The 71,190-nt window shown below is 47.8% G+C and overlaps 1 protein-coding gene and 1 pseudogene across 4 annotated transcripts; both read left to right on the top strand.

The window, feature by feature from the left end:
* The first annotated feature begins 1,044 nt into the window (after positions 1-1,044).
* Positions 1,045-5,142, top strand: LOC103641290 (LOC103641258-like pseudogene; annotated as a pseudogene). 2 transcript variants are annotated; one of them, XR_002266280.1, is made up of 9 exons: positions 1,045-1,362; positions 1,472-2,364; positions 2,434-2,583; positions 2,692-2,844; positions 2,933-3,382; positions 3,532-3,573; positions 4,095-4,209; positions 4,610-4,772; positions 5,030-5,142. The product of XR_002266280.1 is annotated as a protein-like pseudogene, transcript variant X1 (transcript). The 2 variants fall into 2 exon arrangements; XR_002266281.1 differs by having other exon boundaries at positions 3,280-3,382.
* Positions 5,143-5,231: 89 nt separating this feature from the next.
* Positions 5,232-34,892, top strand: LOC103641269 (uncharacterized). 2 transcript variants are annotated; one of them, XM_035964181.1, is made up of 16 exons: positions 5,232-5,329; positions 5,410-5,497; positions 5,614-5,945; positions 6,023-6,104; positions 6,194-6,728; positions 6,823-7,132; positions 7,210-7,324; positions 7,404-7,489; positions 7,586-7,670; positions 7,773-7,845; positions 7,920-7,968; positions 8,076-8,157; positions 8,251-8,328; positions 8,405-8,537; positions 33,444-34,331; positions 34,409-34,876. In XM_035964181.1, exons 6-14 carry the CDS (start codon positions 7,113-7,115, stop codon positions 8,504-8,506), a joined length of 690 nt encoding a protein of 229 aa, XP_035820074.1. In that variant the 5' UTR covers positions 5,232-5,329; positions 5,410-5,497; positions 5,614-5,945; positions 6,023-6,104; positions 6,194-6,728; positions 6,823-7,112; the 3' UTR covers positions 8,507-8,537; positions 33,444-34,331; positions 34,409-34,876. The 2 variants fall into 2 exon arrangements, with proteins under 2 accessions (XP_035820074.1, XP_035820075.1); XM_035964182.1 differs by lacking the exon at positions 5,232-5,329 and having other exon boundaries at positions 5,371-5,497; positions 34,409-34,557; positions 34,819-34,892.
* The last annotated feature ends 36,298 nt before the right edge of the window (positions 34,893-71,190 follow it).

Below are 71,190 nucleotides of genomic sequence, written 5' to 3' on the forward strand. Positions count from 1 at the left end.
GAAGGTACAAATGTAATTCAATATCACTGATGTCTGTTTATGATTATATAATGAGAATATAAATAATCTAATGATTTAACATGATTATTTATGTTCTTTCCATTTTTCATATGCTTATGATTTTGTTATTACATGTTGAAATGATGAAGGTATGTCCTTCATGACCTTCGTCTGAAGATCATTATATCCCAAGGGAGATAATGCTTCGAAGGACGAAGGTCTTTAGTTATTAAAATTTGTGTTGCCTTGTTCTTAATTCATAGCATTTGAGAACAAGTGGCCAACAGTTCTACCATTACCGATGATTGGATAGGCTAAACTCTTGTAATTATGCAGAAGATTTAGCAGACTTTTCCACCAAAAAGAGCCTATTCTCCTATGATCAGGTAATCTGCTAGACAAATAGTAATTATTCTAAATGATACTAACCCAAGGAAAATCATGATTATTGTAGAACTTGTGGAGGTATTTCAGGAGAAGCACTTCGTTCTGAGTTTCCAGCTTGAGAACTCCTAATCCTCCATTGCATTTCGGCTTAGTAATCATGGACCAAGCAACTAGAGGTTTTTTTTTGAGTTTATGTCATTCCCTCTCCAAAGGCAATGTTTCCTGTAAATGTCAATCTATTTGATGATAGAAGCTGGAATCTTGAGTGTACACATAAAGAAGGCTGGCGATGCTGAAAAAACTGAGTTTACCAACTACAGTCGTCCAACTTGAGATAAGAACTTAGAGGAACAGGTTAATCTCCTTTCGATTCTATGTATCAGGGGAAGAAAATGCTGAAGTCTTGGATTTGAAAGACCCAAAGGTAGACCAAAGTAGGTGAATGGCATTGATCCGGTCTAACAATTGAACGTTCTTGAGAGAATCTCCATTTTGTCAAAGTTAACATTAATTGGATAGATGCTTGATTTGCTGTAGTTCACTCTGAGACCTAATGATGATGTAAATGTATTGAGGATGCCATTTAGGAAAAATAAAAGCTTTGGACATGCTTCCATTATCAAAAGGGTATCGTCTGCATATTGGACGATAGGAAAATCTTATCATCGCACTCCTCAAGCGCTCCCCGCCTTGCTCTGCCGCGGCCATGCCTCGCCGCCACAAGTCCACTGCCCGAGATCCCAATCGACGCTCCGGCCTGATCTCCATTTTTGGCCTTCGGTTGGAGATCGACACTTTTCGGTGACGTCCCTTTGGCTACACGACCACCCAATCAGGTGTTTGGGTCTTCGATTTGGGTCTGTAGCGTTGGAGATACCCCCTTCAAACTACTACCGGTCCGGAAGCCGTGCCTCCTAGCCACTCACGCTCGCCGTTCGTGATCCGTTCTCGACTGTTGGTGCTCCGGACTCATAGGTCAGCCCGCGCCGCCCTCTTCTCTACATCCCAGCCTTCGAGTTCTAGGCTGTAGATCGATTTTCGTTGACACGTTGTTTGGTGCTTCATCTGCATCCTTTTTTTGCAGTTCTCTAGTCCATATTGATGGCTACATTATCATGGTTGATGGAATGGTCAGTGGAGAATGTTTGTGAGGCATTTTTCTCCTATTTCGGGGAAAATCAGCATGTGAGATTGCCATCTACCCCAGTGATCCCCGTTGATGATCCGAAGGTGCCCCTTCTTCATACATGTTTGCACCGGTTCAAGGGGACCCTTGGTGGCAGAGAGAGGCATCGCACCTGCTTTTCGCCGAGGTGCATTATTGCAAGTGGTGACGAAGATTTGATTGACCGCTTCAGAATTGACGCTACTTTCCATCGACTCACAGAGATCCTTGGGAGTTGGTCTCATGGGTACTATTTCAAGGAGGAAGCTATTGGCTTGTTATTTAGTCTTCTCACCGAGGTAACAGCGAAACAACTTATGCTTCCCCATTGTTTCTATGTATTCTTGTTTTATAAGTTGTGTTAGTAGTGAAAGGCTTGGGTATAGTTTATGAAGTAAGAATTGTAACACAGTCTATGGATCATTTCAAACTTAGTGTTAGCTCCAGGGTCAACTTTTTATTTGATATGATGGAAACCTGCTTAAAAGATGACACACCTCTGCAATTCGAGGGAGCAGCGTTAAGACATGCTTAAAAGTTCCTTTGTGTGTGTGCACGTGAGTTGCTCCATTAAGCTACTGCATGGAAAAATTAGTGTACAATATTGTTCTGATGTTCTATTTAAGGCCACCTTCTCATTACCTATTGATGGCTCATTCTTCAATATGCAAAAATACAAGTTACCTCAGTCTAGAATATATGCCTCATACTTTAGTGGTGATATGTCCTCTTGTTTGAGTTTGGACGACGAGTCAAGAAATACCTTACAGAAATATATAGGAGCAGAAAGAATCTTGCCTTCCATGTCCAAGGTACTTGTTATGTCTTATCAATTTTGCTTTGAATTTATGTGGACATTTATCGACTGAGTGCTTCAATAGGTTGATTTTTGGATGGCCGATGAAACTGGTCCTTGTGGGCCATGTATTGGTTTTTTCCATGATTGTTCGGACAACAATGATGGTGTTGATTCCGTAAGGAACATAACGAATGCCAAGCTTGTTGAGATATGCCGTCTTGTGTTTGTTGAGGTTGGTTTTCTGTTCTTTTAAGATCTTTTGCATGCGAAACTTCTCAGCTGTTAAGTTCTATTGCTACACAATGTCTCTGCTTTACTCATATCTTTCCTTCATTTTTAGTTCGATCGGCAAGCAGATGGCGTCTTGGAGCCTTTCCAAGCTAAGCATGTCTTAACAAGGATTAATCTCGAATGTTTAGCTGCCATTCTTCAAAAGAAAGAAAGCCACTATGACTTAGATGTATACGCTTATGTAATTCGTCAAGTCTACTCGGTAAGTTTTCCGTGTCCACTTCGAGTTACAATAGCTGGCTGTGTAATATTATTGATTTCCATGGTCAATGACATTTAATAATATGCAGCGTACTGGTAAAGGTTTCAAGGATTACACAGGTAAGGTTGGTGCTGTTGATACAAATGGAGTTGATACGACATACCGCCTAGTCGCAGATCACATGAGAATGATCGCTGTTACTAATGCACCCGGTTCTCAACTTGGTTAGAGCGTTATGTTTCTGTTGGTCACGAATGTTAATATAATTACGACATCAATGTATGGGTTTGTCATGAGCACAAGTACAATTATTGGTCATTTTCAAGGAACAATCAGACCAATCTGATTGTTGGATGACTTATTACATGAATACATTTTTTGTCATTACATTGTTCTTATTATGTTAAAATTGTCTTTCATCTTTATGAATACCAGGGTTGGGAAATGAAGGTCGCGAGTATTTCCTGAAGTGTGCTGATAAACAGGCTGTGAAGTATGGCTATCAAGTACTTAAGATAAATGAAGAGGATTACGACATGTAAGAACAATCACTTTTATTTGAATCTGTGCTTTATTTTACATGCATTTGTACAAAAACAGTTTTCCCTGTTTACAAGTCTTATTTTTGAATAATGTATTCTCACGCATTATAAACTTTGAATTTCAATAAAAACCTTTGTATGGCAGGATGTCTTCTTCAATGCACCGGTGCAAATAACAGAGCATCCAGTTAGGTCACTTGTCAGTCTTCATGATTTTTAGTATGAGTCGTCGTTAGCAAATTTTGTATTTTTGCTCCCTGCTGTATTGAGTTTTCTCTTTGTCTTTCCTCCAGAAGTACCTTGCCAGGAACACCTTGAAACTACTTATGCTTGGTGTTGCTGCATATATGTCATTTTGCACCCTGCTGTATTGCGTTTCTGCTTTGTCTTTCCTACAACAGTTATCTTGCCAAGAATTGTATGTTAGGCTACTTATGGTTGGAGTTGCTGCATGTTGTCATCTCACAGTGTGCAGTTACCACTTCTATCTTTTGCTGTGCGCTTCTTTACTAAAAGTAAAAATAACATTCAAGATGAAACCTACTCAGGATATTGATTCTATGACTGGGTTAGTTCTTGCCAGCCTGTCATGCAACTTCTATTTCGAGTAGGTTAAACATACTCACAGTGGGTATATAGAAAGAATACATGCCATCTATGATTACTGCATGTGAGCTTGTACTCAAATGAATTTTTTTACTTGGACAGTGTTGTTGATGAAATTCTTCTAAATGAACCTGATTGATGCAATGAGCTTGAAAGAGAAATAATCGACAGAATAGTCAAAGATGAAGTGATGATCTACAAAAAGACTAAAGCAGAGGTAATATTGGTTTCAAGGTGATCCACTGAAGTTTGTATAATTAAAATTCATTATTAAAGCGTTTTTAATAATTAATTATGAAGTTCAGTGTGAAGAAGTTGTTGTGCATACTTTAAGGAAACACATGAAACAAGAACCCATCTAGGACAAAATTTCACTCTTGGGCTATAAGATCATATCGATGTACCTGTGTTTCAAGTTTGTCTTTGAGCTGTATTCCCTTATTTGAAACTAAAATACGATATAACATTTATTATATGCATGAAGTATTGTCATGTTTCATATTTGTTTGTGTTCTTTAACAAGGAAATTAGCATAATTTTTTGTGCCACTTGGATATTGTGGATATTCATTGTTTCATTTGAATAATGTTTTGCCAACTCTGCACCGTCCTCCGCAGTTGTGGAATCACGAACAGCCGTTTGATACGAGGAAAAAGAAGAAAAGGAACAAAAATGTCCCTGCTGTTGTGTGGTATCCGACAAGGATTATCGAATTTCTTGGTCCGCGCACACCCATTATCCTCAAGGAAAAGGATACAAGGTGCTCCCTTGTAGCAATATGTAAGTCAATGTGGTTGCATTTTTAGTTTTTTTCTTCTCTGTATGTCTACTTTAGTGGCTTGGCTGGTTACCCGGAATTTGCGCTGTTTACTTACTTTTACATGCGCGTGTACAACCAAACAAGTTAATAGATCAGCATTGAATATCATTTATAGTGTATTAGCCCTCTCAAAAAAAGGTTTCACCCTCACTTCATGGAGCTTATTGGAAATGCCTAGGACAGAGTTCATTCACTTCTTGTTCCTGTGCCACTGTAGGCAACGTTCTCCTGCTTGGAGAGAAAAAAACCCTCGATTTAGATATCAAGAAAGTGTCGGAGAGCCATCTCATCCATCTTGTCCAGAGGCCCCTTTTGTGTGGCAATACACAAATGCAGGCATGCAATTGTATATATGCAAGTGTTTTGAAAATGAATGTCCATTAACTCTAAAGCTAAGCTACTGTCCACTTATACTGCAGTTGGAACAGAACTTGGAACTATCAGAGTTCAATAAACAAGTTCTTGGTGTATTGCCGAAGCTTACATGCAGCTTATACTTTGATGTGACATTTTCTAGGTAATTGTGATACTGATTTAATTGTGAGTATGTGCGATTGCCCTTCTCAGAGTATAATGTTTATGATGTCCATTTTTCAGCTCTTGTGGCTTAGAGAAGACCTTTGAAACTGCACTGTTTGGTTTTCTTGGTGTCCCTCTACGCCATGGCTGGTTGGTAGATCCCCAGGTACCCATTATACATAGGCTTATTTAAATATTAGTTAATTCAAGGCATCTGCATTTCTGTAAGCTTTGATATCTTTATTAGGGTAATTCAAGGCTGATACTTTGATATTTCATTAGGATGCTGTGTTGGACTCCTCGATACATAGAAGCTCCTACTCCAAACTTTCGTATAATCTTGCTATCTTTGAATCAATTAGACCCAAGACAAATTCAGGGCCTCAAAAGCATGGTCGATATGAAGATGATATGTTCTATTCAGCGCTTGCATTCTCTAAAACTGGATCAGAAAAAGAACTTGATTCTACTTCTTGAAATCTCGACAACACAAGTGTTCAATTTTTCTGCACAAAACTATATTTGCAAGTTCCCGATACTTTGTTTCTTTGTTCACTATTTTTAGGTGCAACAATCTCAACATTTTTGCAGGGCCCTCAGCTAACCCGATATGGGTAAATGGAAGTTTATATATGTTCAAGTGTTACCTCTTTTGTTGCTTTTAAAACTCTGTTTATATTATTGGGTGCAGATTCTCTTCCTTACATAATGACCTCATAGCGTTACAACCTACTGTCCTGATCTGGAATGAAAACTTAATTACAATATCTAAGGTGAGCTATTGATTTGTTCCGAGATAGTGACCCTTCCGGTCTTAAAGTGAGTGAATATTTGCTCCTAATATATTTCTTCTATTTTATAGTTTGAAGACAAAATATATGTGTTGCTGAATGATTTGTCCTTGTTCAAAACTAAAACCGATGCTGTGTGGGAAAGGTTAACACATGTATGTTAGTTGATCTTTTTATGTTGAATGTAACTATAATATGCTAGATGTTTTTCTTTTGCATGGTTAATTAGGCAAATAGTAAACAGGGGGAAACTAATACACTGGTTCTACATATCCGACGCTGTCAGGTATGTTTGTCGGACAACAATTTCTTGCGCATGGTCTCGTAGGACATGCCCGACATTGACCTAGCTGACGCCATTAGGCTTTCTGGCGGGTAACAGTTTGCCGCACAAAGTCCTGTTGGGCATGACCGGACGTCAGTCAAGCTTGTCGGGCACCAGTTTGCGGCACACCTCCTTTTGTTGGACATGCTAGTTGATTTTTTATGTTGCATGTGACTATAATATGCTAACTGTTTTTTTGCATGGCTTATTAGGCAAATGGTGATGGAGTTTTTGTTGATTGTAACTTTGTGCCTACAGATTCTAAGATTCAATCAGTACTGGTAAGAGCAGAATGTTGAAGTGCTACTATAAGTTCTTGCTCTATTTGATTTTTAGGCATGTTTTGCTAACTCAATGAAAATGCATTTGATTTAGCCACTGATGAAAACTGAAAGAAAGAAAAGGATAAAAGAGAAGATGGATCTGAAGAAGAAATAGAAGGATAGTAACAAGGACAAAGATGATAAGGATACCAAGGATAAAGATGATGGGAAAGAAGAGGATAGTAACGAGGACAGAGATGATAAGGAGATCGAGGAGAAAGATGATGGGAATGCTGCCCCTCAAACCTATTTCTTGCAGGGCAGGCATATCAACTTGAATGTTAGGCCTATCAATTTTCTTGGACTATCTACCCATGTTATCCACCAGATAAATGATGGCCCATGCGCCCTTATTGCAGTCTGTAAGTGAAATTGACTTTACTTTCAAATTTTTTATTTAATTTCCTCATGATTTGGATTTATTATGTTTTTACCATAGGCAATGTTCTATTGCTCAGGGGGACATCTCTTTTGAACCACATGAAACTGTGGTGTCAATGGAGTATCTACTTGGCCTTGTCCTTGCTCTTCTTGGAGGAAGTGTGAAAATGCAGGTTTGCAACTCTTGCAAACTTGATTTCGGTTGCCTTCATGGCCTTCAGCCTAAGATTGTGGATATATTTATTCCAATAGGACTATTCTGATGAAAGAAAAAGTCAGATATTGGATGTGGTGAAGAGTCTGGCCGGAGGGTTTGATATGGATGTTATCTTCACCAGGTGATTTTAGTTCTAGCTTTATAAACTGGTTTTCTCTTTGCTTTGTTGTTTGCGCTGGCTGCTGACGTTCTGATATTTGCAATTTTGACATTGCAGAACGGATGGTTTTACAATGACTCAAGAGTGGTTGCTTCTGGATTGCTTAGATCTCAACCTTCGACATGGTTGGATTGCTGCTAGGGTAAGCAAGTTTATCATGAGCATTGATTATGTCATTAGTGCAAATTTTCAAATTCAGTGCGCAAGCATCTTATATGATGTGGTTCATGATACTAATTATTAGGATTTGTTGACCGGACCCGAAGTATCATTTGAAAGTCTTACATTGGCTTCTAATGAACCTGGTTTTCCACATGGTTAGTTTTATTTTTCAGCTACACATTGCACAACCTTTTTCATCACTCTTAATGATTTTGTTCAATGTTTTTAGCGGAGGAGATCAAGAATTTTCTAAGGGGACCTCAACTTACTCCCATTGGGTAAAATACCTAGTTTTCCTTTTTCTATGTGCAGTCTTTTTTGTTTGGAAACTATTTGTTGTTTGCCATTGGTTAATATTTTAACTAACCATGTGCCAATGCTACAGCTTGGTTTCGCTGCAAGAAGACTTTGTTGAGAATGTTCCGTGCATTCTGTTCTGGAACAAGCATTACCATACTATAGTTATGGTGAAAACTCAACTTTTGATGTATTTTATTACTTTAGGAGATATGTTAGCTGCCTTCTATTTTTCCTTTTTGACCCATTTTGGTCTTATGCAGATCAATGGAGTATTAAATTCTCTAGTCACTGATTCTAATTATTTAGAAACTCGTATAGTTTGGCAGACGCTTGACGGGGTATGCTATTCTGTATTTTTCATAATTTATTTGTGTGATTGTGAACTTGTGGCCATTCTTAGCTTTGGCTTGTCAGGTCAACGGTGATGGAGTATATTTGGACAACAACTTCACACCAGTTTATGTGGGGCTAGATGCAGCTACTTCTGTATATGTAATGTGGCCCAAAATAAATTAATTTTCTGTATCTGCAATACTTTGTTATTATGGTATGATCTTTTCCTTTTCCATTTCTATTTCTATATGTGATATATTTATGTTGTAGAAGTAGTCAAATGGAATTTACTCTCCACATATACATTTTTTAAAGCGCAGGAGAGCTACGTTTCATTGAAATTAGAGAGAAATAGGTGGGTCCCCTACATGATCATTACTCATATGGGGACCAGAACATGAGTGAGGTAGCTACAGACAAGTTGGAGCAGATCCATGACTGAAACAAAAACACACACACAACCTAGAGGCTTAGCTTGCTGATGAAGGAAGCACGAGATTAAGCTCTCGTAACCTCTTAGCCCTGGCCAAACCCCAAAGACTAAGATCATCCTTGATGGCACCTAGAATTGTGTTAATAGAAGGAGAAACTCCTTTCAAAACATAGTCATTTCGATGCTTCCAGATAGACCAAGCAGCAAGAATGTTGAGGGAATTTACTCCTTTTTTATGCGGCTTCCTTACTCTTTTCATTATTCTGCACCACCAGTCAGCAAAGCTGCATTCGTTTTGCTGAGGCACTGAATCTGTGAGCTGCAGCAGGTTTAGCAAGATGAACCATACTTGTCTTGCCGCCAGACAAGATGTTAGAAGATGTTGTGCTGTTTCATCTTCTTGATCACATAGTGGACATTTGTCTGGATGATCGGGCCCTCTCTTAGCGAGTGTGTCAGCTGTCCAGCATCTATTTTTTGATGGCCAACCATATGAACATTTTGCATTTTGGAGGTGCCCAAGTCTTCTAGAGTTGGTGTCAAGGCTCCTCTCTGTCGGTGTTTTGGGTCCGACCGCACACCCGGGGTTGCCCCTGGAGGTGTTTTTAGGAGTAGGACGGTGTCGATGACTGTAGCAAAATGGTTCGTGCCAGATGCATGAGGGACAGTGGACAATGTTTACAGGTTCGGGCCACTTAGAGATGCGTAACACCCTACGTCCTGGTGAGTATGCTTGGTGAACGAGGTTACAAGGGAGCTCTCCGAATTGAGAATGCAGAGAGTTGAGGTGGGTGGCTAAGTAATAGGGTCGATCGTTCTGAAGGGGTGCCCCCTAGGCCTTATATAATCGACCGTGGGGCAATACACGTGGATATGACAACAATGTGTAGCTAAAAGATAGTGAACTGTTTGAGTTTATCTCCCTGTAGTTCTGCCGACCTATCTTCGCATGGCTCCGTTGCATGGGGGCTCCAGCGCGGGAAAGTCGGATCTCTGTTGTGGTCGCCCGCTCGACGTTGTGGGCCGTCCGGGCTGGCATCAATCCGGCCTCATGTCGATCTGCTTCGCTGATTGTCCCTCCCCAGGCCCACGAAAGAATGACCTTACGATTTATTGGGCCCTTGGGCCTTTCGTGAGGTCTTTTACTCTTTTAGTGGACCCGGGGGATATCTGTCCCCCACAAGCCCCCGATCTTTGGGTTGATTTTGAGGTAATCAGCCCAAAGATCCCAGGTCCAGCTTGCAGGTAATTTGGGGAAAACGATTTCTTACTGTCTCCCCCTACTTTGATCACTCGTAAACTGAAGCTTTGTTTCGTGCTTGTGCCTTAGAGGTCGGCATTTCATCTTGTAGTACCCTGAACTTTATTGGGTGCACCGGAGGTGCACCCAATGGGTGTAGCCCCCGAGCTTCGAGTAGATTTTGGAAAATAATCCACTCGAAGGTCTCCATCAGAAATTACTTTCATCTTACTCTTGGGCTTTGGTTGAGGGCCAGCCTTGCCTTTAATCTTGTCCCATGCCTTAGAAGTCGGCACTATCTTGGCTTGGAATGATGGTCCATGGGGTGCACCAAAGGTGCACCCAATGGGTGTAGCCCCCAACCTTCAAGTGAATTTTTGAGGATAATCCATTCGAAGGTCTTCCTTTTGTGTCTTTTTTCTGGAGATTATCCTTTCTTTTTGTGAAAATCGGCATGATGCCATCCGCATTATGCTTTGGAGGTCAGCATTATGTCATCAATATTATGCTTCAGAGGTCAGCATGTATTTTGTCTTTTGCAGCCGAGTTCACAATCCGTCCATATCTTGCTAGGTGGTGTAATTTATTTGCTCTGCGACTGATTGGACATTTGATGGACGTTCTCTGTCTAGTCTTCACGTTGCTTCTGTCGGCCATATTTTGTACTTCACCGGCTATATTTGGCTTTCCTCTGATCCTTACTGATATCTCATTTTTGTCTTGAGGTATTCACTGCATGCCCTGCACGGATGTGACAGTTTTGAAAAATATACTGATAATTCCTGGGCGTCCCCCCAATGGGTGTGGGCAAGGGATGGCTTGGTACGCTGAGTGTTTTAGCCGGCTGCTTCTGAGTAGTAATGTGATGTGACGGCGGGTGTAATCATATCCTCCGCGCTGTTGACTGGAGTCCCAATGGGTGTTGTGTTGCGTGAAACGGCGTCAGCCGCCTGACGTGTCTTCAGACGGGTTGAAGTGCTTATTGAATGCTTTGCGACTGTTCAGTGACCGCTGTTGGAGGTGAGCGGTTGCCTTCTCCTTCTATAAATAATATCGTTGTCTCTCCGGCTTTTTCACATCTCTTGCTGTTCTCTGTTGCTTGCTTTTCTCCTCTCCCTTTCGCTTCCACCATGGGCAAGAACAACAAGCGCAAGCGTGAGCCAACTCCTCCATCAGAGGATTTTGGTGACTCAGAGTACTCAGAGGAGGAGTTCTCCTCTGAGTCTGAGGGGTCTCCGGCTCCCATCCCCCCTGCGTGAGTCGTCTGACGACTCAGACGACTCCCAGGGGCTCGCGGCGGAGGTCTGGACGTACATCCGGGCCGTCGAGCGCTCCGGGCTCGAAGACTCGGATGAGTCGGAGTACTCCTCGGATGAGGAGGACTCGTCCGAGGAGGACGGCGGCGGCGACGGCGACGGCGAGGATGACGACGACGACGATGACGACGACGAAGGCGGTGGCGGCGGTGACGGTGACGGTGACGGTAACGGCGGCGGCAGGGGCGGCAGCAGCGACAGCAAGGGCGACGACGACGGCAGCAGGGGCGGCAGCGGTGGCGGCGGCAGCAGGGCCAGTGGCTAGGTGCCACTGGTCCTTAGATGTTAGTATAGTATAGTTAGAATAATGTAGTAGTATTTAGTAGTGTAGAGTAGTATAGTAATGTAATGTAATGTAGCAGTAGTAATAGGGAAGTATCAACTCATAATGAGTTGATTTGTAAGTATGATATCTTCCCTTTAATGAGGAAATGATGTTAGCTTCTCTGTGATGATTGCTCTTCGGTATTCATAATTCAAAGTTCTTGAATCATTACTCTTCCCGCCTTTTTCGTGAAGTTGATTCCCTTGGAATAGTAAGTGAATAACTCGGGCGTCATATCGATGCTTTTAGAGGTAGTTGCCGAGTGACTTGAAGACGACGTCAGCGTTTTAGAGGTAACGCCGAGCAACTTGAAGACGATGTCAGCGTTTTAGAAGTCACGGCGAGTGACCTGAGGGCGACGTCAGTGTTTTAGAGGTAACGCCGAGCGACTTGAGGGCGGCGTCAGCGTTTTAGAGGTAACGCCGAGCGACTTGAAGGCGGCGTCAGCGTTTTAGAGGTAACGCCGAGCGACTTGAAGACGACGTCAGCGTTTTAGAGGTAACGCCGAGCGACTTGAAGACGACGTCAGCGTTTTAGAAGTCACGCCGAGTGACCTGAGGGCGACGTCAGCGTTTTAGAGGTAACACCGAGCGACTTGAGGGCGGCGTCAGCGTTTTAGAGGTAACGCCGAGCGACTTGAAGACGACGTCAGCGTTTTAGAGGTAACGCCGAGCGACAGCGGGCTGCGTGGGTCGCTTTGAGGATAATAGCCGAGTGATGATGTGGCGCACCGGTGTTTTGGAAATAACTGCCGGGTGATGACGTGGCACGCTGGTGTTTTGGAAATAACCGCCGGGTGCTGACTGGGCGCTTTTTTGAAACGGTATTTGGCTCGGGAATATCCTATAAGTGCTGCGCTTTTAGCCGCCTCTGCTTTCCGTGCCCTAGTTCTTGCTTTCTCGCTTCCGAATCCTCTCTGCAATTCGCCTTCCACTCTGCTCGCCGGTAGAATCGAGATGGCGCCCAAGAGGAAAGCCTCGAGTTCGTCTGCCGCGGTGATTCCTCCAATCGACCCCAACAGCCAGTTGCCTTTCGCAGGTAACCACATGTCTGTCATCTCCGAGCCCAAACTTCTCCACCTCGTGTCCATCGGGGTTCTTCCCCCAAAGGAGCTCTGTTCTTGGCGGATTTGCCATGGTGTCACTGTCCTGACTGAGGATACCCATGAGTCCGTGATTTACGCTCCTTTCCTTCTCCGCGGCCTCGGTCTTCCCATTTCTTCCTTTTTTCGCGGCCTCCTTGATTTCTACCATCTTAACTTAACCCATCTGAATCCTAATTCTATCTTGCAAATTTCCATTTTCATCCATTTATGCGAAGCTTTTCTTGGCGTGCTGCCACATTTCGGGTTGTGGAAGCACTTGTATCACTGTCGCCCTGGGATGGCCGGGGGACAACATCAGTTGGTTGGGGGTTCTAGCTTGGAGATGCGCCGCAGGAGGAAGACTGAGTATATCGAAATCCCTCTCAAAGACAGTATCAAGGGATGGCGCTTGGAGTGGTTCATAGTTGAGAATTATGGAAACTCTCTCCCCCCTCGGTCGGGAAGACAGCCGGATGTTCGCACCCCAAGCTGGACCGAGTCCCCCACAGATCAGGAGGTAGCTGAGGCAGGTGCTTTGCTGGCTGAAGTTGGACTGCTGAAGGAGAGGGGTCTAACTGCTGAAGCTGTGGTTGCTGATTTTGTCTTCAAGAATATTCAGTCGTTGAAAGACAGGGCATACCCGACTTATCTGTATCGAGGCCTAGCCGACTCAACTCGGGTTACCAACAGAAGAATTCCCTCTGTGGACTTGGTGAACCGACTTGAGATGATCCTTAGAGGCAAAGTGTCAAATGTTGGTGCCCCAATGGCATTCTCAGCCTGGAACTTGCCTCCTCCCAAAGCCTTCACTCTTTTTGTGTCGAATCCTCCTGTCACTGATGGCAGTTTGGGCATTAGAGTGCGGCCCTCTGCTGAAGAAGTTAGTGCCTTGGTTGCCTCGCTCGGAGAGATTCCTGATGATGAACGGCAGGTCCATTTTGAGGTGCCCCTGAACCCTAGTGATGCAGAGATAAGCACTATGCTTGATTTGCTGGCTGAGGACTCTTCTGATGCTGCTCCTGCTGGGGCATTGGTAGTGGCGCCCCTCCCAGAGGCTGATACAACCTTGGATACTCAGAAGCCTGCCAGTATTCGCCCGAGGCACCCTTGCCAAGCCAGTCAACCTGATCCCTCTGCTGATGAGCAGAAAAAGAAAAAGAGACGCCTCCGGCGAGTATCCAGTTTGGATCGGGACGTTGGTATCTCGGTTCCTGCTGCTGAAGAAGTGCCTATGACTGAATTTACTGACGCTGACCCCAATGGGTGTACCCAATCTGCTGCTGATCCCAACGTGGGTGCTCCATCTGTTACTGATCCCAATGGGTGTGCTGCCTGTGTTGCTAATGTAGACGACAAGGAGGAAGAGGATGAAGTTCCTTTAACTCGGAAAAACAGTCGGCAGTTCATCGCTAGTGGTGAAAGTAGTGGAGTTCCTTCTCCTGCTTTGTCTGCTCTCATTGGTCTGCACGAACTGTCCCTGGCCAATTTTGATCAGACTCTTGAGGATATGGTTCCAGAGGATTTGTTATCGGAGCCAGCAGATGATGGTGTGATGGAGGTTTGTGCTGATGTGCTTGATGCTGGGTTGAGGTCATCTCGTGCCTCGAGGGTCGGGAGACTGACTTGGATCGTCCTGGTCCCATGGAAGTAATTGAGGGCCCATCAGTCTTAGAGGTGGCTACCGCAGAGAACTTGGACCCCAAGGATGGTGTTGACACGCGCCCAGCCCCCGAGAATGTTGTCGAGGATGACTTGGTTCGGGTGGGAAGTGCAAGCCACTGCCCAGCCTCCGAGGGTGCTGCCGGGGATGATCCGGCTCAAGTGGGCAGTGCAAACTATGACCCAGCCCCCGAGGATGTCCGAGCGGGGTCTCCCTCTTGTACTTCCATGGACGTTCATGCGGGATCGCCTCCACACTCCGGTTGTATGGTGGTAGCCCAAGCCTTGGACCAGGGAGTCGCTTTAGAGGGTAGCGTCCCCGCTGACCGAGTGTTGGGCTCTGTTGATGGCACCGAGTTGATTCCTGCTGGTTCGTTGCAAGCTGCTTCGGGTGGTGGCCTTACGCCCGGTTATCAATTGATCTCTCCTGATTTGGGGATCCCTTCGTTCTTTTCCAACCTCCAGGTACTGTGATGTATTTTAGCTTGATTTTTACACTGCATGAACTGCTGTCATTACACTCATCTGTTCTCCTCATCATGCGTTGGTGGATGGGATGGCTAGCCAACTGAGGTTACAGGGTGCTTCTGTTCCAGAAGTAGCTTCGTCTTTTGCACGTTGGAATCCAGTGTCACTTCAACATCGTGTCTCTGACTTGGAGGCAACCAACGCTGGTTAGTGCTTTTCGCTTCTCTTTTGTCTTCTCTATTGAACTGCTTTACATTCTGACCCCCTTTGTTTGGTTGTCTCCTGCTAGGTATGACTCGGCAGATTTCCACTCTTGAGGAAAAACATTCTCGAGATCAGGCTGAATTGGTCCAGCGGTGCTCTGACTTTGAGGAAAAGTATTCTCAAAGTCAGACTGAACTAGTTCAGGTCTCTGCTGCCTTAGATGACGCCAATGCACTGAGTTCTTCTCTTCATGCTCAGCTTGATTCTGAAAAGGTGACTTATGAAACTGCGCTTTGCCTTGTTGTGATCCTATTACTTGCTTGATGTTTGAGGGAGTTGACTTTTGTTTGCAGGAAGAAAAACGTATCCTTGCTGCTTCTCGCGACAGTCTTGACAGATTGTATCGTGATTCTAGAAACTCGCTGACTATCCTGGAGAGGAGTCATCGCTTCACCATGGAAGAGTTAGACAACCAACGCTGTAAGCTGCAGGAATCCACGGATGAGGTGACCTGGCTCAAGCAGTTGATATCAGCGAAGGACGCTACCATCAAAGAACTCCGAGCTTCCAAGAAATCCATCGCCCAGGAGTTAGAAACTGCCCAGCTGGCTGCCAAGGTTGCTGAAGAAACTTCCGTTACCCTCAGAGCCCAGCGTGACAGAGCCATGGACAAGGCTATTCGGGCGGGGCGAATCTTGATGAGGAGACCCAGCGTGGCTGTTCCCGAAGATATAAGGGCTGACATGAATGCTGCCCCTGATTCCTCGAGTCGTCCTTCCTCATCGATTGCTCCTGAGAAAAATATCACAAAATAGAGAAACATTTTGCGTGCTTTGAGCGCGCGGTTAGCATGGTCAGACATTTGTTAGAGGACGTCATTTCAGTACTTGGACGATATTGTTATTCTCATATTGTTTTAGAATTCATCAGTTCATAAATTTACAGTAGTAAAATGATGTGCGATGGTTTTGAAATTTGTTTGCGGGATATAGAAGTCATCCTTATATGAGTAATTGTAAGCACGTCAGATCGCCTTAAGTCGCTGCTGACTTAAGTCGATTGCTTCTGTTAATAGGGCGCAGTGGTCACCCTGAATTGCGTAGGCGTGAGCATGTTGCACCGGCTTAAGTCGCTGCTGACTTTAGCCGATTGCTCTGTTAGCGGGGTATAGTGGTCACCCCGAGTTAAGTAAGCGTGAGCATGTTGCACCGGTTTAAGTCATCGCCGACTTAAGCCGATTGCTCCGTTAGCAGGGCATAGTGGTCACCCCGAGTTAAGTAAGCGCGAGCATGTTGCACCGCCTTAAGTCGTTGCCGACTTAAGCCGATTGCTCCGTTAGCAGGGCATAGTGGTCACCCCGAGTTAAGTAAGCGCGAGCATGTTGCACTGCCTTAAGTCGTTGCCGACTTAAGCCGATTGCTCCGTTAGCAGGGCATAGTGGTCACCCCGAGTTAAGTAAGCGTGAGCATGTTGCACCGGTTTAAGTCGTCGCCGACTTAAGCCGATTGCTCCGTTAGCAGGGCATAGTGGTCACCCCGAGTTAAGTAAGCGCGAGCATGTTGCACCGCCTTAAGTCGTTGCCGACTTAAGCCGATTGCTCCATTTGCAGGGCATAGTGGTCACCCCGAGTTTAGTAAGCGCGAGCATGTTGCACCGCCTTAAGTCGTTGCCGACTTAAGTCGATTGCTCCGTTAGCAGGGCATAGTGGTCACCCCGAGTTAAGTAAGAATGCAAGTCAATCATGAACAAACTGAGTATCTTTGAAGCCCTTTTTTATTGATGACATATTTCCATTTTACAGAGTACATCGTCGTCCCGATAGCTTTTGAAATACAGCTAGGGATAAAACTTCCTGAGGTGTTCTATGTTCCAGGAGTTCCCGACTTCTGTGCCGTCCATCTGAGTGAGACGATATGATCCTGGCCGAGTGACTTCTGCTACTATGAAGGGTCCTTCCCATAAGGGCGATAACTTGTGCCGTCCCTCCCCCGTTAGAATTCGACGGAGGACGAGATCTCCTACTGAGAAGGATCGCTGTCGCACGGCCTTGTCGTGATAGCGCCTTAGAGTTTGCTGGTATCGTGCTGATTGGATTACTGCGTTCAACCGTTCTTCCTCGAGTACATCAATGTCCTCCAGCCTGGTGGCTTCGACTTCTGCTATGCTTTCGAAGATCAACCTTGGCGCTCCGAACTTGAGGTCGGCTGGTAATACTGCCTCTGACCCATAGACCATGAAGAAAGGAGTGTTTCCATGCAGAGCTCGGCTAGGCTGGGTTCTTAGGCTCTAGACGACATAGGGCAATTCTCTTATCCATTTTCCTGCGAACTTTTCATTCTTATCGAAGACCTTTTTCCTGAGTGCTTCCAGTATCATCCCGTTGGCTCGCTCAACCTGCCCGTTGGCTCTTGGATGTGCTACAGAAGCATACTTGATTTGAATGCTTTTTTGCTCGCAAAAGTCGAAGAACTCTGAACTTGTGAAGTTGGATCCTAGGTCAGTTATGATGCTGTTTGGTATCCCGAATCTGAATATTATGTCTTGTATGAATTCCATGGCCTTAGCTGAGGTTAAAGAAGCAATGGGCTTGAACTCTATCCATTTAGTGAATTTGTCGATTGCTACCAACACATGAGTGTATCCTGCTTGAGCTTTATTGAAAGGTCCAATCATATCCAGTCCCCAGCATGCGAAGGGCCAAGTTACCGGTATGGTCTGCAGTTGCTGTGCTGGTAGATGTTGTTGTTTTGACAAATACTGGCAAGCTTCGCACCTCTGAACTAACTCGGCTGCATCACTCTTCGCTGTTGGCCAATAGAATCCTGACCTAAAAACCTTCCCGACTAGTGTCTTGGACGCCGCATGTATTCCACATTGCCCGGCATGGGCCTCCTCCAGAAGTCGCTTCCCAGTAGATGAGAGAATGCACTTCATGAGAACGCATGTTGCACCCCTTCTGTATAATGTCTCTCCAATGAGTGTGTAGTGAGCTGACTGTCTGGCAATGCGCTCAGCTGCATTTTTATCATCTGGTTCCTCTTCATTCTTTATATACCTGATGATTGGCCTTCTCCAGTCATCAGAGTCTGACTCAGGTTGATTTATAATATTACACTCTTCTGCTTGATCCGTTGAGATGCTCGGCTGTAGTATTTCTTGTACAAAGACTCCAGGTGGGACCTGAGTTCGACTGGATCCTAGCTTGGACAACACATCGGCTGCCGTGTTCCGATCTCTTTCTACATGATGAAATTCCAGACCCTCAAATTTATCTTCTAGCTTTCGGACGGCAGTGCAGTACTTTCCCATTGAATCGCTTGAACAATCCCACTCTTTGTTTATCTGGCTAATGACTACCAGAGAGTCCCCGTACACCATCAGTCTCTTGATGCCCAATGATATGGCGATGTTCAATCCATGGATCAGAGCTTCATACTCGACTACATTGTTGGAGGCCGGAAACAGCAACTGGAGGGCATATTTGAGGTGCTCGCCTCTAGGTGTGACGAAGAGAATTCCCGCTCCTGCTCCCTGCAGCTTCAGCGAGCCATCAAAATACATTCGCCATACTTCTGCAGTCTCTGGGTTATCTGGTACTTGCTGTTCAGTCCACTCTGATACGAAATCAACCAATGCTTGAGTCTTGATGGCAGTGCAAGGTCGAAATTCGATATCATGAGATCCCAGCTCGCAAGCCCACTTGGCTATTCGGCCAATGGCTTCCTTGTTGTGAAGAATATCCCCTATTGGAAAACCAGTAACCACTATGACTTTGTGGTCATCAAAGTAGTGACGTAACTTGCGGGCAGTTAGAAGTACTGCATACAATAACTTCTGAACTTGAGGATACTTTTTCTTCGAGGGGCCCAGAACTTCACTGATGAAGTAAACAGGATGCTGCACTGGGTAGGCATGTCCTTCTTCTGCTCGCTCGACTACCAACATGGTGCTTACCACGTGAGTCGTGCAAGAGATATATAGTAGCAGATCTTCAGCTGGTTGAGTTGATGTGGCTCGTCGTGGCGGCTTTAGTACTGGCGGTGTTGTCAAGAATCTTTTCAGTGCATCTAGAGCTTCCTGTGCCTCTGAAGTCCACTGAAACTTATCCACCTTCTTAAGTAGCTTGTAAAATGGTAAACCTTTTTCCCCCAGCCTGGATATAAATCTGCTCAGAGCTGCCATACATCCAGTAAGTCACTGAACCTTCTTTTGTGACCGAGGTGCTTCCATCTTCATGATAGCCTCAATTTTATCCGGATTAGCCTCAATTCCCCGGTGGCTGACAATAAACCCGAGCAACTTTCCTGCTGGTACCCCAAAAACACATTTCTCGGGGTTAAGCTTCCATCGATACCGCCTCAGACTGTTGAAAACCAGCTGTAAGTCTTTGATGAAGTTTTCCGAGTTCTCCGTTTTGATTACCACATCATCTACGTAGGCCTCCACACGCTTGCCCCAGTGATCGGCTAAGCATGTTTGAATGGCTCTCTGATAAGTCGCTCCAGCGTTTTTGAGGCCGAACGGCATGGAGGTATAACAGAAAGCACCAAACGGAGTAATGAACGCTGTTTTTTCTTCGTCTTCCTTTGCCAAACTAATCTGGTGGTATCCGGAATAGCAATCCAGGAAAGACAGCACAGAACATCCAGCGGTGGAGTCCACCACCTGATCTATCCTCGGGAGCCCGAAGGGATCCTTCGGACAGTGTTTGTTGAGATCAGTATAGTCGACGCACATGCGCCAATCCAATTTATTCTTTTTGAGTACAAGAACAGGGTTGGCTAACCACTCGGGGTGTAATACTTCTCTAATAAATCCAGCCGCGACCAAGCGAGCTAACTCGGCGCGAATGGCCTCTCTCTTGTCGGGCGTGAAACGTCGTAGTTTTTGCCGGATCGGCCTCGCCTGGGGATAGACTTTCAGTTTGTGCTCGACCAGTTCTCTTGGGACTCCCGGCATATCCGCAGGTTGCCATGCGAATACGTCTCGGTTATCTTGCAGAAACTGGACGAGCGCGCTTTCCTATTTGTCGTCCAGGCTGGAGCTGATGATGGCAGTCTTGCGTTCATCAGAGAACCCCAGGTTGATCCTTTTAGTTTCTTCAGTCGGCCGCATAGAGGTCGCGACCTGAGCTTCATTCGCCGGTACTGCAAGGTCCTCCTCAGGCTTAGAGTTCGCCTGTGTTGAAGAAATCATCGACGGCTTGGTGGCGAGGGCCGCTTGGATGGCCACTCGGAAACACTCTGCGACGCCTTGGAAGTCGGCGCGCATAGTTATGATTCCTTGTGGTCCTGGCATCTTCAGTATCATGTACGTGTAATGAGGAATGGCCATGAATTTGGCCAATCCCGGCCTCCCGATGATGGCGTTGTACCCGCAGTCGAAGTTCGCCACTTCGAACCTCAGGAACTCGGTTCTGTAGTTCTCCGGAGTTCCAAAGGTGACAAGCATGTAGATGTGGCCTAGCGGGTATTCCCCTTCAGTCGGCACGATGCCGAAGAAGGGAGTGTCCGACTCGTGGAGCTCTTTGAGGTGAACTCCCAAGCCTTGGAGTGTCCGGGGGAAGGTGACGTTGATGCTGCTCCCCCCGTCCACTAGCACCTTCTTCACCCGGCTTTCTCGGATCACTGGATCGACGAGGAGCGGGTATTTGCCTGGATGGTCGAAGTTGAGCCATTGATTCTCCCGAGTGAAAGTGATCGGGTGCTCCTGAAAGGGAAATGTGCCCTTGGGACATTTCTAAGTATTTTGGTGATTTAGTGTCCAACACAAGTGCCAAAGTGTAAAAAGGTGGACAAAGTACAAATCAAGGAGAAAGGTATGTTTCTCAGACTTAGTACATTGTTTTATGGACTAATGTGTTGTGTCTAAGTGCTGGAAACAGAAAAAATCCAATTGGAAATGTCTTGGCTCAAGCAGCCAAGACTCTGCTGAGTCTGGGGGCACCGGACTGTCCGGTGGTGCACCGGACAGTGTCCGGTGCACCAGGCTGGCTCGAGCAAAGTGGCCGCTCTCGGGAATTCACCGGCGACGTACGGCTATAATTCACCGGACTGTCCGGTGTGCACCGGACTGTCCGGTGAGCCAACGGTCGGCCAGGCCAACGGTCGGCCGCGCGATCTGCGCGGGACACGTGGCCGAGCCAACGGCTAGAAGGGGGCACCGGACTGTCCGGTGTGCACCGGACATGTCCGGTGCGCCAACGGCTCTCAGGCTGCCAACGGTCGACTGCGCCATTTTTGGAAGGAAATCGGGCACCGGACAGTGTCCGGTGTGCACCGGACTGTCCGGTGCGCCAGTCGACAGAAGGCAAGATCAGCCTTCCTAGATTGCTCTCAACGGCTCCTAGCTGCCTTGGGGCTATAAAAGGGACCCCTAGGCGCATGGAGGAAGAAACCAAGCATTCCTACAACATTCCTAAGCACCAAGACATCGATTCCGCGCCTTTGATTCTTTGCGATAGCAATTAGAGCTTTAGTTGAGTGGTGAACTCATTGAGTTGTGTTGTGAGCTCTAGTTGCGACTTGTGTGCGTGGTATTGCTGTGATTTCTTGTCTTGAGTGCGTTGCTAATCCCTCCCTTGCTCCGTGCTTCTTTGTGAACTTCAAGTGTAAGGGCGAGAGGCTCCAAGTTGTGGAGATTCCTCGCAAACGGGATTGAGTAAAGCAAGCAAAACACCGTGGTATTCAAGTGGGTCTTTGGACCGCTTGAGAGGGGTTGATTGCAACCCTCGTCCATTGGGACGCCACAACGTGGAGTAGGCAAGCGTTGGTCTTGGCCGAACCACGGGATAACCACCGTGCCATCTCTGTGATTGATCCTTGTTGGTTATTGTGTTTTGTTGAGGATTCCTCTCTAGCCACTTGGCAATTATTGTGCTAACAATTAACCAAGTTTTGTGGCTTAAGTTTTCAAGTTTCACAGGATCACCTATTCACCCCCCTCTAGGTGCTCTCAATTGGTATCAGAGTCGTTCTCTTCACAAAGGGACTAACCGCCCGAAGAGATGGATCCTAAGGGGAAGGGTATCGTGATCAACGATAAAGAGAAGGAATCTTTCGTCAACGAGCCGAAGGATGACAAGCCTACCGTCTCGGGCTCGGGCCATAGACGGAAAGATGGGAAGAAGAAGAAGACGAGGCGCATCAAGGAGATCGTCTACTACGACGACAGCGATGAGTCTACTTCTTCCCAAAAGGACGACGACCACAACGACTACGAGAGAAGAAAACCGGTCAATTCGAACTTTTCTTTTGATTACTCTCGTATTCCTCAAAATACAAATGCTCATTTATTATCTATTCCACTTGGTAAACCTCCTCATTTTGATGGAGAGGACTACGGATTTTGGAGTCACAAAATGCGTAGTCACTTGTTCTCTCTCCATCCTAGTATATGGGAGATTGTAGAGAGTGGAATGCACTTTGACAGTTCGGATAGTCCCATGTTCATTAATGAGCAAATTCATAAGAATGCACAAGCTACTACTGTTCTTCTAGCTTCATTGTGCAGGGATGAATACCACAAAGTGAGCGGCTTGGATAACGCCAAGCAGATCTGAGACACCCTCAAGATTTCACATGAGGGGAACGACGTCACCTTGCTCACCAAGATGGAGTTGGTGGAGGGCAAGCTTGGACGATTCGCGATGATAAGGGGTGAGGAGCCAACACAAACATACAACCGGCTCAAGACCCTTATCAACAAAATAAGGAGCTACGGAAGCACGCGATGGACGGACCACGACGTCGTCTGACTGATGCTAAGGTCCTTTACCGTTCTTGATCCTCATTTGGTGAATAATATTCGTGAGAATCCCAGGTACACCAAAATGTCGCCCGAAGAAGTCCTTGGAAAATTCGTAAGCGAGCGAATGATGATCAAGGAGGCAAGATACGTGGACGACGCATTAAATGGACCAATCAACGAGCCTCAACCCCTTGCTCTCAAGGCAACAAGAAGCAAGGAGGCGCTACCTAGCAAGGTGGCACAAATTGAGGCGGCCGGACTTAATGATGAAGAGATGGCCCTCATCATCAAAAGATTCAAGACGGCGCTAAAGGGTCGCAAGGGGCAGCCAAGCAAGACCAAAACCAAGGGGAAGCGCTCATGCTTCAAATGCGGTAAGATTGGTCATTTTATTGCTAACTGTCCCGACAATGATAGTGATCAGGATCAAGGGAACAAGAGGGAGAAGAAGAAGAACTATAAGAAGGCAAAGGGCGAGGCACATCTTGGCAAGGAGTGGGATTCGGATTGCTCCTCGTCCGACTCCGACAATGAAGGACTCGCCGCCATCGCCTTCAACAAGTCATCCCTCTTCCCCAACGAGTGTCACACATGCCTTATGGCAAGGGAGAAGAAGGTATGTACTCGAGACTCTACTTATGCTTCTTCAAGTGAGGACGAATCTAGTGATGAGGATGAAATAGATTATTCATGTTTATTTAAGGGCCTAGATAGAACCAAGGTAGATAAAATTAATGAATTGATTGATGCCTTGAATGATAAGAATAGGCTCTTAGAAAAACAATAAGATTTGTTGTATGAAGAACATGACAAATTTGTAGAAGCACAAAAAACTCATGCCTTAGAAGTTAAAAGAAATGAAATGCTTTCTTGTGAATTATCTTCTTGCTATGACACGATTTCTAGCTTAAGGAGCATTAATGATGATTTGAATGCTATGTTAGAAATAGCCGGTAAATCAACAACTTGTGTGGAAAATGTTGTTATTTGCAATAGATATAAAGATTTTGATATTGATGCTTGTAGTGAACACATAGCTTCTATTGCTAAGTTAAATGATGAAATGACTAGTCTTAATGCCCAACTTAAGGCTAGCAAAAGTGATTTTGATAAACTAAAATTTGCTAGGGATGCCTACACGATTGGTAGACACCCCTCAATTAAGGATGGGCTTGGCTTCAAGAGGGAAGCCAAGAACTTAACAAGCCATAAGGCTCCCATCTCCACTAAGGAGAAAGGGAAGGCCCCTATGGCAAGTAGTACTAAAAAGAACCATGCTTTTATGTACAATGATAGAAGACAGTCTCATAGGAGTTGCAATGCTTTTTCACATGCCTATGATTCTTATGCTATGTTTGCTCCCAGTTCTTCCTATATGCATGATAGAGATATGCCTAGGAAAAATATTCATCATGTGCCTAGAAAGAATATTGTTCATGTTCCTAGAAAAGTTATGAATGGTCCCTCTACAATTTATCATGCTTTAAATGCTTCCTTTGCTATTTGTAGAAAGGATAGGAAGATAGTTGCTAGGAAATTAGGGGCAAAATGCAAGGGTGATAAAACTTGCATTTGGGTCCCTAAGGAAATTGTGACTAACCTTGTAGGACCCAACAAGAGTTGGGTACCTAAGACCCAAGCCTAAATTTGCCTTGCAGGTTTATGCATCCGGGGGCTCAAGCTGGATTATCGACAGCGGATGCACAAACCATATGACGGGAGAGAAGAAGATGTTCACCTCCTACGTCAAGAATAAGGATTCCCAAGATTCAATCGTATTCGGTGATGGGAACCAAGGCAAGGTGAAAGGTTTAGGCAAGATTGCAATATCAAATGAGCACTCTATCTCTAATGTGTTTTTAGTTGAGTCTCTTGGATATAATTTACTATCTGTCAGTCAATTATGTAATATGGGATATAATTGTCTATTTACAAATGTAGATGTGTCTGTCTTTAGGAGATGTGATGGTTCATTAGCTTTTAAGGGTGTACTAGACGACAAACTTTATTTAGTTGATTTTGCAAAAGAGGAGGCCGGTCTAGATGCATGCTTAATTGCTAAGACTAGCATGGGCTGGCTGTGGCATCGCCGCTTAGCACATGTGGGGATGAAGAACCTTCACAAGCTTTTAAAGGGAGAACACGTGATAGGTTTGACTAACGTGCAATTCGAAAAAGATAGACCTTGTGCAGCTTGTCAAGCAGGTAAACAAGTGGGAGGAGCACATCACAGCAAGAATGTGATGACCACTTCAAGACCTCTGGAGCTGCTGCATATGGACCTCTTCGGACCCGTCGCCTATCTGAGCATAGGAGGAAGTAAGTATGGTCTAGTTATTGTTGATGACTTTTCCCGCTTCACTTTGGTGTTCTTTTTGCAGGATAAGTCTGAAACCCAAGGGACCCTCAAGCGCTTCCTCAGGAGAGCTCAAAATGAGTTTGAGCTCAAGGTGAAGAAGATAAGGAGCGACAACGGGTCCGAATTCAAGAATCTTCAAATGGAGGAGTTCCTTGAGGAGGAAGGAATCAAGCACGAGTTCTCCGCTCCCTACACACCTAAGCAAAATGGTGTGGTAGAGAGGAAGAACAGGACGCTCATAGATATGGCAAGGACTATGCTTGAAGAATTCAAGACCCCCGAGCGCTTTTGGTTGGAAGCCGTGAACACGGCTTGCCACGCCATCAACAGGGTCTACCTTCACCGCCTCCTCAAGAAGACTTCATACGAGCTGCTAACTGGTAACAAACCCAATGTGTCTTATTTTCGTGTATTTGGGAGCAAGTGTTATATTCTTGTGAAGAAAGGTAGAACCTCTAAATTTGCTCCCAAAGCTGTAGAAGGGTTTTTATTAGGTTATGATTCAAATACAAAGGCGTATAGGGTCTTCAACAAATCATCGGGTTTGGTTGAAGTCTCTAGCGACGTTGTATTTGATGAGACTAATGGCTCTCCAAGAGCTAGTTGTTGATCTTGATGATGTAGATGAAGAAGACGTTCCAACGGCCACAATACGCACCATGACGATTGGAGATGTACGGCCTCAGGAACAATTGGAGCAAGATCAACCGTCTTCCTCAACTATGGTGCATCCCCCAACCCAAGATGACGAACAGGTACCTCAAGTGGAGGCGCATGATCAAGGGGGAGCACAGGATGATCAAGTTGAAGAGGAAGAAGCACCTCAGGCACCTCCAACCCAAGTTCGAGCGACGATCCAAAGGGATCATCCCGTCGACCAAATTTTGGGTGATATTAGCAAGGGAGTAACTACCCGCTCTAGATTAGTTAATTTTTGTGAGCATTACTCCTTTGTCTCTTCTATTGAGCCTTTCAGGGTAGAAGAGGCCTTACTAGATCTGGACTGGGTGTTGGCCATGCAGGAGGAACTAAACAACTTCAAGCGCAATGAAGTTTGGACACTGGTGCCTCGTCCCAAGCAAAACGTTGTGGGAACCAAGTGGGTGTTCCGCAACAAACAGGACGAGCACGGGGTGGTGACGAGGAACAAGGCTCGACTTGTGGCAAAAGGTTATGCCCAAGTCGCAGGTTTGGACTTTGAGGAGACTTTTGCTCCTGTGGCTAGGCTAGAATCAATTCGTATCTTGCTAGCCTATGTCGCTCACCATTCTTTCAGGTTGTATCAAATGGATGTGAAGAGCGCTTTCCTCAACGGGCCGATCAAGGAGGAGGTGTACGTGGAGCAACCCCCTGGCTTCGAGGATGAACGGTACCCCGACCACGTGTGTAAGCTCTCTAAGGCGCTCTATGGACTTAAGCAAGCCCCAAGAGCATGGTATGAATGCCTTAGAGACTTCTTAATTGCTAATGCTTTCAAGGTTGGGAAAGCCGATCCAACTCTTTTTACTAAGACTTGCGATGGTGATCTTTTTGTGTGCCAAATTTATGTCGATGACATAATATTTGGTTCTACTAATCAAAAGTCTTGTGAAGAGTTTAGCAGGGTGATGATGCAGAAATTCGAGATGTCGATGATGGGCGAGTTGAACTACTTCCTTGGGTTCCAAGTGAAGCAACTCAAGGACGGCACTTTCATCTCCCAAACGAAGTACACGCAAGACTTGCTAAAGCGGTTTGGGATGAAGGACGCCAAGCCCGCAAAGACGCCGATGGGAACTGACGGACACACCGACCTCAACAAAGGAGGTAAGTCCGTTGATCAAAAAGCATACCGGTCCATGATAGGTTCTTTGCTTTATCTATGTGCTAGTAGACCGGATATTATGCTTAGCGTATGCATGTGTGCTAGATTTCAATCCGATCCTAAGGAGTGTCACTTAGTGGCTGTGAAGCGAATTCTTCGATATTTAGTCGCTACGCCTTGCTTTGGGATCTGGTATCCAAAGGGGTCTAACTTTGACTTGATTGGGTACTCAGATTCCGACTATGCTGGATGTAAGGTCGATAGGAAGAGTACATCGGGGACGTGCCAATTCTTAGGAAGGTCCCTGGTGTCGTGGAACTCTAAGAAACAAACTTCCGTTGCCCTATCCACCGTTGAGGCCGAGTACGTTGCCGCAGGACAGTGTTGTGCACAACTACTTTGGATGAGGCAAACCCTCAGGGACTTTGGCTACAATCTGAGCAAAGTCCCACTCCTATGTGATAATGAGAGTGCTATCCGAATAGCGGAAAATCCTGTTGAGCACAGCCGCACAAAGCACATTGACATCCGGCATCACTTTTTGAGAGACCACCAGCAAAAGGGAGATATCGAAGTGTTTCATGTTAGCACCGAGAACCAGCTAGCAGATATCTTTACCAAGCCTCTAGATGAGAAGACCTTTTGCAGGCTGCGTAGTGAGCTCAATATCTTAGATTCGTGGAACTTGGATTGAATTGTAGCATACATGTGTTTATGCCTTGATCATGTTCATTCTGCATTTTGTTACTTATTGTGGTGCTCAAGTTGTACAAACACTCCCTGGACCTCACAAGTCCTTTTTGCAAGTGATGCACATATTTAGGGGGAGCTGTGCTACAACTTGACCCTTTTAGACTAACCATGTACTTGAGTTTGGTTGTTTTAGTCTCAAAGGAGGATTGAAAGGGAAAAGGTGGACTTGGACCATGCAAGACTTCCACTGCACTCCGATGAAAAGAGTAACTTTTCCAAGTTCATCTTTATACTCTTATTGCCTATGTGTTCTTATCGGAAGATTTTGGTGCGGCAATGGGGTTTAAGGGCCAAGATTGATCCCATTTTGGTGCTTGATGCCAAAGGGGGAGAAAATAAAGGCCAAAGCGATAAATGGATCAGCTACCACTTGAGAGATTTTGAAAATAGTAGAATAGAGCTTTTGGTTTGTCAAAACTCTTTGAGTGTCTCTCTTGTCAAAAGTTGGCTTCTTATGGGGAGAAGTATTGATTATGGGAAAAAGGGGGAGTTTTTGAAATCTTGAATCAATTTCTATTGGAATGACTCTCTTTATGTCTTAACATGTGTGTTTGACTTAGAGATAGAAAATTGAGTTTGATTTGCAAAAACAAACCAAGTGATGGCAAAGAGTGATCCATATATGTCAAATTTGAATCAAAACAATTTGAGTTCTTAGTTGAATTGATTTTGTACTTGTTCTACTTGCTTTATGTTGTGTTGGCATAAATCACCAAAAAGGGGGAGATTGAAAGGGAAATGTGCCCTTGGGACATTTCTAAGTATTTTGGTGATTTAGTGTCCAACACAAGTGCCAAAGTGTAAAAAGGTGGACAAAGTACAAATCAAGGAGAAAGGTATGTTTCTCAGACTTAGTACATTGTTTTATGGACTAATGTGTTGTGTCTAAGTGCTGGAAACAGGAAAAATCCAATTGGAAATGTCTTGGCTCAAGCAGCCAAGACTCTGCTGAGTCTGGGGGCACCGGACTGTCCGGTGCGCCAGGCTGGCTCGAGCAAAGTGGACGCTCTTGGGAATTCACCGGCGACGTACGACTATAATTCACCGGACTGTCCGGTGTGCACCGGACTGTCCGGTGTGCACCGGACTGTCCGGTGAGCCAACGGTCGACCGGGCCAACAGTCGGCCGCGCGATCTGCGCGGGACACGTGGCCGGGCCAACGGCTAGAAGGGGGCACCGGACTGTCCGGTGTGCACCGGACATGTCCGGTGCGCCAACGGCTCTCAGGCTGCCAACGGTCGACTGCGCCATTTTTGGAAGGAAATCGGGCACCGGACAGTGTCCGGTGTGCACCGGACTGTCCGGTGCGCCAGTCGACAGAAGCCAAGATCAACCTTCCTAGATTGCTCTCAACGGCTCCTAGCTGCCTTGGGGCTATAAAAGGGACCCCTAGGCGCATGGAGGAAGAAACCAAGCATTCCTACAACATTCCTAAGCACCAAGACATCGATTCCGCGCCTTTGATTCTTTGCGATAGCAATTAGAGCTTTAGTTGAGTGGTGAACTCATTGAGTTGTGTTGTGAGCTCTAGTTGCGACTTGTGTGCGTGGTATTGCTGTGATTTCTTGTCTTGAGTGCGTTGCTAATCCCTCCCTTGCTCCGTGCTTCTTTGTGAACTTCAAGTGTAAGGGCGAGAGGCTCCAAGTTGTGGAGATTCCTCGCAAACGGGATTGAGTAAAACAAGCAAACAACCGTGGTATTCAAGTGGGTCTTTGGACCGCTTGAGAGGGGTTGATTGCAACCCTTGTCCATTGGGACGCCACAACGTGGAGTAGGCAAGCGTTGGTCTTGGCCGAACCACGGGATAACCACCGTGCCATCTCTGTGATTGATCCTTGTTGGTTATTGTGTTTTGTTGAGGATTCCTCTCTAGCCACTTGGAAATTATTGTGCTAACAATTAACCAAGTTTTGTGGCTTAAGTTTTCAAGTTTCACAGGATCACCTATTCACCCCCCCTCTAGGTGCTCTCAGCTCCGACCACCGGTATGGGGCGGGAGGACCGGTGGTCGCCACCAGTATCTGACGGTCGTTGAGCTTTTGTTGTCTTTTGTTCTCCTGCGACCTGTGTCCGCCGAAGATGACGTTGACCTCCCTGTCAACGCGCGGGAAAGCTCCTCCTCCCTCCTCCTGCTGATGGGGTTGTCGTGGTTCATCTGGTCCTCCCCTCGGCGGAGGAGGAGGTAGAGGTTGGAAGGGTCGGCCGTGCCCGATGGAGTGCTTGAAGTCCCGACAGTTGCGTAGAGTGTGGCGCATGTCCTTGTGGTACGGGCATTGGGCGTCGAGGATGTCGTCTAGCGTGCGCTCGCCTCCGCGAGGTCCTCCTCGGGCGCGAGAGGCAGGTGGTCCGGCGGCGTGCACTTCTTCGTGAGGCCTCTTCTCCCAGCGTTTGTCGGGTTGCTGGTTCGTGTCGCGTCGCGGTGCCGCCGGTGCGGGCTTTGCTCCTCCGATGAGGTCCTGGGCCCGCTCGTCGGCGGTGATGTAGAGGTCGGCTTCCCGGAACAGCTCCTCGGAAGTAGTCGGTGCCTTCTGTAATATGGCTCGGACGAAGGCCGAGTCATTGGATCCTCTGTAGAAGTCCTCGATCACGGCCGCCTCCGTGACCTCGGGGATACGATTTCTCATGGTCTGGAACCTTTTAAGGTACGACCGGAGAGTTTCGTCCCCCCGGCGTTTGATGGATTTGAGGTTCCATGGTTGTGCCGGTTTGTCGGAGAGGGACTGGAAATTGGCGGTGAAGCGTCGACTGAAGTCGCCCCAGTCATCGATGCAGTGTCGGGGTAGATGTCGTAGCCATTGCAGCGCGTCTTGCCCGAGGACAATGGGTAAGTACGCGGTCATCACGTCTTCGGACGCCCCGGCAGCTCGAGCAGCGGTGGTGTAGACGGCTAGCCAGCCCCATGGATCCTGCTTAGGTTCATATTTGTCGACATTGGATACCTTGAAGTTGGGAGGCCATTGGATGGCCCTAAGGCGCGGAGTAAGAGCAGACACTTCGCATGTGTCCACCTGTCGTCGGGGATGATGTCTGTCCCGGGGAGGGGAGTGGTTGTTGTGGTTCCTCGACTGTCCTCGGGTAGTACCACCAGTTGAGGCCGTTGCCGACTCAGTTCTGGTGGCCTGGCTCCGAGCTGGGATGCCATGATCCCTGTCGTACTCCTCCCGGCGGCGGATCTCGTTCTCATGCCGTCGTTCACGCGAAGCATTGATGGAGCTTCGCGCGTCTCGGTGACTGTTGATGGCGTGTCGTAGATCGTTCGGCGGGTGAGCAAGCGGTAGAAGATGGTTGGCTGCCTGGGTGAACAGTCGTCGGTAGCCCTCGGCGTCGGGAGTCCGAGGGAGTCCATCAGCTATCCGAGCTAGTACTCCTCCAACTTCGCTCGACGTGTTCATGGCTCAGGCGAAGTCGGGATTCAGGTTGCGCCCGAAGAATGGATTCTCCCGGCGTTGCCTTGCATCTTGCTCGGCTTGTTCCTGAGCCCGGCGGTGATCGCGTCGTCGGGAGTTCCTTCGTTCTCTGAAGACGCGTTCCTCCGGAGTTTCTACGATCTCCGAGACCTCGTCCCGCGAGACAGGTTGCTCTGGATCCCGTTCTCCGGCCGCATGATGTCGTCGAACGTTCCTGCGCCGGTTTCTCCATCGGCGGGATTCTCGTTGAGGTGGTTCTTCTCCGGGTGCGGTCGGCTCATCGTCGGAGACGGGAGGCGACTCCACTCTCCCGATGAAGAGGACGTCGGGATAGAATGGTGCTGCTGTCGTGGCGACCTTCTTTCCGTTCTCCTTTGAGGGCGGAGGAACGGAAAGAACAACTTGCTTCCCCTTGGTCTCCTTCTTCCTCGCGATCTATGTCCATTCTTTTGTTGGGGAAGTAGACAGTGGAGTTCTCCGAGTCAGCGGGCTCTCGACCCCTGACTTTCTGGGGACGATCTTTTTCCGAAGAGCTGGAGGTTGCGCTTCTCCGACATTTTCGGAGTTTGTTGGAGGAGACTTCTTTTTCGGCGGATCTGCAATGCGGTGTAGAGTTCCCTCTTCATCTGCTACGGATGAAATTGTTCCGAAGCAGAATACGTATCCGGGACGGAGGGTGATCTTGTTGAGGAAGGTGACGACCATTGAGCTAGCTTGGATCGTCGACACACCCCCTACCTGGTGCGCCAGCTGTCGGTGTTTTGGGTCCGACCGCACACCCGGGGTTGCCCCTGGAGGTGTTTTTAGGAGTAGGACGGTGTCGACGACTGTAGCAAAATGGTTCGTGCCAGATGCACGAGGGACAATGGACAATGTTTACAGGTTCGGGCCGCTTAGAGATGCGTAACACCCTATGTCCTGGTGAGTATGCTTGGTGAACGAGGTTACAAGGGAGCTCTCCGAATTGAGAATGCAGAGAGTTGAGGTGGGTGACTGAGTAATAGGGTCGATTGTTCTGAAGGGGTGCCCCTAGGCCTTATATACTCGACCGTGGGGCAATACACGTGGATATGACAACAATGTGTAGCTAAAAGATAGTGAACTGTTTGAGTTTATCTCCCTGTAGTTCTGCCGACCTATCCTCGCATGGCTCCGTTGCATGGGGGCTCCAGCGCGGGAAAGTCGGATCTCTGTTGTGGTCGCTCGCTCGACGTTGTGGGCCGTCCGGGCTGGCATCAATCCGGCCTCATGTCGATCTGCTTCGCTGATTGTCCCTCCCCAGGCCCACGAAAGAATGACCTTACGATTTATTGGGCCCTTGAGCCTTTCGTGAGGTCTTTTACTCTTTTAGTGGACCCGGGGGATATCTGTCCCCCACACTCTCCCCATATACATGAAATTTTATCTTCCATGGAAGTCATGTTGTCTTTGTTCTTGTTTGAAAATTCATTTTGCATTGAAAAATATTAGCGTTATTACAATTGATGGTAGCAATAAATACAATAACAACAACAACAACCAAGTGTGTCAGTCCCAAGCAAGTTGGGGTAGGCTAGAGTTGAAACCCAACAAGCACCCGCAGTCACGGTTCAGGCACATCGATAGTCGTTTTCCAAGCACACCAATTCAGACACAGATCTCTAGGTATATCCCATTCTTTCACATCTCTTTTTATTGATTCCCCTCATGTCAACTTCGGTGTTCCTCTGCCTCTCCTCACATTATTATCTTAACTTAGAACTTCACAATGGTAGCAATAAACATATTGAGGATTAAATTGTGTGCTTCTCACTTTAGGGTTCTTACTTTGTTTCTGAAACAAGTACCTCGGGAGCATCTACCTCATTCATGAAGCCAAATTCTAAATGGATTACACCACATGGTGTCGGATTATATTCAGACTGCAGCCTGACACAGTTGTGTTCGGGACCCGATGCAGCTCTTTTGGTATGCTTAGCATTAACCATAAAATTGACCTTGCTTTGTTACAATTTTTTTACTGGTTTGCGAAATCAAATATATCTGTAATTGCAATGACTTTGTGTCTCATTTTGTACTATGTTACCCTTCACATTTGATTTATAACAGGTCTTCCTTTTTTACATTTTTATTTCTACCGGTAATATCTGAATGCTTTATACATACTATTAATACATGAAATCTTATCTTTCTTGCAAGTCATGTTGTGTTTTGTTTGAAAGTGCCATCTTACATTAAAGAAAATTAGTGTATAATCAGTTGTGGCAATAAGCAATGTATGTTGTCCTCATTATTGTATTATGCGAACTGCGAAGGCTGAAATTGTGTTTATTTTTCAGAGAGATGGTTATAGTTCTCACTTTGTTCCTACTGAAGAGGATACATCGCATGAGAAGTCTGTGCCTGGTCCTCAATTTGTTCATGAAACATGGGAAACATCACTTGAGGATTTTTTTCAGATACCTGGTAATGAGTTCTCTGAAGCTAAAACTATATTTGCTGATGGTACTTTTTTAGAGATTGCTGATACCACAAAGATAGGCAGAGTTTTTGGACTGGATCTGTTGCAAGAAATGATTTAACCTCATAACGCGGGATTAAGTTGGAATGGACAGTTTGACGTTAGTACAATAGTTGTCATTGATGGGGTCCGTGCTGAAATCCGTGCACCTTATTGTGACAAGTTCTCTAAAAAGGCAAAATTCAATGACTACTTTATTTATCTTCACAATATTATTGAGCTATATAGAATAAAAGGGGTTGGTCTATCGACATTTTTTACCCACTTGACCAATAAGTTGTCAGAACCTCCCTGCAGACCTTTAGTATGTAGCCCACAACAACTTGAGGGCTACTGACGTCGACTTTATGGATTCTGGGATTGTGTATTGAGTACCCTGGCGCTGAGGATCTCATTGGCTAGAGCTGGATTATATTATGGAATTCATAGAATACGTCGCTTGGCACCATTGGATGTGAGAAATGCTTTGAAATCAGTACTGTCAAGTACTCCTCTTAAATATGATTGGAAAGAGTAAATTTCACAACATGGACATCCAGTCCTCAAAAAGGTTTTAAGGCACATCCCTGTTGAAGATAAAAGCAACAAAAAGGTTCAGGAGAATGAAGGCGCACGCGTACGGGGGTATGGGTTGTATAAACCTGATGCTGGTAGCTTGTCTATTTTTGCAAGACAAATAAGCGAACATGGAAAGCAAAAGCCTAAGGTGAATATTTATTTCTTTTTTTCTATTTTATGTTTGTTTCACTGATTTTTATACCAGAATTATTGCTCTGTATGAAGGAGGATGAATGTCAACAAGAGGAGGAAGAACCTTTTAACAAACTTCCAGAATTGGATCTTCTGAGCTCAATGTATCTCGAAGACCTTCCAGCTGTCTTGGAAAACTTGCTATGCTGTGACCATCTTATGACAGATGAATTGTGAGAATGGTAAGGGCAATAAATTTTTATGGCACTGTCTTAGCATTTAGTTTATGTTAGGATTACTCAGCCTCTTCACTTTTGCTTGCTGCAGCTGCTTGGCCCAGATCTGCTGGTCTAAGCAGCTGCAGCCCCATATCCTTCAATATTTTTTTGATAGCTCAATTGCTTTGCGGGCGTGTTTGCTTTGAAGCCTTAAAAAGCTGCCAGCGCCAGGCAGCATCATCTGGGATCTGATTATGCTTTCTTGATATTGCCTGGTATAAGCAGGTTTCACAAGGCATCAACCAAACAAGCCCTGGCTGCTGCATCAGCAGCACAAGCTACAGCCAGCTCGTTTGAACAAGTTTCAATAAATCTTATTATATATATATATATATATATATATATATATATATATATATATATATATATATATATATATATATATATATATATATATATATATATATATATATATATATATATATATATATATATATATATATATGAAATCTTGGATTGTAGGTTGAGAGAGGTCCTTGAGGATTACATGCGACCAGAAGTTCTTGGTCGTGGAACCTGGAACCTCCGCCACCGTGTTTTCGGTGGTCGTGGCCGTGGCCGTGGCCGTGGGCCCTGGAACCTCCGCCGTTGTGTTTTCGGTGGTCGTGGTCGTGGCCGTGGTTTCTGACCAGATCCAGTGGGGAGAGCACTGTAGACGTGTTATATAGCATTGTTAGCACGAGATATGGAGTGATTGTCCGCATGGGCATAATGTATGTAACGGGTGAACTGTGGTGATCACTGGACCAGTGAACTGTCCTGACCCTGATGCAAAGTATCCTCCTTCATGAATTCCCAATCAGAAAATCTGTGTAAAATCTGCCCTGTTCAGAGTTCTTATCCTTTTTGTTTACTATTAGTCACGTTCGTAAGGCTGAAACTCAAAAAATTGATGGGCTCCGCACAAGCGGTGGAGATTGTTTACTTGGACCGAAAATATGTGAAAATTTTGTACTGTTCAGATTTCTTATGCTCTGTTTGCTTGCCATCTAGATTATTATTAGCTGCTGTAGTTTGTTGGTGGCTGTTTTTTATTATAAGCTAGACGGAAATAAGCTCTGGGTTGTTTAACCGAAGATTACTGGAGATTTTTTTGCTACTTTAATAAGTATTGCATGTTTGCTGCTCGATACTTGTCAAGTTGGTGCCTTCAGGCTTCAGAGAAGCTGTCATTCTCACTTGACAACAGTGAGGGAGTGCGGGTGTACAAATTGCAGAATTGTCACACAAAAGCCAAATATGAAGTAAAACCAAATACCGCCAATTCGAAGCTCCAAACTTATCCAAGCTTGCAGAGAAGTTGTTACTCAGTGGCAAAGAGATTTGAGAGATAAATGAATGAGACAGAATAACTGTTGTGAATGTTTATTGTCCATTTGATCATCTGCAAGTTGTCTTCCAATATATTATCACCTCAAAAATCCTGTGGGAAAAATAATGTCGGCGTTTCGAGACCGGGGGGTCCCTAAGCCGACGAGTGAATGTCGCCGCATGCCCCAGCCTAGATGGGTCGACGCGAGGCCGAGCGCGAAGGGGGGAAGTGAGGTGGCCGGAGACAGGCGTGAGAGAGGTGGAAATCCCGCGGCCTTCGTGTTCGTCCCGCGCCCAGGTCAGGTGCGCTTGCAGTAGGGGGTTACAAGCGTCCACGCGGGAGAGGGAGCGAGCGGCTTCAAGCGAGCGCCTGTCTCGTCCTCGTCCCCGCGCGGCCAACCCTCTCTAAGAGGGCCCTGGTCCTTCCTTTTATAGGCGTAAGGTGAGGATCCAAGTGTACAATGGGGGGTGTAGCAGAGTGCTACGTGTCTAGCGGAGGAGAGCTAGCGCTCTAAGTACATGCCGTTGTGGCAGCCGGAGAGATTTTGGCACCCAGCTGGTGTGATGTCGTGGCCGTCGGAGGAGTGCCGGAGCCTGGCGGAGGGACAGCTGTCGGAGCTGTTGAGTCCTTGCTGACGTCCTCTTGCTTCCGTAAGGGGGCCGAGAGCCGCCGTTGTCACAGAGTATGCGGGGCGCCATTATTGCCTATCTGGCGGAGCGAGCCAGATGGGACGCCGGTCTTGTTCCCGTGGCCCGAGTCAGCTCGGGGTAGGGTGATGATGGCGCCTCTTGTTGACGTGGCTGGTCTGCGCCCTAGGTTGGGTGATGTGTAAGCTCCTCCGAAGCCGAGGTCGAGTCTGTCTTCCGTGGCCGAGGTCGAGTCCGAGCCCCTGGGTCGGGCGAGGCGGAGACCGACGGCTGAGGCCAGGGCGGAGTCCGAGCCCTGGGGGTCGGGCGAAGCGGAGTTCGTCGTCTTCTGGGGCTTAGCCCGAGTCCGAGCCCTGGGTCGGGCGGAGCGGAGTTCGCCGTCTTCCGGGGCTTAGCCCGAGTCCGAGCCCTGGGTCGGGCGGAGCGGAGTTCGCCGTCTTCCGGGGCTTAGCCCGAGTTCGAGCCCTGGGTCGGGCGGAGCGGAGCTTCCTATGGTGCCTGCGGCCGGGCCTGACTGCCTGTCAGCCTCACTCTGTCAAGTGGCACCGCAGTCGGAGCGGCGCAGGCGGCGCTGTCTTTTCGTCAGGCCGGCCAGTGGAGCGGCGAAGTGACGGCGGTCACTTCGGCTCTGTTGGCTGAAGGGCGCGCGTCAGGATAAAGGTGTCAGGCCACCTTTGCATTAAATGCTCCTGCGATTTGGTCGGTTGGTGCGGCGATTTGGTCAGGGTTGCTTCTTGGCGAAGACAGGGCCTCGGGCGAGCCGGAAATATGTTCGCCGCTGGAGGGGGGCCTCGGGCGAGACGGAGATCCTTCGGGGTTGGCTGCCCTTGTCCGAGGCTAGGCTCGGGCGAGGCGTGATCGAGTCCCTCGAATGGACTGATCCCTGACTTAATCGCACTCATCAGGCCTTTGCAGCTTTATGCTGATGGGGGTTACCAGCTGAGAATTAGGAGCCTTGAGGGTACCCCTAATTATGGTCCCCGACAGTAGCCCCCGAGCCTCGAAGGGAGTGTTAGCACTCGCTTGGAGGCTTTCGTCGCACTTTTTTGCAAGGGGACCAGCCTTTCTTGGTTGCGTTTTGTTCCGGTGGGTGCGCGCGAGCGCACCCGCCGGGTGTAGCCCCCGAGGCCTCGGAGGAGTGGTTTGACTCCTCCGAGGTCTTAATGCCTCGTGTAACGCTTTGGCTGGTCTGGTCGTTCCCTCATGCGAGCTGGCCGTAGCCCGGGTGTACGGTCGGGTCCCAAGTTCTCAGGCTGGTATGTTGACGCTGTCAATGGTTCGGCCGGAGCCGGGTTTGCGAGAGCAGCCCCCGAGCCTCCGCACAGGGCGAGAGGGCGATCAGGGACAGACTTGACTTTTTTACATACGCCCCTTCGTCGCCTTTCCGCAAGGAGGAGGGGGGAAAGCGCCATGTTGCCCTCGATGGGCACCGAACATGGTGTCTCCGATGAGCTGCAGGCGGGTAATCCGAGTGGACGTCTGTGCCCCATTCGTTAGGGGTCGGCTAGAGGCCCAGAGGCACGCCCAAAAGTACCTGCGGGTGATCTGCCGGACCCGGTCCCCTGGCGACGGGGTCTGAGGGCTCGATGCCTCCCTCCGATGGGATTCCGTTTCAAGATCGTTCCCGCTGGTCTCGGAAATGTCCTAGGGTACCTCAGGAGCGCAGCCCGAGCCTTGGTTATGTATCGAACGTACCCATGGTCATCCCTCGCTCTGTGTCTGAGGCGGCTGTGAACCCTTCGGGGGCCAGCCTTCGAACCCCTGATCAGTAGTGGGCGCGGAGCCCGAGTAGCCTGAGGCGGCCGTTGAACCCTTCCGAGGGGCCGGCCTTCGAACCTCTGACCAGTAGTGGGTGTGGAGCCCACACGCTCTGAGGCGGCTGTTGAACCCTTCCGAGGGGCTAGCCTTCGAACCTCTGATCAGTAGGGAGGCTCGGAGCCTGGTTCCTTCATGGGGAAGGATCCTTTTCGGGGTATCCCCCTTTCCCGGTCCCTGTTGCAAGAGAGAGAAAGAGGAAAAAAGAAAAAGGATATGAAATCGAACGACGCGGCGTACCTTTTCTGACGCGGTCATTATGGCGAAGGCGAAGTGTCGCCCGCTTCTCCTGCCAGGGGCGCCGCCTGTCCCGCCGCGGAGTTAATGCGACGGGGCGAGTGGTTCGCGAGGCGGTCGTTGCGCGTGCGCGAGCCGTTCGAGGAACGGAACACGGGCGCGTTGTCTTCACGCCGTGAGAGAGGGTTCTCTCGTCGCCCCTGGATGGGACGTAGGCTTGGCTGACGACGTGACCGCTGCTCCTGCCCGCCTGCCACCGCCATTACTGCCGGCCCATTTTTGGCCGTATTGACCGTCGCGCTAGGCTGGCGCTGCTGGGTCGTGCGCTGGGTCACCTCGAGTCGCGGTATTGGTTCCACAATCGAGGAGGCGCGGTGGTGGCGCAAGTGGCGGTGCAGCTGCATGCACGAAGCATTCGGCGCGCCGGTTGCATGACGCGTGGGCCTGGGCCTCCGTGCCGGGCGTGTTGGGAGTCGGAGAAGTGTGCCCACTTGGCGCGGTTGCATGCCGCCTGCATGGCTGCCCGCCCAGAGGGGGTTCCCCCCTTTTAGCCCCCGAGGGAGGGTCGGGTTTTGCCGAGGCGAGGCCGACCCTTCCTTGATGACTAAACTTTGCATGGGAGCGAGGTATATGAATAACTTGAAAACATCTTAAGGGTAGAAGCGACGTAGCTGTTGGATGATCCAAGCGTTGCTGTAGACCTCGCCTTGACTGTTGGCTAGCTTGTACGTTCCGGGCTTCAGAACTTTGGCGATGACGAACGGCCCCTCCCAGGGGGGCGTGAGCTTGTGCCGCCCTCGGGCGTCTTGTCGCAGCCGAAGCACCAGGTCGCCCACCTGGAGGTCTCGGGACCGGACCCCTCGGGCGTGGTAGCGTCGCAGGGACTGCTGGTACCGCGCTGAGTGTAGTAAGGCTTTGTCCCGAGCCTCCTCTAGCTGGTCCAACGAGTCCTCTCGACTAGCTTGGTTGCTTTGGTCGGTGTAGGCCCTCGTCCTCGGGGAACCATATTCTAAGTCTGTGGGCAAGATGGCCTCGGCCCCATAGACCAGAAAGAACGGCGTGAAGCCCGTGGCTCGGCTCGGCGTTGTCCTCAGACTCTAGACCACCGAGGGGAGTTCCTTCATCCATCGCTTGCCGAACTTGTTGAGGTCATTGTAGATCCGAGGCTTGAGTCCTTGCAGAATCATGCCGTTGGCACGCTCTACTTGCCCATTTGACATGGGGTGAGCCACGACGGCCCAGTCCACTCGGATGTGGTGATCCTCGCAGAAGTCTAGGAACTTCCTGCCGGTGAACTGGGTGCCGTTGTCGGTGATGATGGAGTTCGGGACCCCGAAGCGATGGATGATGTTGGTGAAGAACGCCACCGCCTGCTCGGACCTGATGCTGTTTAGGGGTCAGACCTCGATCCACTTGGAGAATTTGTCGATGGCGACCAACAGGTGCGTGTAGCCCCCGGGTGCCTTCTGCAAGGGGCCGACAAGGTCCAGACCCCACACAGCAAAAGGCCATGTGATGGGTATCGTCTGCAGAGCCTGAGTGGGCAGGCGGGTCTGCCTTGCGTAGAATTGACACCCTTCGCAGGTGCGGACAATTCTAGTGGCGTCGGCCACCACCGTCGGCCAGTAGAAACCTTGTCGGAAAGCATTCCCGACAAGGGCTCGAGGCGCTGCGTGATGGCCGCAAGCCCCCGAGTGTATCTCTCGCAGGAGTTCCTGACCTTCGGCGATGGAGATGCATCGCTGGAGGATGCCTGAGGGGCTGCGGTGGTAGAGCTCCTTCTCATCTCCCAGCAAGACGAACGACTTGGCGCGCCGCGCCACCCGCCGAGCTTCGGCTTGGTCGGAGGGTAGCTCTCCTCGGTGGAGATATTGCAGGTACGGGGTCTGCCAGTTTTGATCAGGCGTGACCCCACTTCGCTCCCCCCCCGACGTGCAGCGTCTCGCCCTCGGGGGCCGAGGGTACCTTGGGCCGAACCGAGGGTGCCTCGAGCCGAGCCGAGGGTGCCTCGGACTGTGCCGAGGGTACCTCGGGCTGGGCCGAGGGTGCCTCAGGCTCGGGCGTGTCGTCGATCTTGATGGAGGGCTGATGCAGATCTCGGGAGAAGACGTCCGGGGGAACCGTTGTTCGCCCCGAGGCTATTTTAGCCAGCTCGTCCGCAGTCTCGTTGTAGCGCCGAGCGATGTGGTTGAGCTCGAGCCCGTAGAACTTGTCTTCCAGGCGCCGAACCTCATCGCAGTAGGCCTCCATCTTCGGGTCGCGGCAGTGGGAGTTCTTCATGACTTGGTCGATGACGAGCTGTGAGTCACCGCGAGCCTCGAGGCGTCGGACCCCTAGCTCGATGGCGATCCGCAATCCGTTGACCAGAGCCTCGTACTGAGCCACATTGTTGGATGCCGGGAAATGGAGACGTAGCATGTAGCGTAGGTGCTTCCCGAGGGGCGAGATGAAGAGTAGGCCTGCGCCGGCTCCTGTCTTCTTCAGCGACCCGTCGAAGAACATGGTCCAGAGCTCCGGCTGGATCAGAGCTGTTGGGAGCTGGGTGTCGACCCATTCGGCCACGAAGTCCGCCAGGACCTGGGACTTGATAGCCTTCCGAGGGGTGAACGAGATTGTTTCGCCCATGATTTCCACCGCCCACTTTGCGATCCTACCCAAGGCCTCCCGGCACTGGATGATCTCCCCCAGGGGGAAGGATGACACCACAGTTATCAGATGAGACTCGAAGTAGTGTCGCAACTTCCGCCGTGTCAGGATCACCGCGTACAACAGCTTCTGAACTTGTGGGTAGCGGATCTTGGTTTCGGACAGTACCTCGCTGACGAAGTAGACAGGCCTCTGAACGGGCAATGCATGCCCCTCTTCTTGCCTCTCGACCACAATCGTGGCGCTAACCACCTGAGTGGTCGCGGCGACGTAGACCAAGAGGGCTTCTCTGGCAGCTGGGGGCACCAAGATAGGCGCCTTCGTGAGGAGCGCCTTCAGGTTCCCGAGGGCTTCCTCAGCCTCAGGGGTCCAAGCGAAGCACTCGGCCTTCCTTAAGAGGCGGTACAGAGGTAGACCTCTTTCGCCGAGGCGTGAGATGAAGCGGCTCAGAGCCGCGAGACATCCCATGACCCTCTGTACGCCTTTCAAGTCCTTGATGGGCCCCATGCTGGTGATGGCTGCGATCTTCTCCGGGTTGGCTTCGATGCCCCGCTCGGAGACGATGAACCCCAAGAGCATGCCTCGGGGCACCCCGAAGACACACTTCTCGGGATTGAGCTTGACGCCTTTTGCCTTGAGACATCGGAATGTCACTTCAAGGTCGAAAAGGAGGTCGGAGGCTTTCCTCGTCTTGACTACGATGTCATCGACGTAGGCCTCGACCGTGCGGCCAATGTGTTCGCCGAACACATGTTTCATGCACCGCTGGTACGTTGCGCCCGCGTTCCTCAAGCCGAACGGCATGGTGACATAGCAGTACATGCCGAAGGGTGTGATGAAAGAAGTCGCGAGCTGGTCGGACTCTTTCATCCTGATTTGATGATACCCTGAGTAGGCATCGAGGAAAGACAGGGTTTCGCACCCAGCAGTGGAATCCACGATTTGATCGATGCGAGGCAGAGGGTAGGGAACCTTCGGACATGCTTTGTTGAGACCAGTGTAGTCTACACACATCCGCCATTTCCCCCCTTTCTTTCTCACAAGCATAGGGTTGGCAAGCCATTCGGGATGGAATACCTCCTTGATGAACCCTGCCGCCATTAGCTTGTGGATCTCCTCGCCTATGGCTCTGCGCTTCTCCTCGTCGAATCGGCACAGAGGCTGCTTGACGGGTTGGGCTCCGGCTCGGATGTCCAGCGAGTGCTCGGCGACATCCCTCGGTATGCCGGGCATGTCCGAGGGACTCCACGCGAAGACGTCGGCGTTCGCGCGGAGAAAGTCGACGAGCACTGCTTCCTATTTGGGATCGAGCTCGGAGCCGATCCGGACTTGCTTGGAGGCGTCGCTGCTGGGGTCGAGGGGGACGGACTTAACCGTCTCCGCTGGCTCGAAGTTGCCGGCATGATGCTTCACGTCTGGCACCTCCTTAGAGAGGCTCTCCAGGTCGGCAATGAGGGCCTCGGACTCAGCGAGGGCCTCGGCGTACTCCACGCACTCCACGTCGCATTCGAACGCGTGTTTGTACGTGGGGCCGACGGTGATGACCCCGTTGGGACCCGGCATCTTGAGCTTCAGGTAGGTGTAGTTGGGGACGACCATGAACTTCGCGTAGCATGGCCTCCCCAGTACCGCGTGGTAGGTTCCTCGGAACCCGACCACCTTGAACGTCAGGGTCTCCCTTCGGAAGTTGGAGGGTGTTCCGAAGCAGACGGGAAGGTCGAGTTGTCCGAGGGTCTGGACGCGCTTCCCGGGGATGATCCCATGGGAAGGCGCAGCGCCTGCCCGGACGGAGGACAGATCGACACGCAGGAGCCCGAGGGTCTCGGCGTAGATGATGTTGAGGCTGCTGCCTCCGTCCATGAGGACCTTGGTGAGCCTGATGTCGCCGATGACGGGGTCGACGACGAGCGGGTATTTCCCCGGGCTCGGCACATGGTCGGAGTGGTCGGCTTGGTCGAAGGTGATGGGCTTGTCGGACCAGTCTAGGTAGACTGGCGCCGCCACCTTCACCGAACAGACCTACCGGCGCTCTTGCTTGCGGTGCCGAGCCGAGGCATTCGCCGCTTGCCCACCGTAGATCATGAAGCAGTCGTGGACCTCGAGGAACTCTCCTGCCTGGTGATCTTCCTTCTTGTCGTCGTCGTGGGCCCTGTCACCCTCCGCGGGTGGCCCGGCCCTGTGGAAGTGGCGCCGAAGCATGACGCACTCCTCAAGGGTGTGCTTGACGGGCCCCTGGTGGTAGGGGCACGGCTCCTTGAGCATCTTGTCGAAGAGGTTGGCACCTCCGGGGGGTTTCCGAGGGTTCTTGTACTCGGCGGCGGCGACAAGATCTGCGTCGGCGGCGTCGCGTTTCGCTTGCGACTTCTTCTTGCCCTTCTTCTTGGCGCCACGCTGAGTTGACGCCTCGGGGGCATCTTCCGAAGGGCGGCCCTGGGGCTGCTTGTCCTTCCGGAAGATAGCCTCGACCGCCTCCTGGCCGGAGGCGAACTTGGTGGCGATGTCCATCAGCTTGCTCGCCCTGGTGGGGGTCTTGCGACCCAGCTTGCTCACCAGGTCGCGGCAAGTGGTGCCGGCGAGGAACGCGCCGATGACATCCGAGTCGGTGATGTTGGGCAGCTCGATGCGCTGCTTTGAGAATCGCCAGATGTAGTCTCGGAGAGACTCTCTCGGCTGTTGTCGGCAGCTTCGAAGGTCCCAGGAATTCCCAGGGCGCACGTACGTGCCCTAGAAATTTCCGGCAAAAGCTTGGACCAGGTCGTCCCAGTTGGAGATCTGCCCCGGAGGTAGGTGCTCCAACCAGGCGCGAGCGGTGTCGGAGAGGAACAGGGGGAGGTTGCGGATGATGAGGTTGTCATCGTCCATTCCACCCAGTTGGCAGGCCAGGCGGTAGTCCGCGAGCCACAGTTCTGGTCTCGTCTCCCCCGAGTACTTCGTGATAGTAGTCGGGGGTCGGAACCGGGTCGGGAACGGCGCCCGTCGTATGGCCCGGCTGAAGGCCTGCGGACCGGGTGGTTCGGGCGAGGGACTCCGATCCTCCCCGCTGTCGTAGCGTCCCCCACGCCTAGGGTGGTAGCCTCGGCGCACCCTCTCGTCGAGGTGGGCTCGGCGGTCGCGGTGATGGTGCTCGTTGCCGAGGCGACCCGGGGCCGCAGGCGCGGTGTTGCGCGTGCGCCCGGTGTAGACCGAGGCTTCCCGTATGAATCGGGAAGTCGCGGCATGATGCTCCGAGGGGTACCCCTGCCTTCGGGAGGCGGAGCTCTCGGCCCGTCGGACCGCGGCGCCTTCCAGGAGATTCTTGAGCTCTCCCTGGATTCGCCGTCCCTCGGTGGTTGATGGCTCCGGCATCGCGTGGAGGAGCATTGCTGCTGCAGCCAGGTTCTGGCCGACCCCACTAGATGCGGGTGGCGGCCTGACCCTGACGTCGTCGGCGATGCGGTGCTGGAAGCCCTGGGGTAGATGACGTATTTCTCCGGCCGGAGGTTGGCCCGCCCATGCCTGCCCGACGTCCCGGCGGATTGGCTCAAGCGCTCCTGCTCCCTCGTCGAGCCTGGCCTGCACCCCGCGAATTTGCTCGAGCTGTGGGTCATGGCCCCCCGCCTGAACAGGGACCACAGCTAGCTCCCGTGGGATATCAATGCGAGGCACCGGCCTAGGGAGATCACCGTCCTCCGGCATGCCAAGATGGTTGCCTTCGGAGGGACCCCCTAGATCGACGTGGAAACATTCGCGGCTTGGGCCGCAGTCCTCGTCGCTGAGGCTACGGCTACCGTCGGAACAGTCGGTAAGGTAGTAGTCACATGCGGTCATGAAGTCCCGCATGGCACTGGGGTTGCCAAGTCCAGAGAAATCCCAACAGAAGCTGGGCTCGTCGTCTTCCTCGGCCCCAGAGGGCCCGTAGGTCGAGACGTCCGTCAGCCGATCCCAAGGTGACCGCATACGAAACCCCAGAGGGTTTGGACTCGCCTCCACGAGAGCGCCCACCAAAGCGAAGCCGCTAGGCGGGTCGAGGCTGGATCCGAAAGACGTGGGTTGGGAATCGGTCGGTACCTCTTGGTCGACAGGCGGCGATGAAGTCACGTCGGGGACTGACTGCACCGTCGTCTCAGGTACAAGGGTGACGTCCAGAAAGCCTTTCGCGAGCGCGCTGGCGTCGTCCGTTTGCTCGGGATTGGCGTGTTGCGGGGAGACGACGCTCGTCTTCGTCTCAAGCGCGAGGTCAATGCCCGGTGCGCCCCCCGTTGGGGTGCTGGCGCTATCGACTCGCTCGACAGCCGACGAGGCGCTGCCTCCTGCTTGGCCTTGGTTGCCTTGCCTCCCCCTCCGTCGGCGGGGAAGAGGGCGGGGTGAGCTTGAAGGTTGTTCTTCCACCACGCGGGGAAGACGTCGTCGATTCCGCCGCCGGCGGGCGGGCTGTCGGCCGCCATTGTCGTTGTCGCCCGGCGGTGGAATGAGTATCATGTTGTAGCTGCCGTCGAGGGACACGAACTCAAGACTCCCGAAACGGAGCATCGTCCCGGGTTGGAGAGGTTGCTGGAGACTGCCCATCTGGAGCTTGACGGGAAGCTATTCGTCAACACGCAGCAGGCCCCTACCTGGCGCGCCAACTGTCGGCGTTTCGAGACCGGGGGGTCCCTAAGCCGACGAGTGAATGTCTCCGCGTGCCCCAGCTCAGATGGGTCGACGCGAGGCCGAGAGGGAAGGGGGGAAGTGAGGTGGCCGGAGACAGGCGTGAGAGAGGTGGAAATCCCGCAGCCTTCGTGTTCGTCCCGCGCCCAGGTCGGGTGCGCTTGCAGTAGGGGGTTACAAGCATCCACGCGGGAGAGGGAGCGAGCGGCTTCAAGCGAGCGCCTGTCTCGTCCTCGTCCCCTCGCGGCCAACCCTCTCTAAGAGGGCCCTGGTCCTTCCTTTTATAGGCGTAAGGAGAGGATCCAGGTGTACAATGGGGGGTGTAGCAGAGTGCTACGTGTCTAGCGGAGGAGAGCTAGCGCCCTAAGTACATGCCGTTGTGGCAGCCGGAGAGATTTTGGCACCCAGCTGGTGTGATGTCGTGGCCGTCGGAGGAGTGCCGGAGCCTGGCGGAGGGACAGCTGTCGGAGCTGTTGAGTCCTTGCTGACGTCCTCTTGCTTCCGTAAGGGGGCCGAGAGCCGCCGTCGTCACAGAGTATGCGGGGCGCCATTATTGCCTATCTGGCGGAGCGAGCCAGATGGGACACCGGTCTTGTTCTCGTGGCCCGAGTCAGCTCAGGGTAGGGTGATGATGGCGCCTCTTGTTGACGTGGCTGGTCTGCGCCCTAGGTTGGGTGATGTGTAAGCTCCTCCGAAGCCGAGGTCGAGTCTGTATTCCGTGGCCGAGGTCGAGTCCGAGCCCCTGGGTCGGGCGAGGCGGAGACCGACGGCTGAGGCCAGGGCGGAGTCCGAGCCCCGGGGGTCGGGCGAAGCGGAGTTCGTCGTCATCTGGGGCTTAGCCCGAGTCCGAGCCCTGGGTCGGGCGGAGCGGAGTTCGCCGTCTTCCGGGGCTTAGCCCGAGTCCGAGCCCTGGGTCGGGCGGAGCGGAGTTCGCCGTCTTCCGGGGCTTAGCCCGAGTCCGAGCCCTAGGTCGGGCGGAGCGGAGTTCGCCGTCTTCCGGGGCTTAGCCTGAGTCCGAGCCCTGGGTCGGGCGGAGCGGAGCTTCCTATGGTGCCTGAGGCCGGGCCTGACTGCCTGTCAGCCTCACTCTGTCAAGTGGCACCGCAGTCGGAGCGGCGCAGGCGGCGCTGTCTTTTCGTTAGGCCGGCCAGTGGAGCGGCGAAGTGACGACGGTCACTTCGGCTCTGTTGGCTGAAGGGCGCGCGTCAGGATAAAGGTGTCAGGCCACCTTTGCATTAAATGCTCCTGCGATTTGGTCGGTTGGTGCGGCGATTTGGTCAGGGTTGCTTCTTGGCGAAGACAGGGCCTCGGGCGAGCCGGAAATATGTTCGCCGCTGGAGGGGGGCCTCAGGCGAGACGGAGATCCTTCGGGGTCGGCTGCCCTTGTCCGAGGCTAGGCTCGGGCGAGGCGTGATCGAGTCCCTCGAATGGACTGATCCCTGACTTAATCGCACCCATCAGGCCTTTGCAGCTTTATGCTGATGGGGTTTACCAGCTGAGAATTAGGAGCCTTGAGGGTACCCCTAATTATGGTCCCCGACAAATAAGGAGTAGACAATGTCTTTTGGATAATGAAAAAAATCTCATTTGAACTCTAAAAGAAAAATATGCTTGTAATCATAATGCATAAAAACCTCTGTGGAGAAAAGTCAATGATGAAACATATAACTTAGTTGATATTACATCGTTAAAAATTTTGGATGAGAAAACCTCAGCAAGACAAAACTCATACAAAGAAAAGAGTGTAATATGATGGTCCAAAACAAGTCAAATATCATGGAGAATTACTCCCTCTGAACTTTGCAAGCACTTAAGCCTTCTCATACCAATCCCTTCAACACATTTCTGGAACATGGAGTATGGTAGAGATTTTGTGAATAAATTAGCAAAATTATCACAAGACTTTGTTTGCAAGATGTTTATATCTCCATTTTCCTGAAGTTCATGGGGATAACAATTTAGGAGCAATATGCTTATTAATATTACTCTTGATATAACCTGTATCCATCTGAACAACACAAGCTAAATTATCTTCATAAACAATAGTTGGTGAGTCAATAGAACCAATACCACAAGTTGTGAGTATATGGTTCACCATTCTACGAAGCCATACACATTCACGTGATGCTTCAAATAACGAAATTATTTCAGAATGATTAGTGGACGTGGTCACCAAAGTCTGTTTAGAAGATTTCCACGAGATGGCAGTTCCACCTTTTAAAAATACGAATCCTGTTTGCGATCTGCCGTTGTGGGGATCAGATAAATAGCCAACATTGGTATACCCAATTAAACTAGGATCATTACTTCTTTTGTAAAAGAGTCTGAGATCTTTTGTGCCATTTAGATATCGAAAAAAATTCTTAATGCCAACCCAGTGTTGTTTTGTTGGAGTAGAGCTGTGTCTTGCTAGCAAATTTATTGCAAAAGTAATATCCAACCGGGTATTGTTAGCAAGGTACATCAATGCACCAACGACACTGAGATATGAGAACTCTGGTCCCAATATCTGTTCTTCATCATCCCGTGGTCTGAATGAATCTCTCTCTAAATCCAAAGATCTAACCACCATAGGAGTCTTTGAAGGATAAAACATATTCATATTGATTTTTTCCAATACCTTTTGGGTATATGTACTTTGATGTACAAGGATTCTAGAAGGTAAATGCTCAAGTTGAAGTCCTAAGAAAAATTTGGTTTTACCCAAATCCTTCATCTCAAATTTCGTCGTTAGATGATGGCATGCTTCATCAATATCAAATTTATTTCCTATGATGTTAAGGTCATCAAAATAAAATGATATGATATAAATCCCACTTTGGATCTTTTGATGAAGACGCACGAGCAATCATCATTTTTCTTGTATCCCTTACGTAAAAGGAATTCACTCAATCTTTTGTACCACATTCTGCCCGATTGTTTTAAGCCATATAATGACTTCTGCAACTTAATGCAATACATGTTGCGTTTTGCCTTTGGATTCGGTACATCTATTCCATCAGGAACTTTCAAGTATATATTAGAATCCAGTGACCCATAAAGATATGCAGTCACTACGTCCATCAACTGCAAGATAAACAATTTTGTACTGCCAAAGATATTAAATATCGGAATGTTATTACACTCATAACTGGTGAATAAGTTTCATTGAAATCAATGTTGGGTCTTTGCGTAAACCCTTGTGCTACTAGCCTTGCTTTATATCTCATTACCTCACCATTTTCATTTCGTTTCCGAATGAAACCCACTTATATCCCATAGGGAAGATATTACGTGGTGTAGGCATTACAGCCGAGAAAACTTCTCTTTTGTAAATCGAGGTTAACTCTGCTTCAATTGCTGCCTTCCACTTGATCCAATCCGAGCCCTTAGTGCACTCTGCCATGGTCTTAGGATCTAGATCGTTTTAAAGGTCCTCAACAATCTTCTTGGAGAAATATATATCGACATTGGTAGCTTTTCTATCATAGGTTTAACCGGTCTCAACATAGTTGATGGCAATTTCATCACCCCTTATAGACCCATCATAATTTCCCAAATTAATGTGTCTGGGGTTTACCGATGTCCCAGCCTAGGCAATTTGCACATCCGAGCTAGGTCGCGGATCATCACAATCCACTTGATACATTGTATCCTCTTGGTGTCTGTTTGCATTCGCTATTGTTCTTTGCTTCTTAGCAACAGAATATCGCTTATTCACCATACTTCTTCTCTCTAGGAGTTGAGTGGTTTTATTCGGTACTTCCACTCTTTCTGGTGCATTCCTAGAAGGAATGAATGATTTAGTGACACCTTTATAATTAATGAATGCATCCGATAGTTCATATGCAAGCCTCTGCAAATGTATAATCTTCTGAACTTGCTGTTCAGTTTCTGTAGTACGTGGATCAGTACCTGGAACACATTGAGTATTCCAATTTATTTTCTGGCATTCCTTTTGGTACTTAAAGTCTCCCCTAATACCGGGAAATGTTCCTCATCAAAATAGAGTCAGCAAACCGAGCTATAAATAGATCCCCTGTCAAGGGTTCTAAGTACTTAATGATCGACAGAGATTGAAATCCCACATAGATCCCTGAAAGGGAAATTGGGTCAAACCTTTTCCAAAATGATTTTGGTGGTTGAATTGCCCAACACAAACAATTGGACTAACTAGTTTGCTCTAGATTATATGTTCTACAGGTGCCATAGGTTCAACACAAATCAATAAAAAGAACAAGTTAGGGTTCAAAAGAAAGGAGCAAAAGAAAACCGAAGTGTGCCCTGGTCTGGCGCACCGGACTGTACGGTGCACCACCGGACAGTGTCTAGTGCACCAGGGACCGTACACTCTGAACTTGCCACCTTCGGGTTTCTGGAAAGCCACTCCGCTATAATTCACCGGATGGTCCGGTGTAGCACCGGACTGTCCAGTGTGCCAAGTGGAGCAACGACTACAGCGCCAACGGTCGACTGCAAAAGTGAACAGTGGCATGAACAGTGCGCGGACAGTTCGCGTAGAGTTGGCGCAGCGCCAGAAGGCGCACCAGACAGTAAATAGTGCCTGTCTGCTGTGGCACCGGACTGTCCGATGCCCCATGAAGACAGGGCTCCAACGGTCGAAACCGTCAGAACCCTAACGATTGGGTGACGTGGCTAGCGCATCGGACAGTGTCCAGTGGCGCACCGGACTATCCGGTGCGCCCATCGACAGCCAGCCTCCCCAACGGTTGGTTTGGTGGTTGGGGCTATAAATACCCCCAACCACCACCATTCAAGACATCCAAGTTTCCAGCAATTTGCATTCAATACAAGAGCTCTAGACTTCATTCTAAGACACAAAACAAAAGATCAAATCCTCTCCAAGTCCCAAACTCATTCCAAAGACTTAGTGGCTTGAGAGAGAGACATTTGTGTTCATTTGAGTTTTTGTCGCTTGGATCGCTTTTCTTCTTTCTCCATTCTTGTTCTCAAGACATTTGTAATCAAGCAAGAGACACCAATTTGTGGTGGTCCTTGTAGGGGTCTAAGTGACCCATTTGATTGAGAAGAAAGCTCACTCGGTCAAGGTGACCGTTTGAGAGAGGGAAAGGGTTGAAAGAGACCCAGTCTTTGTGACCACCTCAACGGGGAGTAGTTTGCAAGAACCGAACCTCAGTAAAACAAATCACCGTGTCATCCGCTTCATTTGCCTTTGATTTGTTTTTCACCCTCTCTCATGGACTCGAATTTTATTCTAACGCTAACTCCGGAGTTGTGCTTAAAGTTTGTAAAATTCAGATTCCGCCTATTCACCCCCCTCTAGGCGACTTTCAATCCCCACTTTCCTGTGTGGGCCCATGGCTGTTCTCTGAGGTGGTGAGATTGGAATGTATACACAACATCCAAATTTACGCAAATGGGAAATACTTGGAGGATTTCCACGTACCATTTGTATTGGGGAAGTAGAATGATATGTAGTAGGTCGTAGTTGTATAAGGTCGGCAGCGTGCAGAACTGCATGACCCCAACACGATGAAGGCAATTTGCAATTCATCAATAATGGCCTTGCAATGAGTTTAATCCTCTTGATTAGTGACTTAGCCAAACCATTTTGGGTGTGGACATATGGTACCAAGTGCTGTACTTGAATACCCAGCTCCATACAATAATCATTGAATGCCCGAGATGTAAATTCAGCAGCATTGTCCATCCGAATTGAATTAATCCGATGTTCAGGGAAATTTGCCTTTAACTTGATAAATTGAGACATTATCTTGGCAAATGTATGGTTGTGTGTGGATAGTAAACACACATGTGACCATCTTGTAGATGCGTCAATCAGTACCATGAAGTATCTGAACGGCTCAGAAGTTGGTGTAATTGGCCCACAAATATCGCCTTGAATTCTTTCAAGGAATTTAAGTGGGTCATCTTTAATTTTGAGATGTGATGGTCTCAAAATCAGTTTCCCAGTTGCACATGCAGTGCAAATAAAATCTTTAGATTTGGGAAAATTTGTTGTAGGCAAATTATGATCAATAGAATTGCTGTAATTTTTGTCATCATCCCTATGCCTAGATGATCAAGTCGATAATGCCAAATCTAGAATGGATCAACATTTTGGAAAATCACCTTATATGCAACATGTGCAATGGTCTTAATGTATGTATAGTACAATCCAAACGTGAGTGATGGAATTTTTTCGCATATGCGTTTGCCATATTTGTTCGGCTTGGTCAAGAAGAGAAACTCTTCTTGATTTTCATCATGGTTTTCAATATGAAATCCATTATGCCAGATATCTCTGAAACTTAGGAGGGTACGAGTGGAATCATGATACAATAATGCATCCTTGATAATAATTTTAGTACCCATGGGGAGGGTAATAGTTGCTCGTCCAAAGCCAACTATCACCGCATCGCGTCCGGCGATGGTCAAAACTTTTCCATCTCTCTTTTTAAGTGTATGAAAGTATTTGATCTCCCTAATTATAGAGTTTGTGGTACAACTGTCCACAAGGCATAATTCCTCTTCCGTCGAGTTGACATCATTATGCATCTATAAATAAAGAAAATTTCTGAATAAGAATTTGTGATGCAATTTATTACTATACATAACATGATATTAAGTATCACAATATCGAAAAACAATATTAGAATAATAATATGGCGACTCAACTGATGAGTTCGCACTACTCACAGGACCCAACACTGGTCTGTAGAGTATCTTATATCTCAGAACATGAGTTTGTATACCTCTACTTATTACAACAACATTATAAAGACAATATAGGACAATCACACAAGACAAATTGATCAAAGATCAAATCTCCAAGCATGAGAATTATGCCAAATCTCCATATGGATCCTTCGACAGATACTCAACGACCATGTCATCAGTTTCATCTTCTTGTAGAAGGATAGGCTTGTTGTTAACAGCAGTGAGGTTCTCTTCACCAAGAGTGTTCTTCCGTTCAGTAGAAGCCAGTGAAGAACTTCCAACCTCAGTTGATGCTTCAGCAAAATTGAGATGAGCCTCAAAACTAGGCTTGTCAGACTTTTCCTTCTTTAGGGATTGTTGATATAAAAGAACAAGGTGCTTAGGGCAAGTGCAGTCCCTAGCAAAATGGCCCTTAGTACCACATTTGTGGCAAATTTTGTTGCCCTTAGGTGGTAGAGGCTTGCCTTTGCCCTTTCCTTTCCCTTTCTTATGGAATTTGCGCTTATTGAATTTGCGAGGTCCACGGGGATTCTTGAATTTTTTGAATCCCTTTTTATTCTCAGGTTTATGAACATTGGAATGCACCTCAGGCAGTGGGGCAGACCCTGGAGGGCGCTGCTGAGCATTCTTTAAAAGAAGCTCACGATTTTTTTCTGCCTAGGTCAATGTATGCATAAGTTGAGAATATTTATGGAAATTGTTAGAGCGATATTGCTGGTGCAATATCCTATCCTCTGGGAGCATGGTAGATAGAGTCTTCTCTATCTTATCTGCTTCTGAGGGCTCTTTCTCACAAAATTTCAATTTAGAGCAAATACTATGAAGAGAATGGTTATATTCTGCAACAGATTTAAAATCTTGCAGGCGAAGGTGATTCCACTCATGGTTGGCCGAAGGCCATATGAGTTCCTTCTCATGTTCATAGCGCTCTTTAAGAGCTTTCCACAAGTTGTGAGGGCATCTCTCCATAAGGTACTCCTACTTGAGATCCTTATGGATGTAAAGCCTCAAAAGGAAAAGTGCAGTGTTCTTTTTAACTTCATTAACTGGAGCAGTACTAGTGATAGGTGCTGGTATAGCATCAATGATCCCACGAGAAGCAAAAGTTATTTCAATGTCTGAAGCCTAAGTTGGGTAATTATGCCCATCAAGGGCGAGTTCCTCAAACTCCTTAGTTGACATGTCCCTACAATCATGAAAGGGAAATGTGCTCTTGGGGCCATTTCTAAGTATTTTGGTGATTTAGTGTCCAACACAAGTGCCTAAGTATCAAATGGTGGACGAAGTACAAATCAAGTATAAAGGTATGTTTCTCAGACTTAGTACATTGTTTTAGAGACTAATGTATTGTGTCTAAGTGCTGGAAACAGGAGAAATCGAATTGGAGAAGAGATGGCCTTGTTCAGCCAAAGCCAGCTCTGTCTGGGTGCACCGGACTGTCCGGTGGTGCACCGGACAGTGTCCGGTGGTGCACCGGATAGTGTCCGGTGCGCCAGGCTGGCTCAGGCAAACCTGCTGCTCTCGGGAAGAAATAAACGGCGTACGGCTATAATTCACCGGACTGTCCGGTGTGCACCGGACAGTGTCCGGTGAGCCAACGGTCGGCCGGGCCAACGGTCGGGCGCGCGATCCGCGCGGGACACGTGGCCGAGCCAACGGCTAGTAGGGGGCACCGGACAGTGTCTGGTGCGCCAACGGCTCCAAGGCGCCAACGGTCGGCTTCGCCAAATAAGGAAGGATATCCGCACTGGCCTGTCCGGTGCGCCAGGCGACAGAAGGCAAGATCAGCCTTCCTGGAATGCTCTCAACGGCTCCTAGCTGCCTTGGGGCTATAAAAGGGACCCCTAGGCGCATGGAGGAGGAGACCAAGCATACTCAAAGCATTCCTAAGCACCAAGACTTCGATTCCACACATTTGTTTCTTCGTGATAGCATCTAGAGCTCTTGTTGAGTTGTGAACTCGTCGGGTTGTGTTGCGAGCTCTTGTTGTGACTTGTGTGCGTGTTGACATTCTGATTTCGTGTCTTGTGTGCGTTGCTCATCCCTCCCTTACTCCATGCTTCTTTGTGAACTTCAAGTGTAAGGGCGAGAGGCTCCAAGTTGTGGAGATTCCTCGCGAACGGGATTAAGAAAAGCAAAGCAAAACACCGTGGTATTCAAGTGGGTCTTTGGACCGCTTGAGAGGGGTTGATTGCAACCCTCGTCCATTGGGACGCCACAACATGGAGTAGGCAAGTGTTGGTCTTGGCCGAACCACGGGATAACCACCGTGCCATCTCTGTGATTGATATCTTTGTGGTTATTGTGTTTTTGTTGAGACTCCTCTCTAGCCACTTGGCGATTATTGTGCTAACACTTAACCAAGTTTTTGTGGCTTAAGTTTCAAGTTTTACAGGATCACCTATTCACCCCCCCTCTAGGTGCTCTCAATTGGTATCAGAGCTGTTCTCTTCAAGAAAGGGACTAACCGCCCGAAGAGATGGATCCCAAGGGCAAGGGGATTGTGATCAATGACAAGGAGAAGGAGTCATTCGTCAATGAGCCCAAGGATGACAAGCCTACCGACTCAGGCTCGGGCCACAAACGCAAAGATGGGAAGAAGAAGAAGACAAGGCGCATCAAGGAGATCGTCTACTACGACGACAGCGACGAGTCCACTTCTTCCCAAAAGGACAACGACGACAACGACTACGAGAGAAGGAAACCGGTTAATTCGAACTTTTCTTTTGACTACTCTCGTATTCCGCAAAGTACAAATGCTCATTTGCTCTCCATTCCACTTGGCAAACCTCCTCAATTTGATGGAGAGGACTACGGATTTTGGAGCCACAAAATGCGTAGTCACCTGTTCTCTCTCCATCCGAGCATATGGGAGATTGTGGAAAGTGGAATGAAATTTGATAGCTCGGATAGTCCTATGTTTATCAATGAACAGATTCATAGAAATGCACAAGCTACTACTGTGTTGTTAGCCTCTTTGTGCAGGGACGAGTATCATAAAGTGAGCGGCTTGGACAATGCCAAGCAGATCTAGGACACCCTCAGGATCTCACACGAGGGGAACAACGTCACCTTACTCACCAAAATGGAGTTGGTGGAGGGCGAGCTTGGAAGATTTGCAATGATCAGGGGAGAGGAGCCAACCCAAACATACAACCGGCTCAAGACCCTCATCAACAAGATAAGGAGCTACGGAAGCACACGATGGACGGACCACGACATCGTTCGTCTAATGCTAAGGTCCTTCACTGTACTTGATCCACATTTGGTGAACAATATCCGTGAAAATCCTAGGTACACCAAGATGTCGCCCGAAGAAGTTCTTGGGAAATTCGTAAGCGGGCGAATGATGATCAAGGAGGCGAGATATGTCGACGACGCGTTGAACGGTCCAATCCATGAGCCTCAACCCATTGCTCTCAAGGCAACGAGGAGCAAGGAAGCGCTACCTAGCAAGGTGGTGCAAGTTGAGGCGGCCGGGCTCAATGATGAAGAGATGGCCCTCATTATCAAGCGTTTCAAGACAGCGCTAAAGGGTCGCAAGGGACAGCCAAGCAAGACCAAGACAAAGGGGAAGCGCTCATGCTTCAAATGTGGTAAGATTGGTCATTTTATTGCTAACTATCCCGATAATGATAGTGACCAGGAACAAGGGGGAAAGAGGGAGAAGAAGAAGGCATACAAGAAGGCTAAGGGCGAGGCACACCTTGGCAAGGAGTGGGACTCGAATTGTTCGTCATCCGACTCCGAAAATGAAGGACTCGCTGCCACCGCCTTCAACAAGTCATCCCTCTTCCCCAACGAGCGTCACACATGCCTCATGGCGAAGGAGAAGAAGGTATGTACTCGAGACAGTACTACTTATGATTCTTCTAGTGATGATGAGTCTAGTGATGAAGAAACAGATTACTCTAGTTTATTCAAGGGATTGGATAGAACTAAAATAGATAAGATTAATGAATTGATTGATGCCTTGAATGAAAAGGATAGACTTTTAGAAAAACAAGAGGACCTTTTATATGAAGAGCATGATAAATTTGTTAGTGCACAAAATTCACTTGCTCTAGAAGTTAAAAGGAATGAAATGCTTTCTAGTGAAGTGTCTACATGTCATGACTCTATCTCTAGTTTAAAGAGAATTAACAATGATTTAAATGCTAAACTAGAAGTAGCAAATAAATCTAACTCTTGTGTAGAACATGTTATGATTTGCACTAGGTGTAAAGATTTTGACATTGATGCTTGTAGTGAACACCTAGTTTGCATTTCTAAATTAAATGATGAAGTGGCTAGTCTTAATGCCCAACTTAAGACTAGCAAGAGTGAATTTGACAAGCTAAAATTTGCAAGGGATGCCTACACGATTGGTAGACACCCCTCAATTAAGGATGGACTTGGCTTCAAGAGGGAAGCCAAGAACTTGACAAGCCATAAGGCTCCCATCTCCGCCAAGGAGAAAGGGAAGGCCCCTATGGCTAGTTGTGCTAAAAAGAACCATGCTTTTATATACCATGATAGGAGACAATCTAGAAATGCTTATAGGAGTTGTAATGCTTATGATGCTTTTGATTCTCATGTCATGTTTGCTTCTAGTTCTTCCTATATACATGGTAGAAATATGTCTAGGAGAAATGTTATTCATCATGTGCCTAGAAAGAATATTGTTCATGCTCCTAGGAAAGTAATGAATGAACCTTCTACAATTTATTATGCTTGCAATGCTTCCTTTGCTATTTGTAGAAAGGATAAGAGGGTAATCGCTAGGAAGTTAGGGGCCAAATGTAAGGGAGACAAGACTTGCATTTGGGTCCCTAAGACAATTGTGACTAACCTTGTAGGACCCAACAAGAGTTGGGTACCTAAGACCCAAGCCTAAATTTGCCTTGCAGGTTTATGCATCCGGGGGTACAAGCTGGATTATCGACAGCGGATGCACAAACCACATGACGGGGGAAAAGAGGATGTTCTCTTCCTACGTCAAGGACAAGGATCCCCAAGATTCAATAATATTCGGTGATGGGAACCAAGGCAAGGTAAAAGGGTTAGGTAAAATTGCTATTTCATCCGAGCACTCTATTTCTAATGTGTTTTTAGTTGAGTCACTTGGATATAATTTGTTATCTGATAGTCAATTATGCAATATGGGATATAATTGTCTATTCACAAATGTAGATGTGTCTGTCTTTAGAAGGTGTGATGGTTCACTAGCTTTTAAGGGTGTACTAGACGGCAAACTTTATTTGGTTGATTTTGCAAAAGAAGAGGTCGGTCTAGATACATGCTTAATTGCTAAGACTTGCATGGGCTGGCTGTGGCATCGCCGCTTAGCACATGTGGGGATGAAGAACCTTCACAAACTTCTAAAGGGAGAACACGTGATAGGTCTAACTAACGTACATTTCGAAAAAGATAGACCTTGTGCAGCTTGTCAAGCAGGGAAACAGGTGGGAGGCTCTCATCACACCAAAAATGTGATGACCACATCAAGACCCTTGGAGATGCTTCATATGGACCTCTTTGGACCCGTCGCCTATCTAAGTATAGGAGGAAGTAAGTATGGTCTTGTTATAGTTGATGATTTTTCCCGCTTCACTTGGGTATTCTTTTTGCAGGATAAATCTGAAACCCAGGGGACCCTCAAGCGCTTCCTCAGGAGAGCTCAAAATGAGTTTGAGCTCAAGGTGAAGAAGATAAGGAGCGACAACGGGTCCGAGTTCAAGAACCTTCAAGTGGAGGAGTTCCTTGAGGAGGAAGGGATCAAGCATGAGTTCTCCGCTCCCTACACACCACAACAAAATGGTGTGGTAGAGAGGAAGAACAGGACGCTCATCGATATGGCGAGGACTATGCTTGGAGAGTTCAAGACCCCCGAGCGCTTTTGGTCGGAAGCCGTGAACACGGCTTGCCACGCCATCAACCGGGTCTACCTTCACCGCCTCCTCAAGAAGACTTCGTATGAGCTGCTAACTGGTAACAAACCCAATGTGTCTTACTTTCGTGTATTTGGGAGCAAGTGTTATATTCTTGTGAAGAAAGTTAGAACTTCTAAATTTGCTCCCAAAGCTATAGAAGGGTTTTTATTAGGCTATGACTCAAATACAAAGGCATATAGGGTCTTCAACAAATCATCGGGTTTGGTTGAAGTCTCTAGCGATGTTGTATTTGATGAGACTAATGGCTCTCCAAGAGAGCAAGTTGTTGATCTTGATGATGTAGATGAAGAAGACGTTCCAACGGCCGCTATGCGCACCATGGCGATTGGCGATGTGCGACCACAGGAACATTTGGAGCAAGATCAACCTTCTTCCTCAACAATGGTGCATCCCCCAACCCAAGATGACAAACATGTACCTCAAGTGAAGGCACATGATCAAGGGGGAGCACAGGATGTTCAAGTTGAAGAGTAAGAAGCACCTCAGGCACCTCCAACCCAAGTTCGAGCGACGATTCAAAGGAATCATCCTGTCGACCAAATTTTGGGTGATATTAGCAAGGGAGTAACTACTCGCTCTAGATTGGTGAATTTTTGTGAGCATTACTCCTTTGTCTCTTCTATTGAGCCTTTCAGGGTAGAAGAGGCCTTGCTAGATCCGGACTGGGTGTTGGCCATGCAGGAGGAGCTCAACAACTTCAAAAGAAATGAAGTTTGGACACTGGTGCCTCGTCCCAAGTAAAATGTTGTGGGAACCAAGTGGGTGTTTCGCAACAAACAAGACGAGCACGGGGTAGTGACAAGGAACAAGGCACGACTTGTGGCAAAAGGTTATGCCCAAGTCGCAGGTTTGGACTTTGAGGAGACTTTTGCTCCTGTGGCTAGGCTAGAGTCCATTCGTATCTTGCTAGCATATGCCGCTCACCATTCCTTCAGGTTGTTCCAAATGGATGTGAAGAGCGCTTTCCTCAACGGGCCAATCAAGGAGGAGGTGTACGTGGAGCAACCCCCTGGCTTCGAGGATGAACGGTACCCCGACCACGTGTGTAAGCTCTCTAAGGCGCTATATGGACTTAAGCAAGCCCCAAGAGCATGGTATGAATGCCTTAGAGACTTTTTAATTGATAATGCTTTCAAGGTTGGGAAAGCCGATCCAACTCTTTTTACTAAGACTTGTGATGGTGATCTTTTTGTGTGCCAAATTTATGTTGATGACATAATATTTGGTTCTACTAACCAAAAGTCTTGTGAAGAGTTTAGCAGGGTGATGACTCAGAAATTCGAGATGTCGATGATGGGCGAGTTAAGTTACTTCCTTGGGTTCCAAGTGAGGCAACTCAAGGATGGAACCTTCATCTCTCAAACCAAGTACACGCAAGACTTGATCAAGCGGTTTGGGATGAAGGACGCCAAGCCCGCAAAGACTCCGATGGGAACCGACAGACACACCGACCTCAACAAAGGAGGTAAGTCCGTTGATCAAAAAGCATACCGGTCTATGATAGGGTCTTTACTTTATTTATGTGCTAGTAGACCGGATATTATGCTCAGCGTATGCATGTGTGCTAGATTTCAATCCGATCCTAAGGGGTGTCACTTAGTGGCTGTGAAGCGAATTCTTAGATATTTAGTCGCTACGCCTTGTTTCGGGATCTGGTATCCAAAGGGGTCTACCTTTGACTTGATTGGATATTCAGACTCCGACTATGCTGGATGTAAGGTCGATAGGAAGAGTACATCAGGGACGTGCCAATTCTTAGGAAGGTCCCTGGTGTCATGGAGTTCTAAGAAACAAACTTCCGTTGCCCTATCCACTGCTGAGGCCGAGTACGTTGCCGCAGGACAGTGTTGCACGCAACTACTTTGGATGAGGCAAACCCTCAGGGACTTTGGCTACAATTTGAGCAAAGTCCCACTCCTATGTGATAATGAGAGTGCTATCCGCATGGTGGATAATCCTGTTGAACACAGCCGCACAAAGCACATTGACATCCGGCATCACTTTTTGAGAGACCACAAGCAAAAGGGAGATATCGAAGTGTTTCATGTTAGCTCCGAGAACCAGCTAGCCGATATCTTTACCAAGCCTTTAGATGAGCAGACCTTTTGCAAGTTGCGTAGTGAGCTAAATGTCTTAGATTCGCGAAACTTGGATTGATTTATAGCATACATGTGTTTATGCCTTTGATCATGTTCCTTTTGCATTGTGTTGTTTATTTATGGTGCTCAAGTTGTACATGCACTCCCCGGACCTCACAAGTCCTTTGCAAGTGATGCACAAATTTAGGGGGAGATGTGCTACAACTTGACTCTTTGGGACTAACCATGTGCTTGAGCTTGCTTGATTTAGTCTCAAAGGTGAATTGAAAGGGAACCGGTGGACTTGGACCATGCAAGACTTCCACTGCACTCCGATGAAAGAGTAACTTATTCCAAGTTCATCTCTATACTCTTATTGCCTGTTTACTCTTAGTTGAAGATTTTGGTGAGGCAATGGGGTTAAAGGGCCAACATTGATCCCGTTTTGGTGTTTGATGCCAAAGGGGGAGAAAATAAGGCCAAAGCAATAAATGGATCAACTACCACTTGAGAATTTTGAAAAAGTAGAGTTAGAGTTTTTGTTTGTCAAAATACTCTTGTTTGCTTCTTATTATCAAAAGTTGGTCTCTTGTGGGGAGAAGGCTTAATTATGGGAAAAGGGGGAGTTTTTGACAATTCTCTTGTGGGGAGAAGGCTTAATTATGGGAAAAAGGGGGAGTTTTTGAATCCTTGATCAATTTTTCGTGAAATATCTCTCTTTATGTTTCAACATGTGTGTTTGACTTTGAGATAGGAAATTGAGTTTGATTTGCAAAAACAAACCAAGTGGTGGCAAAGAATGATCCATATATGCCAAATTTGATTCAAAACAAATTTGAGTTCTTATTTGAATTGATTTTGTACAAAAAGGGGGAGATTGAAAGGGAAATGTGCTCTTGGGGCCATTTCTAAGTATTTTGGTGATTTAGTGTCCAACACAAGTGCCTAAGTATCAAATGGTGGACGAAGTACAAATCAAGTATAAAGGTATGTTTCTCAGACTTAGTACATTGTTTTAGAGACTAATGTATTGTGTCTAAGTGCTGGAAACAGGAGAAATCGAATTGGAGAAGAGATGGCCTTGTTCAGCCAAAGCCAGCTCTGTCTGGGTGCACCGGACTGTCCGGTGGTGCGCCGGACAGTGTCCGGTGCGCCAGGCTGGCTCAGGCGAACCTGCTGCTCTCGGGAAGAAATAAACGGCGTACGACTATAATTCACCGGACTGTCCGGTGTGCACCGGACAGTGTCCGGTGAGCCAACGGTCGGCCGGGCCAACGGTCGGGCGCGCGATCCGCGCGGGACACGTGGCCGAGCCAACGGCTAGTAGGGGCACCGGACTGTCCAGTGTGCACCGGACAGTGTCCGGTGCGCCAACGGCTCCAAGGCGCCAACGGTCGGCTTCGCCAAATAAGGAAGGATATCCGCACCGGACTGTCCGGTGCGCCAGGCGACAGAAGGCAAGATCAGCCTTCCTGGAATGCTCTCAACGGCTCCTAGCTGCCTTGGGGCTATAAAAGAGACCCCTAGGCGCATGGAGGAGGAGACCAAGCATACTCAAAGCATTCCTAAGCACCAAGACTTCGATTCCACGCATTTGTTTCTTCGTGATAGCATCTAGAGCTCTTGTTGAGTTGTGAACTCGTCGGGTTGTGTTGCGAGCTCTTGTTGTGACTTGTGTGCGTGTTGACATTCTGATTTCGTGTCTTGTGTGCATTGCTCATCCCTCCCTTACTCCGTGCTTCTTTGTGAACTTCAAGTGTAAGGGCGAGAGGCTCCAAGTTGTGGAGATTCCTCGCGAACGGGATTAAGAAAAGCAAAGCAAAACACCATGGTATTCAAGTGGGTCTTTGGACCGCTTGAGAGGGGTTGATTGCAACCCTCGTCCATTGGGACGCCCCAACGTGGAGTAGGCAAGCGTTGGTCTTGGCCGAACCACGAGATAACCACTGTGCCATCTCTGTGATTGATATCTTTGTGGTTATTGTGTTTTTGTTGAGACTCCTCTCTAGCCACTTGGCGATTATTGTGCTAACACTTAACCAAGTTTTTGTGGCTTAAGTTTCAAGTTTTACAGGATCACCTATTCACCCCCCCTCTAGGTGCTCTCAAATCATGACCATGGACATCCATTAATTTACGTATAAATTAATAGTCACAATGGTGATGTTGTAAGTTCAAATGCAAAAACCTGAGAATTACATGTGATATGAGTTGCCTGAAGGTTCCAAACCTTCCAATTGAATAAATACTTTGAGTATTAGTGAGCAATTTATAGATAATCCTCAAATTAATGAGGTAGATCTCCTAGTAGTGGGCAAGAAACTTGCTACCTAAAAACACGGTCTCTGGGCTGATAAGTTCATGAATGAACAAACCACAACTAATGCTTAGGTCTCCACTACCCATGCTCGACTAATTATCAAAATAATATTCAAAAACTACATATCCTGTTATTTTGGATAGCACGTATAGATAATCATCCCAAAAGATGTAGACCTCATAGAGATAGACATTTAAAATGCTGTCTGAAGCACAATCTCTGGGCTACTAAACTTTATAAAAGAATTTAGCGCAGCAAATGCTTAGGACTCTATTTCCCTGTGCTCTTAATCCAAAATAATGTAATTTTTTGCAAGAATATTATTAAGTATGAACTTAATAAATGCTATATTTATATGCAAACATAAAAGAATGCGAAAATAATAGCAAGTAGAGATATGTGAATTATAAATGTAAAAATAAGAATAATTCACGAACTAAAGTCTGCTATATTCACAATAAAACAGACAGGTATGTACAATATATGGAGCAATCTGCAGTCTAAATAACAAATTTAGATGCCTAACATAAGTTAGAACTGAAATTACATATAAAAAATAGTCTTATACTTAAATTCAGAATTAAAAATGATAAAATAGGCCACTCTAGGCCCATGGGAGCAGCCCAGGCGGCCTGCCAGGCGGGCCATGCAGCGGCCGGGTGGCCAGCACGTCGGCCCAGCCAAGTTGGCCGGCCCAGGCGACCCATATAGGCCATACACGCCCATTATAAAAGGGGAGCGGTTAGGGTTTTCAAACCCTAACCGCCCCATGCCTCTTTAGCCACCGCCCTTCAGCCACCAGGGAATCCACCCGCCGCCGCCGATTCCTCGCGCCACGCACCCTTGTCGGTGAACAGGACACCGCGCCCGAGCCCGAGACGCCGTGTGCTCGTCGCTCCTGCGCGCGCTCGTCAGTCGTGGCCGCGCCCTGGCCGGCAAGCAGCGTGTAATACCAAAAAAAGTATACAAGGAATATATAGTTGATCTTCTTATTTTGTATGTCATATATTCATCATAACAAGAGCACACCTATAGTTAAGAATGATTAATAAAAAAAATGATAAAAAAATTGGAATATGCATCATGCTGAAGCTTTATTTTGTGTGCATTTTGTGATGATATAAAAATAGAGTAAAAAGAAATATGTTAATATCCAAATGGGGATTTAAATCCTAAAATAAATTCTAGAACTGGAAAATAAGAGAAGGAAAGAAATGAGCAAATACTACATAAAATAAAATAAAAAACTAAGAATAAATATCTTTCACACTGGTATTTTCAAATTTTCCCTTCAACTGAAAACAAGTTCACCACCAATTTGAAATTTAAATTGAGAATAAAAAAATGAGAAGAAAAGGAAATAGAGAATAAAAGAAAAGAGAAAGACCCACGAATTGGGCTGAAATCACCCTATTGGCCCACTTCCTTAATCCCTCACCGGCCCACTCTCCTAACTTTTCCCCCCGCGCAGCCCAATCGCAACTTCACCTCGTGCCTGGTTGGGTGACTGTCTTGCGGGCCCGTTCACCATCTCACTGCGCTTGCGCCCGGGTGCGCAGCTTCACCTCCAACGAACTCGGCAGCCATCTCCAAAGAAACCGCGCGCACCTGCACGCCGACTTGGTCGCGCACGATCACGTCCGGGCCGACATATCCGGGGTCGTGGAGCCTATATCCACGACCGCCATCTGGGAAGTACCACTCGCCCCTTTTCCTCGCGCACCAAACCCTAATTCCGCTGCATCCGCACGGGAGCAAATCCACCGCCGCCGTGGCTAAGCACTTGCACTGCCGCACCCGAGGCAATAAGTAGTCAGGCCGATTCCCCTAGTGGCAAAGAGAACGACCGTGGAAAATTGGGGCTGGTGGTGCGGAGGAGGCTGGGGAATTTCTCATCGGAGTTGCATCTGCGTGGCAGAGACGCTTTCCACCATAATCGGCTTTCTCGACTAAACCATTCCTGGTGAGAACTGCTGCATCATGTCCGCCGTGTCATATGCTTTCTCTTTGCGTGCGGTAGAACTTTGATTAGGGTCGGGGTCCTTGATTGGGTGTCACCCCAGCGAGGCATCACCGCCATGGCACCATGCTCCACTGGGCGCGCACAACCGGTCGGAAGACGAGATATCAGTGACCGTTGATCTTTACAGTGACGGTCTCGATTAGAAGCAAGATACCGTTTCGGTGCGCTAATTGTGGCCGTAGATCGGAGATCCGAGGGTGGCAAAATGCTCTTGGGTAGATTGAATGGAGACCGTACATCGCTGATCCAAGGATCAGGATGGCATACCGAATCGAGTACAGCTGAGTCTAATCTGGGCCGTCGGTCTATATCTGAGGGCCTCTGTGTAACGATACCCCTTCGCTGGCCCTTTTGCGCATAAGCCGTTTGTGATACTGGATATCAACCCGCTGTCCGGGGCTGCTGCGCTGTGTCTCGGTTTCTTTTATGCTAGAACCCCTGCGTTTTCCAAATATTGAGGCCCAGTCCAGAGAACAGAAAAACCAGGGAAATTAATTTAGAAATAGATTTTTAGTATTTAATTAATTGCAAAAACATGTTTAATTTGTAGAAAATCCATATGAACTCCAAATTGGTCCATTCCAGTTCCTAAATTTTTGTAATATTATTGTCTATCCATTAGTGCTACTGTTTTGACATGAAAGACACATTAAAGTTTACCTAGTACTTAATCTTGTATTAAATACATAAAACTTTTGGAAATTCATAACTTAAAATCTATAACTCCAAATTTAATGATTCTAGTTCCTATGACCTTATTTTAATGTCTAGATTATTATTGTGTACTTTATTTAGAAGGTTCGTCGGGACAAGCCGCCGACCTTCGCCAGTTCGCCAAATCCACTAGATGCTGATGATTGGTTGAAATCTATTGAGAAGATGCTCAACATCGCCCAATGCTCTGACCAGGAGAAGGTTCTTTATGCTTCTGGTTGTCTGACATGTCCTGCTGCTGACTGGTGGGATTCTTATGTCGCTGCCCATGATGCTGCTGACACTATTACTTGGGCAGAATTCACAACTCAGTTCAGAAACTACCACATTCCTGCTGGATTGATGAAGATCAAGAAGAAGGAGTTTCTGTCATTGAAGCAAGGCAACATGTCTATCAGCGAGTACCGTGACAAGTTTATCCAGTTGTCAAGATATGCTCCTGATGAGGTGGCAGATGATGAAAGGAAACAAGAGCACTTCACAGAAGGACTCAATGGGCCCCTACAATATGCACTGGTTGCTCACACATTTCCATCATTTTAGAGATTGCTGGATAAGGCTCTTGCTATTGAACACAAGCATGTTCAATTGGGAGATTTGAAGAGGAAGGCCATTACCCAGGGGTAGGGTAGCAACAGTGTTCGTCCTCGCTACGTTTCGCCACAGGGTACACCAACTCGTCCAAGAGGAGGGCCACGCCCAGCTCAGTATGCTCCATAGGGGTCTCCACGGACACCTCCCACTCGTCAGGCTGCCCCCACTAGCACCCCGACGAGGCCTACAGGACAGAAGACTGGCCCTACATGCTTCAAGTGCAGTCAGGTTGGGCACTATGCTAATGCTTGTCCGGTGGAGAATTCTGGTACACTAGCTCAGAACAAGCCACAGACTCCTGGCAAGGGATACTCTATTGCCAGGGTTAATCAAGTCAGCGCAGATGCTACTCCTGATGGTGCTGAGATCGCACTTGGTATGTTTTATATTAATGCAATTCCTGCAACCATATTATTTGATTCTGGTGCTACACATTCATTTATGTCTGCTCAATATGCCAACACAAATGAAATACCACTACACAATATGAAAACACCAATGATAGTAATTACACTTAAAGGGCCTATTGAGGCAAATCATATGACACATAGGTTGACATTAACAATTATGAGAAGAGAATTCTGGGCTACCGCTATAATATTAGAGGCAAGCAGTATAGATCTGATCCTTGGTATGTCATGGTTAAGAAAGGCAAAGGCTAGTATACTATGTGGTAGGGGTACTGTAGAACTCACCAGCCCTAAAGGAGAAAGATTTCAAGTTGAAATTGTAGTAACCACCTCTTCCAGGCGTGCGATGTTCTTTATAGCTAAGGAGTTTGTTGGAAACAACATCCGTGTGGTTAGGGATTTTCCAGATGTCTTTCCAGAGGAGTTACCAGGGATGCCACCAGATAGAGAAGTTGAGTTTGTCATTGATCTCTTACCTAGGACTGCTCCTATTTCTAAGCGACCATACAAGATGTCCGTAGAAGAATTAAAAGAACTTAAGAAGCAGTTAACGGAGGTACAAGAGGTTGGATACATTCGTCCGAGTTCCTCACCTTGGGGAGCGCCGGTACTGTTTGTACAGAAAAAGGATGGTTCACAACGGATGTGTGTGGACTATAGATCACTTAATGATGTTATTGTGAAGAACAAGTATCCGTTACCCTGCATTGAGGATTTATTTGATCAGATGAGAGGTGCACGGGTGTTTTCGAAGATTGATCTCCGATCGGGTTACCATCAAATGAAGATTAGGCCATCAGATATTCCCAAGACGACTTTCTCAACCCGATATGGATTATATGAGTTCACTGTTATGTTGTTTGGATTAATTAATGCACCAGCTTATTTTATGAATTTGATGAATAAGGTGTTTATGGAGTATTTGGACAGATTCGTCGTGGTGTTCATCGACGATATCCTTATCTATTCTAAGAGTGATAGTGATCATGAGGAACATCTGAGAATGGTGCTACAGAAGCTACGAGATAATCAACTCTATGCCAAGTTTAGCAAATGCGAGTTTTGGATTGATGAGGTGCCATTCCTTGGGCATATCATTTCTAATGGTGGGATATCAGTGGATCCTGCTAAAGTCAAGGAGATAATGGCATGGAGCATACCCACTACAGTTATGGAGATTCGGAGTTTTTTGGGACTTGCAGGATATTATCGGAGATTTATTGAATGATTCTCTAAGATTGCCAAGCCTACGACCTCGCTTCTAGAGAAGGGAAGAGAGTTTAAGTGGGATGAGAAATGCCAAGATAGCTTTGATCAATTAAAGAAGAGATTGATGTCACCAGCAGTGTTGGTTATGCCGGATCTACAGAAGGGATTTGACATTTATTGTGATGCATGTGGCCAAGGCTTGGGTTGTGTACTTATGCAAGAGGGACACGTGATTTCCTACGCGTCTCGTCATTTGTGGAAGCATGAGTTGAACTACCCCACTCATGACTTAGAACTGGCAGCCGTAGTGCATGCGCTCAAGATATGGAGACACTATATTATAGGAACCAAGTGTCAAGTGTATACAGATCATAAGAGTTTGAAGTATATATTCACTCAGAAGGATCTCAACCTTAGGCAACGCCATTGGTTGGAGCTTATTAAGGATTATGATTTGGATATTCATTATCACCTGGGTAAGGTGAATCTAGTTGCTGATGCCTTGAGTTGGAAGGCACACGTTCATTCTGCTATTGTTGCCTAGCTACCCGATGAGATTGTTGAGGATTTTAGGAGACTCAACCTGGGAATAGTTGCACATACTGAAGGAGTCACCATCGAATTGGAACCTACCTTGGAGCAAGAAATTCGTAAGGGTCAGGTTGGTGATGCAAAAATTCAAGAGATTAAGGATCTGATTACTTAGGGTAGAGGTTCAGAATTCACGGAGGGTGAGCAAGGCACCGTATGGTTCAAGGACAGGATATGTGTTCCTGACATTGATAACCTTCGTGAGACTATCTTGAAAGAAGCCCATGATTCTGATTACTCTATCCACCTTGGTAGCACTAAGATGTATTAGGATTTGAAGTAGAAATACTGGTGGTATGGATTGAAAAGAGATGTTGCTGCACATGTGGCTAAGTGTGATGTGTGTCAAAGAGTCAAGGCCGAACATCAAAGACCAGCAGGACTATTGCACCCGCTTAAGATACCCGAGTGGAAATGGGAAGAAATAGGCATGGATTTCATTGTTGGACTACCCCGCACCCCTGCTGGGTATGACTCTATTTGGGTGATTGTGGACAGACTGACGAAAGTGGCTCATTTCATACCAGTGAGGACTAATTACACGGGAGCCAAGCTAGCAGAATTGTATATGACACGGATAGTTTGTCTACATGGGGTGCCTAAGAAGATCGTGTCAGACCGAGGATCACAGTTTACTTCTCGATTTTAGAAGGAGCTGCATGAGAGCTTGGATACACAGTTAAATTTTAGTTCGGCCTACCATCCCCAAACTGATGGGCAGACCGAGAGGACTAACCAAGTACTGGAGGATATGTTAAGAGCTTGTGCTCTTAAACATGGTGGCAGTTGGGATAAGAGCTTACCATATGCGGAGTTCTCATACAATAATAGCTACCAGGCCAGTTTGAAGATGTCACCGTTTGAGGCTCTATATGGCAGAAAATGCAGGACTCCACTGTATTGAGATAAAACTGGTGAAAGACAGTTCTTTGGGCCTGAACTTATACAAGAGGCAGAGGAGCAAGTGCGAATGATAAGAGAGAATTTGAGAATTGCACAATCAAGACAGAAGAGCTATGCTGATACCCGAAGAAGACTACTGGAGTTTAAGGAGGGTGATCACGTGTATCTGAAGGTGTCACCGATCCGGGGTATGAGAAGATTTAAAGTTAAAGGAAAGTTGTGCCCTCGCTTTATTGGACCGTTCTTGACCTTGAAGCGAGTGGGAAAAGTTGCATATCAGCTTGAACTACCCGATCATCTACGGATGTACATGATGTCTTCCATGTATCACAACTGAAGAAGTGCCTTAGGGTACCTGAAGAGCAGCTACCAATGGAGGATCTTAGTGTTTAAGATGACCTGACTTATACGGAGTATCCCATCAAGATTCTAGACACTTTGACTTGAGTTACAAGAAATAAGGTGATAAAGATGTGCAAAGTGCAGTGGAGCCATCATAGAGAAGATGAAGCTACTTGGGAGAGAGAAGAAGAGTTTCGCATAGATTTTCCCCATATTTTCCCTAGTCCTTCCTAAATCTCGAGGATGAGATTATTGTTAAGGGGGTAGGATTTGTAATACCCGAAAATGTATACAAGGAATATATAGTTGATCTTCTTATTTTGTATGCCATATATTCATCATAACAAGAGCACACCTATAGTTAACAATGATTAATCAAAACAAATGATAAAAAAATTGGAATATGCATCATGCTGAAGCTTTATTTTGTGTGCATTTTGTGATGATATAAAAATAGAGTAAAAAGAAATATGTTAATATCCAAATGGGGATTTAAATCCTAAAATAAATTCTAGAATTGGGAAATAAGAGAAGGAAAGAAATGAGCAAATACTACATAAAATAAAATAAAAAAATAAGAATAAATATCTTTCACAATGGTATTTTCAAATTGTACCTTTAACTGAAAACAAGTTCACCACCAATTTGAAATTTAAATTGATAATAAAAAATGAGAAGAAAAGGAAATAGAGAATAAAAGAAAAGAGGAAGACCCACGAATTGGGCTAAAATCACCACATCGACCCACTTCCTTAATCCCTCACCGACCCACTCTCCTAACTTCTCCCCCCGCGTGGCCCAACCGCAACTTCACCTCGCGCCTGGTTGGGTGACTGTCTTGCCGGACCATTCACCATCTCACTGCGCGTGGGCCCGGGTGCGCAGCTTCACCTCCAACGAACTCGGCATCCATCTCCGAAGAACCCGCGCGCACCTGCACACCGACTTGGTCGCGCACGATCACGTCCGGGCCGAGATATCAGGGGCCGTGGAGCCTATATCCTTGGGTGCGGTAGAACTTGGTTTAGGGCCGTGGAGCCTATATCACGTCCGGGTCGAGATATCAGGGGCTGCATCATGTTCGCCGTGTCATATGCTTTCTCTTTGGGTGCGGTAGAACTTGGAATATGGTCGGGGTCCTTGATTGGGTGTCACCCCGGCGAGGCATCGCCGCCGTGGCACCATGCTCCACAGGGCGCACAGCCGGTCGGAAGAGAGAGATCTATGACCGTTGATCTTTACAATGACGGTCTCGATTAGAAGCAAGATACCGTTTCGGTGCGCTAAATCGTGGCCATAGATCGGAGATCCGAGGGTGGCAAAATGCTCTTGCGTAGATTGAATGGAGACCATAGATCGCTGATCCAAGGATCAGAATGGCATACCGAATCGAGTATAGCTGAGTCTAATCTGGGCCGTCGGTCTAGATCCAAGGGCCTCTGTGTAACGACACCCCTTCGCTAGCCCTTTTGCGCATAAGCCGTTTGTGATACTGGATATCAACCCGTCGTCCCGG

Source organism: Zea mays, chromosome 1 (genome assembly GCF_902167145.1).
Source record: "Zea mays cultivar B73 chromosome 1, Zm-B73-REFERENCE-NAM-5.0, whole genome shotgun sequence".
Taxonomy (NCBI): domain Eukaryota; kingdom Viridiplantae; phylum Streptophyta; class Magnoliopsida; order Poales; family Poaceae; genus Zea; species Zea mays.

Coding starts and splice junctions, on each gene's coding strand:
- LOC103641269 (XM_035964181.1), top strand. CDS start 7,113: ATGCGCCCTTATTGCAGTCT. Junction 7,133..7,209: donor ATGCGCCCTTATTGCAGTCT/GTAAGTGAAATT, acceptor TTTTTACCATAG/GCAATGTTCTATTGCTCAGG. Junction 7,846..7,919: donor TGAACCTGGTTTTCCACATG/GTTAGTTTTATT, acceptor CAATGTTTTTAG/CGGAGGAGATCAAGAATTTT.